The 72089-nt window shown below is 45.0% G+C and overlaps 1 protein-coding gene across 2 annotated transcripts; it reads right to left on the bottom strand.

The window, feature by feature from the left end:
- Positions 1-21511: 21511 nt before the first annotated feature.
- Sspn (sarcospan) lies at positions 21512-69087 on the bottom strand. Of its 2 annotated transcripts, XM_041642726.1 has the most exons (3): positions 68836-69087; positions 31220-31306; positions 21512-25710 (listed from the first exon to the last, which is right to left on the bottom strand). In XM_041642726.1, the coding sequence occupies exons 1-3, from the start codon at positions 69031-69033 to the stop codon at positions 25345-25347; spliced, it is 651 nt and encodes a 216-aa protein (XP_041498660.1). In that variant the 5' UTR covers positions 69034-69087; the 3' UTR covers positions 21512-25344. The 2 variants fall into 2 exon arrangements, with proteins under 2 accessions (XP_041498660.1, XP_041498667.1); XM_041642733.1 differs by lacking the exon at positions 31220-31306.
- Between the last annotated feature and the right edge of the window lie 3002 nt (positions 69088-72089).

Here is a 72089-nt window from a genome sequence, read left to right as displayed (position 1 = left end):
CTCATGTTGTCAAACAGCCTGCTTCTATCACACATCTGTTACACATGCCGAAAGCCCCACCTGGGACTGGAGGCTTCAGTGTGCGAGAACGCGTACAGGTGAGGCAGTGGGGACAGGAGCCTGCTTTGGCGGAAACAACGAGAATTAGTCACGATGCCAGGCTGAAGGATGTGCCACCCGGGGAACAGTCATTTTGGCCTTTAAATCAATGGAGTCATTCATTAAAAACAATTGAGAGAACCTAATGAGCAACAATCCAAAGATCATAACAGATAGCTGTCATCCTCACCTGTCCCCTAATAAGACTTCAGCATCTTAGCGCTGAGGTGAGCTTTACACCTACAAGATCAGTAGTATTAAATTAAATCATTGTAGTAAATCTAGAGAGTTTATTATTGGCACAAATGGATAGAAAGTTCTCTTCTGTTCACCTAGAGAATGTGTGTATGTCTGTGCAGAAGAGTGTATGTTTGTGTGCATATGGTTAAAGATGTGTCCACACATGATTGTGTCAATCAGAGGCCAACCCTAGGGACTTCCTACAGTTCCTAACCCTAGTGTGTTTTGTTTGTTTTCTTGTTTCATTAAAAAAAAAAAAACACGACATCTTAAATTTTGCAGGCAAATGGATGGAGCTAGAAAACATTATTTTAAGTGAGGTAACCCAGACACAGAAAGACAACTCTCACATGTACTCACTCATAGGTGGTTCTAAAACATAAAGCAAAGAAAACCAGCCTACAAATCACAATCCCAGAGAACTTAGACAACAATGAAGACACTAAGAGAGACTTATATAGATCTAATCTACACAGAAAGTAGAAAAAGACAAGAATTGAAGGGGAAAGGGGAGAGGCAGGGAGGAAAACAGAGAAAAATGTAGAGCTCAATAAAAATCCATAGAAAGATTAATTTAAGCTTAAAAAAATATAGCTAGAAACAAGCCTAAAGCTAAGGCCAAACACTCATAATTAATAGTGAGTCTGCGTCATGGTTTGGGGTTTGGTGATGGGGGAGCGTCTTCTGTTTTGTGTTAATTTCACTGGTTAAATAAAGAGACTGCCTTGGCCTTTTAATAGGACAGAAAATTAGTTAGGTGGAGTAAACAGAACAGAATGCTGGGAGAAAGAAGCCAAGTCAGTGAGTCGCCATGATTCTCTTACTCCAGACAAACGCAGGTTAAGATCTTTCCTGGTAAGCCACCTTGTGGTGTTACACAGATTATTAGAAATGGGTTAGATCAATATGTAAGAGCTAGCCAATAAGAGGTTATAACTAATGAGCAAGGCAGTGTTTAAAAGAATATAGTTTCCATGTAATTATTTTGGGTAAAGCTAGCTGGGAGCCAGGTGGTGGAAAGCGGCCCACAGCTCCTTTTTACAGTTTGGCAGTTGAGAAAACCTGCTTCACAAAAGTCACTGTACCCTGGGACTTGCTGATTTCTCCAGCTCTTGTGCAGAGTTTAAAATCATGACTGGAACTTATCAAGTGCTTTCCCTTTATCTACAGAGATGATCCTGTCATTTGCCCTCTTGGTACCTTTATGTGTGTGGTTTCATCTCTCCAGCTGCCTGTATGTTCTGAGTACATCATGCTTTGTCTGAGAGCACGGCCCATCTCACATAAGTTTTAATTCACCAGTGCTGTGGTCATTGGACCTGTGTTCACAAGGTTTATTAATCAGTAACTTTCTTTTCTTGTGATGTTTTCATTCAGTTTTAATATCAGGATAATATTGACTTCAGAACATTAAAGCATTCAGCCCTATACTTTCTGGGAAAATAAAAGATCTAGTGCCCACTTCTATAAATACAGAGAGAATTTGGTATCTAGGTCATGCTTCTGTCAAAGAGAAATATTTTAACTTAAAAAAATTAATTTACTTATTTGTCTCCTCAGATATGTTATTTGTGATGTTTTAAGTTGTTGGCATGGAATTACTGGTAACCTTTCCTCAGAGTCCTCTTGTTTCTGTAGGATTGGTAGTGATGCCCCCTTTCACCTAGGATTTTGTGAACTTGCGCCTCTTTTTCTGTCTTAAGTTCCTGTCCTGACTTCCCTTCTGGGTAAACTTGGAGCTGTAAGGTGACATAAACCCTTTCCTCCCCAAATTGCTTTTAATCATGGTGTTTATGGCAGCGTAGAAAGCTAAGCAGGACAGTCAATATAATTGCAAGCTTATTAATTTCCTTGATCATTAAAAGTTGTTTTTCATAATTTCTTTAAATTAAAGCTAATCCCACTGATTTGAAGCTTTTTTCTTTTTCATATGGGCACTTAAAATCATGACTCTTCGGACTGGAGTACAGCTCATGTGTAGAGTTGTTTAGAGTGGTACTGAACTCTCTGGCTCTAATTCCTCAGTTGGAAAATTTCCCCCAGTTCTCGTCTATTTGTTGCAAACTCTGCACTCCTGCTGTTGGGCTTTCTTATAATGACTTTACCTGGTGTCACGAAGGGAAAAACCATTATTTCCTGTTTTTAAGGTCATCTTTTGTCCCCTTCCTGGTTATTTCCCTCAATTTCCTCACAAATCAAATAAAGTGAATGATATAATTGAACTCAGGACACATAAGGCTAAAATATGAGCATAGAAGACCTGAATACATAACCTGTAAACACACTCTACACACCTCCCTCCCTGTTTCCCCCTCTGCCTTCTGAAAGAGTATTTAAGAATTTTAAGCTTTTCTTTGGAATCTCCTTTAGATTTTCCTATTCCTCTAGGTCTCTACCAAGTAGACATGAAGCACACACAGTATCAGCTTCTTTTGTTTTTTCTCTTGTTGATCTATGTTATGGAGAAACATAGTTAAGAATTATTCAGAGTAGGAGGAAATTGTTAGGTGGTTGTAACAATTAATAATTAAAATGCAAAAGCCTCTGCACAGTGCCAACCATTATCAGGGAGGTGTAAGCATTTCCCTTCTTCCTGTCACTTCGCGTCTCTGGAAGAGATAACAGGTGGTCCTGAAAGCAGTTCTAAAAAGAGAAGATTCTTGTATCACTTTTGTTTTTGTAAATATCATTATTCTCCATAGGAAGATGGCACAAAGGGTGTGGGAGGTCTTTCTGTCTATGTGTTACTTTTATTGGTTAATGAATAAAAATGCTGGCTTGGCCTATAGCAAGGTAGAACTTAGTTAGGTGGGGAAAGCCAGGCTGAATGCTGGGAGATAGAGGGCCCTCTGGCATGCTCAAGGCTGAACTACTCCCTCCCCTCACCCCAGCTGCAGATGTCTTCAGGAAGACTTCTCTCCACAGCCCATGCCACAGGAAGAGCCAAGCTCACTCACTCACAGTGCCTCATGCAGGATCAGTTGTGTGCTGTTAGCAGCTCTGAGGATGAGAATGTCAGACTGGAGAGAGCTAATCCTCCAGCTCTTCCTCGTTTAACCATCCAGCTCAGCTCTCACAGAGTTGGTGTGGAGAAGTCAGGGCTGAGCCTTCAGGGTGTCGCCTCTTCAGAGCTGCTCTTCTCACCCAGGAGACTGTCCATGATCAGAACACAACTGGATTTTCCAGGGAGCTGAACTTCATACGACTGTCTTTGGTTTACTTTTGTTCAGGTGTTACCCAGATAGCCCACAGGTTTATAGATGTACAATAGGGTGGCTCTATCTGTGGCTACCTTGTCTTTCCTTTTCCATATCAGCTCCTCCCTCAACTCTCTCTTGAGGACATCTGTGTCTACCCAGGGATCCAGTTCATCCACCCATCTCACGGTGCTGGACTCAACCATGCAACGTCCATTTCGTCATGTGGGGCAGCCTTTACAGGATTCAGGAATTAGAACATGGGTATCTTGAGGAGCAATAAGAGCACCCTGATTTTGTTCCTTAGCCACTCACAAGAAGGAACTATCTCTGAAGTAAAATGAAATTTCAACACTTAGTTATTTAAGACTCTGGTGACTTTGAATGTAAACATACAAGGATGGGGCACACCCGTGGCTCTAGACTCAATCTTTTACTTGGTTATAGCTTTCTCTATGTGATGCAACCTCCAATTGTTGATATTTGACATTGATGCTCTTTTTGTTTTATTTTTATGTTCATTATCTCTTTAATCTAAATGAGACAAGAATACATACTTTGACTGATTTTTAAAAAATCTATTCGCACATAATTTATATTCTGTGTATTACTGTATTTGAACAGGACTAAGCCCTCAATGGTTTTATTCAGACATTAACTCTGTCTGTTTTTGCTTTTTGTTCTTTGAAAGGAATTTATTTACTTTCTGTACATATTTGTTTTCAAAACCCCCATCCTTGTACAAGTATAGTGCTACATAATTCTAGACATGTTAGACATAGCCAAAGTTTCTTAATGAAAATTATGCTTTCCTGTGTCTCAGATTTTTCTCTCAAAGGGAAGGCAGATGATCACACAAGGAAAAGGTGTTTTTAAGCATTTCACGGTCAACACCCCAGACCATCACTTGCTCTGAACCCTTTTATGGAGTGGGTTTTCCACAGTGTTACTGGCCTCCCAGCATGGAGAGAGACCACTGTGGTTAAATAAGCCAATAGAACAAGGTTCCTGTTTGGCCCTTGGATGGAGACCTGTGCCCTTTGCAAACATGGGTAACCATGCCAGTAATGACTTCCCGAATATTGCTTCTTCAAGCCAAGCTGTGACCTCTCTTACCAGGTGTGTGTGTGTGTGTGTGTGTGTGTGTGTGTGTGTGTGTGTGTTACATTCGGTGGGAAAGCATTCCAGATTTTTCTTTTCTATTATGTCCCAGTTCTAGCTATGACATGATGTCTTAGAGCTTGGCTTTGAAAGGTCAATGTCAAGCATGATGTACACAGTGCTGTTCCATTTCAGGTATTAATTTTATTAAAGGGATTCATAGAAATGTTCATGGTTTTCCAAACCAGCGATTCTTTTGGTACTTCTGAGAAAGTGTCCATCTCTCTAAATGTCAAATTTGAAGCAATAGTCAGCGTTCTGGTTTGGATAGGAAATGTCACCCAGAAGGGTTGAAGACCTGGCCCCCAATGAGGTAGGTTTCAGGGAACTGATTGGACCATGGGCGCTCTTACAAAGTCAGAGGACTAGGCCATTGTGGATTCTCATCTTGGGTTCTCATTGGGAATAGTAGAAGCTAGGAGACAGGGCCTAGTTGGAGGATATATGGCACTGGAGAATGCCTAAAGCGTCTTTTGCCCCACCCCATACCACCTCTCTTGTTCTCAGCAACCACAAGGGGAGCAGCCCCACCTTCCTGCATATTCCTTGCTATGTTTACTCACTATAATCTAAAAACAACTAAAGTAGAGGCTAGAGGGATCACTTGGTGGTGAATGGCACAGACTACTCTTCCAGAGGACCCAGATTCAATTCCCCATGAGAACACAAGGGCTCACAACCATCTATAACTTTCACTGCAGAGGCTCCAATGCACTCTTATGGCCTCCATGAACAATGCAAGTAGGTGGTTACATTGCAACAATGCAAATATACACGCAGGCAAAACACCCATATACAAAAAGTAATAAAATTTAAAAAAAAGAAACTGATATAGTTGGCCATAGGCAGACACCTCTGAAACCACGAACCAAAATAAAGTCTTTCTCCATCAAGTTGTTTATAACACATATTTTCTCAATGGCACAAAGCTAAAACAATCAATTATAAAAACGTATTTCCCCAACCTGTACTAGCTGTTTTTCTGGCTGAGACAGAACATTCAACAAAAGTGACTTAAGGAGAGAAGGGTTAATTCTGGCATGGCTGTGGAGTATCATAATGGGTCCATCAAGGTAGGAAAGGGTGGTGGTAGGAGCAGGCATGGAACAAAGAAAGACGCTGGAGCTCCTCGCACAGTCATTGCTCTCTCCCCACTTCATCCAGTCTGCCCTGCTCCCTTCTCAGAACGTTCAGCAAAAGACAACTTCACAGACACACCCCCATGTGTGTCTCCGAGGTGATTCTAAGATCCAGTTGACTTGAAAAAGAAGATGAACCACCCCACAACCCAAACAGAGTATGTTTTCACTGAGTTCATGTGTAAGTGTGCATGTGTGTGTTGCACGTGTGACTGGCACATGGTAGAGATGAACGCTATGTCACCCCACAGCTTACAGACATACCAGCAGTGCTCAAACTGCTGAGCACATATACCAGTCTCCCCATTGTGGTAGGAAGGCCACTTGATGGTTCCAGACTGCTCAGCCCCAAAATAATCACACAGAAACTATATTATTTAAAACACTGCTTGGCCCATTAGCTCTAGCTTCTTATTGGCTGACACTTATATCTTAATTTAAGCCATTTCTAGTAATCTGTATATCACCATGTGGTGTGGCTTACCCGGTAAAGTTTTCAGCATCTGTCTCCGGTGGGGCTACATGGCTTCTTTCTGACTCTGCCTCCTTTCTCCCAGCATTCAGTTTAGTTTTCCCTGCCTACCCCTATTCTGCTCTGTGCAGGCCCAAGACAGTTTCTTTATTAACCAATGGTATTCACAGCATGCAGAGGGGAATTCCACCTCATCCCATGACCCCTATCTTCTGCATCCTTATCTGGAAACACCTGCCCCTCCAACACAATGCCCAGATCCAGGTACCTCCTCATCTTTATTACCTAAACTTTTCGATGAATTTGCTGCTCCTTCTACACAGAGCACTATCACCACAACTCATTGCCTGGTTCTTGATGCAGTAACGTGCCTCTCCAGGGGCCTCCACTGCCAGCCTCCCTTTCATCACCTGCCGTTCACCTCTCTCGCGAGAAGTTGTTCTGCACGAGTCTTATCCCCTGTGTGAACAGCTCTGCTTATGGTCTGACCCTCCTCGTTGTCCTGCCCACAGTGTCCTACTTCTTGTGTGGATACTGGTGTCTGCTGCTCCTGGAATGGTGAACAGGCTCACATGGGTCATGTGGTAACTTCTACTGACGAGAGTCTCTTGTGCCTTTCTTTGTTTTAATCTTGTAACCAAGAGATAGGGGTACCCCAAAGAAGCTTGGAACATCCCAAGATCAGCACACCTGGTTATAGTAAAGGAAGCACATGACAGAACCTTAGGAAAGAGCTTGGAGTGCAAGGACTGAGAATGTGGGAATGTGAGCTGGCAGCTCCTCTGCCCTCACCTCCCTTCCACCCCAGTCTCCACGGGTCTGGCACAGCCAGGGTACATCTTTTTGATCAGCTCTTCTCCCAACGTATACTTGGAATGGGAAATACATGAATAATTGAACGATCCAGGCACCACTGCCGTGTAATAAAAGTTTTTGGGCCGTGTGACTAAGCAAGCTATTACAGCGATACGGCACTCACTCCCACAGAGATGCTCTGCTAGGGACTCCATCAATGAGTCACTCCGGGTAAGGGGTGAGGCAAGGCCAGAGACACAGTAGTGGGGACAGCTTCCCCAGCTCTGTTTTTCCTGCCTCAGAGGCAGAGGGCTGAAATAGAAACCTTTAGCCAAGCAGGAAGGGAAACAGGGAACAGCGGGAATGGGGGAGTCCCATCTCAGCCCCAGACTGAATTACTTCGATTATTTCTCCATTTGAGTTAGGGTAAAAGCAGTTAGATTGTCTTCTGTACTCCTTCTATTACTTGCCTTTCAATAGCTATCTGAAGTCTGGAAATTGATATAATTTAAGTTAATGGAAGGAAGTCTCAACAGCTGCATTGGATTTCATGCCATTCTTTCCCCCTCCTTGGGTCCGGCCTCACCCAGCTCCTGTGCCCGCCTGTGCCATTGCCAAGAGCCCAGTGAGGAGCGGTAGAGATACCCTCAAGCCACAGCCAGCCACCCTGCTGAGCCCACATGAGTCACTTGCTAAGATAAGCTGGAGCCAAGTCCTTTTTTAAAAAGTTTATTTATTTTTAAGTTGAACAGGTGAAGAATGTTCCTAGTTGTTTGGGAGGCAAAGACAATGATGGCCCACGATGGCCATTGATAGCATTCATTTCTCTTTGGCCTCTTGGCTCCAAGGCCTGTTGGTTTAGCTTTAAATTGCTAGTTTGGCCCCTCTCTGGAAAGAATGGGGAAGGGGAGGTCTGATCTCTTTGTGCAGTGAACACAGAACTCCACTCTCAGGTTAATAACCATTACCATTGGTTATTAAAGAAGTTGTTTTGGCCTAGGGCTTAGTAGAGTAAAGCCTCCAAACAGAGATATAGAGAAAAAGTAGGCAGAGTCAGAAAGATGCCATGTGCTGCCAAAGGAGAAAGCCGCCAGCCGCCAGCCAGAACCTTACTGATAGGCTTACAACCTCGTGGTGATTCACAATGAATAGAAATGGGTTAATTTAAGATGTAAGACCTGTCTTTTTTTTCCTCAGTCCCCTTCATATGTCATAACAGGACCCCCTCTTGCACCTCTCGACCAAATCTTCAAATTCAAAGACAGATGGGGAAACAAAACTGGTAAAGGAGTCATGATAACAAACTGGGTTATATTCTTAGAATAGTCTAGATACTGTTCCCTGCAGGTGACAGACAGTAGCCCATATAAGACTCACGAGGCACTTGTGGTCTTGTTGCAAACCTCCTTCTTTGATGAGTGACAGGGTTTAGTGAAGGGTAGCTGAGGACTTTGTCTGAATGCAAATAGCTAACAAATAGCAGCGAAACCTAGACAAGGACCTGGGGAAATGGGCTGATGGAGAGTCAGTGAGGCCAAGAAGAAGCTTGCTCTTGGGGAGTCACAGCTGTTGTGGGAGGTCCTCCCGCTCCTCCAGCCTATAGCTGCTGAGATACCAGCCCATTGGGGCGTGGTCTCTCTCCCTTTAAAAAAGCAGCCACTTCCCTCTCCTCTCTCTCTCTTCACTTCCTGCTCCGCAGGCAACTAGACTCCCTTCCTGGTTGCGCAGAGGGCTGACGGTGATCTGTAAGTTTTTTCCCCTTTAAATAAATACCACCCTATTAATCATAATTCCAAACTGGTGTGCCATTGTTTATGACTTATGCCTTCACACTGCCACCAACACAATGTGCCAACACCAAGAACACATTCCTGAAGGAGATGCTGCATGGTTGCCTCCTAGAAATCCCCAGTCATGCTTAGCCTCTCCTGATGGGTATTGCAGTCTCTTATCACCCTTCCTGACTTCCACTCTAGATCACTGAGGCTGGGACAAGACATGGAATTTCTATTTTATTTTCCTATATTTTAAAAAAGAACACACATTAGGAGAAATGTCCATGGATAAATAACTAAAGTAGATAACTAAATAGACTGTAGAAGAACCACTGAATCCTCGGAAGGCAGGTGGTTGAGCTTGTATACCAGAGAACACAAACCAGGGATTCTGAGCTTATTGAAGTTAGACTGTGCACAATTTCAGGACCTAGACAAATGGGAAGACACTTCTGTTTTCCAAGGTAAGAGAAAACTAAAGTGTCTTAGTTAGCTAGCTAGGTTTAATTACTGTGAATAGACTCAATGACAGCAGCAGCTCCTATAAAGGAAAACATATAATTGGGACTGGCTTACAGAGGTTTAGTCCATTATCATCATGGTGGGAAGCATGGCAATGTGCAGGCAGACAGGGTCATGCAGAGGCAGCTGAGAGTTCTACATCTGAATTGGTAGGCAGCAGGAAGAGAAAGTGACACTGGGCCTGTCTTGAGCTTCTGAAACCTCAGAGCCCTCCCCCTGTGACACACTTCCTCCAACAAGACCACATCTACTCTGACAAGGCCACACCTGCACAATGCCACTCTGCATGAGTCTATGGGGAGCCATTTTCTTTCAAAAGGCCACATTCCACTCCTAGGCCCCATAGACTTGTAGCCACATCAAAATGCAAAATGCATCTAGTCCAGCTTCAAAAGTTCCCATAGTTTTTAACAGTCTCAACCCTGTTTAAGAGTTCAGTCTCTTCAGAGACTCAGGGCAAATTCTTAACCATAAAAGGAAAGGAAAATCAGGCCAGTCTTTGGCACGAGTCGTAATGGGGGTGGTAGTGGATCTGAATGACACTGGGCAGACAGTCTCTGTTCAGCCAGGAGTCTCTTGATTTACAGCCTTGATATTAGAGTGACAGAACTTGAGTTCTAATTGGTCTTAATAATAAAAACCTGGAGTCAGACATTAGAGGGTGTAAGATTAGAGAGATAGAGCAGCAACTATTAGTCCTTACTTCTACAAAATCAGCAGACTGAATGGGGTATCCTGTCCCTACAAGTCCTCAGACTGAATGCTCAGACTGAATGCCATGAGCTCCTGTCTCCTTCTGCCTTATATTCCTCTTTGCCCAGCCATATCCCTTCCTGTCTCCATTTCCCTATTGCTGGGATTAAAGGCATGTGACTCCCAAAAACTGAGATTAATGGTGAGAGCCACTACCATCTGGTTCTGTTTCTCTTTTAGACTGGATCAATCTCATGTAGTTCAGGGTGGCCTTGAACTCACAGAGATATGTCTGCCTCTGCCTTCTGAGTGCTGAGTTTAAAGGTGTGTGGCACCACTGTCTGGCCTCTATGGCTAACTAGTGTCTCCCTCCACACTCTGATCTTCAAGCAAGGTTTATTTGTTACAGCACAAACAAAATGTCACCACATTTCCCCATTTTTGTCTAAAATAAAAAGACTATAGCTAATAAAAGAAAAACTATAAATAATAACTATGTACAATATATACAGACAATAAATACATCAACAATGTCTAGCCCATTTGCATTTGACAAATTCAGAGAATTTGGCTTAGCTCTGAACTCTGATCTTTGTTAGATCACAGACAAAGTATCACCACAGATTGAGAAGTATCTTTCTCCTATTAAGAAAAACAGTGTAGAAATTCACTAAAGAGATTATAACATTTTCTTTTGTTTTTGTGTTTTTTTATCAAGTCAAATAAGTATTTAAAAACAACTTTTGACTAATAGTAAGAAGATTCAAACTTAAAAAAAACTGGACAGGAAAAATAAAGTTTCTCTTCTGCTTTATGTCAAGGTCCCAGCTGCCCTCCTGGAGTATGAATGGGGCTATAAAAAATAGAAATGTTGCCAGGCAGTAGTAGTGCACACCTTTAATCCCAGCACTCAGGAGGCAGAGGCAGGTGGATTACTGTGAGTTTGAGGCCAGCCTGGTCTACAAGAGCTAGTTCCAGGATAGGCTCCAATGCTACAGAGAAACCCTGTCCCAAAAAACCACAGACACAAAAAAAGGAAATGTTGTCTCTGAGGCATATGTTTTAAAATCCAGTAATTTCATTAAGCCTTTCCAGGAGCCCAACTCTTACAAAGAAGTGTATGGCCCCTTCAGAAATCCTGAGTGTCCCATGAAAGTAACACACACATTCTTTCACGTGACCTGTGACCTGTTACAGTGTGACTATGAAGTGTCCCCACAGGCTCATGTCTTCAAGTTTGGGTGCAGATGGACTTCTGAAGAGTGATTGGATCCTGAGACCTCTGACTTAATAGATGAACTGAGGTCTTAATAGGTTCATAATACAATGTATTATTGCAAGGCCTTGGAAAGAAGGAGGCAGAGCCTCATTGGAGGAAGTGGGTTGGTGAGGGGTGTGCTCTTAGGTGACTATCCTGGGTTGGTGAGGGTGTGCTCTTAGGTGACTACCCTGGGTTGGTGAGGGTGTGCTCTTAGATGACTACACCCTGGGTTGGTGAGGGTGTGCTCTTAGATGACTACCCTGGGTTGGTGAGGGATGTGCTCTTAGATGACTACACCCTGGGTTGGTGAGGGTGTGCTCTTAGATGACTATCCTGGGTTGGTGAGGGTGTGCTCTTAGATGACTATCCTGGGTTGGTGAGGGTGTGCTCTTAGATGACTATACCCTGGGTTGGTGAGGGATGTGCTCTTAGATGACTACCCTGGGTTGGTGAGGGGTGTGCTCTTAGATGACTACCCTGGGTTGGTGAGGGATGTGCTCTTAGGTGACTATACCCTGGGTTGGTGAGGGATGTGCTCTTAGGTGACTACCCTGGGTTGGTGAGGGATGTGCTCTTAGATGACTATACCCTGGGTTGGTGAGAGGTGTGCTCTTAGATGACTACCCTGGGTTGGTGAGGGTGTGCTCTTAGATGACTATCCTGGGTTGGTGAGGGTGTGCTCTTAGATGACTATACCCTGGGTTGGTGAGGGATGTGCTCTTAGATGACTATACCCTGGGTTGGTGAGGGTGTGCTCTTAGATGACTATCCTGGGTTGGTGAGGGTGTGCTCTTAGATGACTATACCCTGGGTTGGTGAGAGGTGTGCTCTTAGATGACTACCCTGGGTTGGTGAGGGTGTGTGTGCTCTTAGATGACTATCCTGGGTTGGTGAGGGTGTGCTCTTAGATGACTATCCTGGGTTGGTGAGGGTGTGCTCTTAGGTGACTACCCTGGGTTGGTGAGGGATGTGCTCTTAGATGACTACCCTGGGTTGGTGAGGGTGTGCTCTTAGATGACTACCCTGGGTTGGTGAGGGTGTGCTCTTAGATGACTATACCCTGGGTTGGTGAGGGTGTGCTCTTTGGTGACTACCCTGGGTTGGTGAGGGTGTGCTCTTAGGTGACTACCCTGGGTTGGTGAGGGATGTGCTCTTAGATGACTACCCTGGGTTGGTGAGGGTGTGCTCTTAGATGACTACCCTGGGTTGGTGAGGGTGTGCTCTTAGATGACTACCCTGGGTTGGTGAGGGGTGTGCTCTTAGATGACTACCCTGGGTTGGTGAGGGGCGTGCTCTTAGGCCCTGGCCTTTTCTATTCCTCACGCTGCTGCTTCTTGTCCGTCATGAGGAGCCAGCACAAACCCACCATAGCTCTGCTTTACCCTGGATCCAGAACTAATAGAGCCGGCCATGACCATCTGACATCTCTGAAATAAATCAGGAACTAAAACAGATATTTGTTTTTTTGAAATTGTTGATGGGAGGCATGCTCTCACAGAAATGAGAAAAGAAAAAACAGAAAAAGCCCGACATACCTTTCCAATCTTTCTCAATCAGGAACTGCTGTTGTGCTCTGGGAGGAACAAGCATAAAACCTGTGCGGGTCTCTCGGGGTTCCCATGCTGCAGTCTCCAGAACCATCTGTGTGCAGGTCTCTCAGGGTTCCCATGCTGCAGTCTCCAGAACCATCTGTGTGCAGGTCTCTCGGGGTTCCCATGCTGCAGTCTCTAGGACCCTCCATGTGCGGGTCTCTCAGGGTTCCCATGCTGCAGTCTCCAGAACCATCTGTGTGCAGGTCTCTCGGGGTTCCCATGCTGCAGTCTCCAGAACCATCTGTGTGCAGGTCTCTCGGGGTTCCCATGCTGCAGTCTCCAGAACCATCTGTGTGCAGGTCTCTCGGGGTTCCCATGCTGCAGTCTCTAGGACCCTCCATGTGCGGGTCTCTCTGGGTTCCCTGCTGCGGTCTCCAGGACTCTTCCTGTGCGGGTCTCTGGGGAACCCTTCCTCAGTTTCTGGTTCTTTTTTGCTTTACTTGAAAGAAAAGCAAGGAAGCAAGCTCACTTGGGGTGAGAGGGGCTGGAGGTTTGGAGTAGTGATGGTGTGGATGTGCCCTTTCCAGTCAGATCCCATGACACTCCTGAAGGCAATGGCTTTTTTCCTCCATTGCTCTACAAAAACTCCTCTTGTGAGTGGGTTAATGTCTATTTTAATTTACAAGCATGCTGTGGATCTACAGCTGTTCTGTTTTAGCTCCTCAGGGTCTACAGGGTTTAAATGAGCAACACTGCACGTTTAGGTTCTGACAGACAGGGCTGGTATATTTTGCCCACTTCTGCTCCAACCTACAGGGCCTCGGGCAGGCAGTGTGGCCTGGTTAGCAATGCTTCTAGAATGGTATAGGCGGGAAACTGCACAGTCTGGGATGTTGGTTTTCCCAGAAAGGTCCTTAGTAGGGCTTTCAGAAAGTGCTGCCCGGATATGGGATCTGAGTTGCAACTGCTGTGAAAGGTTCAGGAGCAGAGACAATGATGAGTGAGAAGAAGGTGACTGTGTGCATTAGTTAATATCCTGCTGCTGTGACAAATGAGACTATGGAAGAAAGATTTACTCATGCTTTGGATAGGGATAGCATCATCATGGTCAGGAAGACAAGGTAGACAGAACATGAGACAGCTGTTCATACTAACTCAGAAGTCCAGACTGAGACTGGACAGGGAGTGGGCAGGGCTAGGAACCCTTGATGCCTCCCCCTAGTGACATACTTCCTTCAGAGAGGCCCCACCTACAATGGTTTCACAACCTCCCAAAACAGCATCATCAACTGGGGACCAAGTATTTAAACACCTGAGCCTGTTAGGACCCATAATACTCAGCTGAAGAAAAAGACCTGTGTGTATCCATGTAAATACTTCCTAGGCCTGCCAGGACTCCACAGCAAAGGTGACAGGGAGTCCAGGTGTTTACCTAACAGCCTATACTCGCCTGGTATGACATCCATTCTCCAAGGGCACCAAGCCTCGGGGGCTTTGAAGCCTTGGTTCATGTTCCTCACTGATTAAAAATCACATCTGACAAAGAACACAAGGAAATTGTCAGTATTCTATGCGCACCGTGTTTGCAGGAAGAAGAGAGAGGGGCTGCTAATTGGTTATTAGCTTCAGAAGACCGGAACTACTAACTGTGTCTCTGGTGAGTGCTTTGATAAAGAAACTTTAGGACCTAAGAGGACATCTCTGGTTTCCTGCTGTATCTGTGATTTCAGTATGTGGACAGTTACCACCGACCTCCCCACCACCATTATCATCACTGTATTAGTCAAGAATCTCTAAGGGAACAAGGCTAACACACACAGAGACAGACAGACACACATACACACAGAGAGACAGACACACATACATACACAGAAACACACACATACACAGAGAGACAGACACACACATATACACAGAGACAGACACACACACATACACACAGAGAGACAGACACACATACATACACAGAGAGAGACAGACACATACACGTACATATACAGAGAAGGGATCCTCCAAATATCAAGGGACTTTCCCAAGACTAGTTAAATAGAAATATGCTTTTGTGTATTTTTTTCCCATGAGTTAGAATATGCAGACTATATGGGCAGTGGTGGTGCACACCTTTAATCCCAGTACTTAGGAAGCAGGGGCAGATAGAACTCTGAGTTTGAGGACACCCTGAACTGCAAAGTTAGTTCGAGGACAGCCAGGGGTACAGAGAGAAATCCTGTCTAAAAGTGTGTGTGTGTGTGTGTGTGTGTGTGTGTGTGTGTGTGTATGTGTGTGTATGCATAGTATTATTAAGGGACTTATTGCTTTAAATTTATATTGTTCCATTGAAGTAATACTTGGTATTACAATTATAGTCGTTCTACAGTCCCGTAAATCCACAATTTATGACCCTGTCTTCAATCTTCCTTAAGTCAAAGTGCTTTTGCAAGAAGAAGATGCTGTGGGATAAAAAAGAAGGGACAGGGCTGGAAAGATTGGCTCAGTGGTTAAGAGCACTGACTGTTGTTCCAGATTCCCAGCACCCATGTGATGGCTCACAACTGTCTGCAACTCTAGCTACAGGGGATCTGACGCCCTCTTCTGGCCTTCTGGGGCACCACAGTTACACGATGCACAGGCATACATGCAGGCAAAACACCACAAACATACAACAAAAATAAACCTAAAAAGGAAGGACAGTGAGGCTGTCTGAAGTCTCTGTTAATTCTGTTGATTTTTGGTGGTGGATGTTTTCACAGCTCTTGGGTGGTGTGTGAAAGAAGCAGCTATGAAAGCTACCTGCCATGTGAGGGGTTTCTAGAGGACTGTGTCTACTCTTCAGACATAAGCATCCCCCAAGTCGCAGTAATGGTCTTTTCCACGTTAGACCCCCTTCAGCCAGGACTTCCCACCAATGTCTGCTGACCCCTTCATGGCCAGACAGCAATGAGTGAGGAACGGATCTCTAAGGGCACCTGCACAAGCCACACGGAGCTCTGGCTTGCCAGGTTGGGAATGCAAGCGGTATTCAAATAAAACTGAAGCAGCTCAACCACCTCCTGATAGGTGAGCTCCAACTTCTCACTGGGAAAGAAGAAATCAGAAGCAGCAGCCTCCCCTGTATTTTGTAGAGTGGGGGTTTCAAGCCGCATGCTCTAAAATTTTGCCCTGTTAGATATATGCCTTGTCCCTGCCAGAAGCTTTGGGCCAAGGACTGAACAAGTCTTCAAAAACCTTGAGAGAATCTTTCTTCAATCATACAAATGGGAAGATTCTCTTAGCTCCCCATTTTAAAAAGAATTTGTTTTTCATTTAGGAGTGTATCTGTGTGTGTGAGTATGTGCCACATGTGTGTGGATGCCTGTGGAGGCCAGAAGAGGGCACCAGATCCCCAGGAGCTACTGGAATGAGTGCTGGGAACCCAACTGGAGTCCTTAACTGCTCAACCATCTTGCTAGCCCCCTAGGTCCCTGTTTTGAAGCTCAGCTATATAGATTAGATATAGATATAGATATAGATATAGATATAGATATAGATATAGATATAGATATAGATATAGATATAGATATAGATCACAAGCAGAGGCACATGTATCTCCCAAACTCAGTCCATTCCACCCTTCCTGGAAGCTTTGTTGAGGGCTCCATGCCACTAATCAAGAAATGAAGCGCACACTTCTGTCTGAACCGGGCCCACAGCTAGCTGGTCCCAGAGGGGAAAGAAGTAAGGTGAGGAAGGATGTTTGTGGGGAAGGGAGAACAGCCGGTCCCCTTCCCTCGTGAGCCACTCCCCCTGGGGCTGCCGAGGCAGCCACACCACATGGAACTGTCACCTGTGAGCAGTGTTTGATTTGTGCAGGTCCGCACCCGGCCTGTTCTGGGAAAGCTCTTTGGTAACCACACACAAAGGTCCCTTTAATTTTTAATTGAATCCTAAGAGGTCTGTTTTTTTTTTTTCTTTCTTCTGGAGGTGCCAGCTTAGAGTAATTATTAGAATCCCCAACAGGGCTAATCAAAGATTCATAGAAAATAAAGATGGATGAAGAAACCTCACCCAATAGGCTGCTGTCGCTTTACTCTTCTGGCTTTACAGATCCAGGGCAGAGGTCACAGTTCTTACCGCGCTGAGCTATTAATAGGAGTCTTGAAATCAATCCCTGCCTGGTGAGATAACAGACACTGATTGTTTTGCCCGGGTATCTCTTCTTCGAGGGCCAAGACACCGCCCGTTTTCATCAGCTGTTTATCAAAATCAGATTAGTAAAGGAATAATCGGATCAGAATTGTTTACGCCCGCCTGCCGCAGCCTTGAGTTACAAACGGCTTTCCTGTGCGGCCTGACCTGAAGGAACCACCCTGACCTGCAGATGAACCTGCCTTCTATTCCCTGCACCTTGTTCTGAACCAGTAATTCCCCGAAGACCACAAGCATTAATGCTGCCTGTTGACTGCTGGAGGCAGGTGAGGCCAGGTCCTAGGGGCTGAGGAGATGCTGGGGAGATCCTATCGTGGTGATAAGTCCTAAGTCTGTAATAGGTTGCTCTGAATGCTCCCCAGCCGAAGACAATGGAGCTTTTAGTAGGTTCTGGAGTTACGTAAGACCGCGCTTTCCCAACAAAGAGCGGGCAGGACACCCAGCCAAAGGGCTGAGCACAGGAGGCAGTGTGGGCTGGTGGTTCTAGGGAGAGATGTGGGGGCCAGGACTTCCTGGGTTCAGCTACCAGCCGAGAGTCTGACTCAGGGGGAAGCTCAGCCAAGTCTCTTGGCTCGAGGCAGAGGCTGTAAAGCCAGGGAGACAAAACCACAGGTCTGTGCTCAGGGACTGGGGAAAACACATTTTGGGAATTAAAGAAAAAAAAAAAAGATCACTCTGTTAAGTTACAATTTGGGAGTTTTTCCTGCTCATTGGCTGGCATCCTCCTCTGGGCCGGTGCGGTTCCAGGCCAGTGTCTGAGGGTGTTCTGTGGAAGCTGACGGGAAGCCCTGGGGTCTGGGGAAAGGCAGTCAACCTCGGTGTGCTGTCTGAGTGCCCAGGGAGCCAGGGCCAGGAGCTCCAGCGTGAATTCTCCCCTCTGTTCATCTTCCCTTCACAGTAAAAGCCCTCTGGACCTGTGTGAGGAAAAGTCCCTTCCTTTTCGGTCTCTGGAAGTCCCTTTCCATAGGTCTGAGCGAGGTGGCACTCAGTTATAGCCAGCAGACTCTTCAGCGCAGGCTGACAGTACAGCCAAGGCTCACAGAAAATAGTCTTGGGGCACAGCTGGGGCTCTGTCAAAACCTTGGTCAGACAGAGGCTACCTGCACTGATGGGTTTGAAGCAGTTGGCCAGGTTTCCACTCTGGCAATCGTGATTCAGATCAGATCAGAAAACTTTGCTGGCCTAGTACTGGGTGGCTTGCATTTATGGGAATCTCTATACTAGCCACTAACATTTGAGTTCATAATACCTCAACAGAAGCTCACAGTAAGGAGAGGCAGGTTTGCTGTGTAGTGTGTGTATGGGGTGTGTGTGGATGTGTGTGGATGTGGGGGGGGGTGTGGGTGGGTAGGTTCGTGCCTGGCGTGTGATCTCAGGAAGACTGCAGAAAGCCCACAGAGAAGAGGAAGTACACAAGCAGAGTGCACCTTGGCCATTTTCCCCAGAGTTGCCTAGAGCAGCTTTGAAATGGGGTGGTAGGTGGAAGGTTTGTCCCGGGGTCATTGCTCTAACCCAAGCCAGGCTGGACAGAACCCAGGTTTCTCTGTGGTTCCCTCATGCAGCTCCCAAATGTGCTCGATGTCACTCCTCTACCTTTTTCTTCTTCTGGTTAAACTCAGTGTTCGAAATCCCAAGCTTCCTGTATTAAAACGAAGGAAGCCATCTCTCCTTTGAGAACTATTTCACATCTTTATGCCATTTTGCTATAGTCGAAACCAAACATTACCGCAAGGTGAAAGCTACGGGAAGAGAAACTGTCTGAGAAGACCCCGCCTTTGGGTGAGCGTATACAGATAGGGCCTGAGTGGACTAACCTAAGCTACCTCAGCCAAGTCCTTTCCCATCAGGTCTTTCTGAATGTGACATTTCATTCCCCTTGCCTCGCCCACGTCAGGTCTGCCTCGGCCACCAACAGACTCATGCATAGAAAGATGGAGGAAATAACTTGGTGGATTTTGTAAGATTGCAATCATCTCTGGTCACGGTGCTCAGCCCTCAAGTCAGCCTCTCTCTGGAAGCCCACATGATTAGGCAGAGACAACACTGGCGGCGTTTCTGGGCAGAAAAGTCTAGGAAGTTCAAAAGAGTAAAAGAAGCATCTCACCTGTTTCCAGGGCCTCAGGGGGCTCCTCCCCTCTTATTCTGCAGTCTCCTACTCAGTTGTGAAGGACCAGATCACCATGCACAGACAAGACTCCGGGGCTGCTCTGCCACCACAGTCACAGAGGATGGTCCCACCAAAACTTGAAGTCCTGTTATCTTTGCATTTGGAGTGCTGACATGACCTCTGCTTTCCCCAACAGTAATGTGATTGTATGTCACAATCCCTTGGGTTAAGAATTCTTCTACTGCTCTTCCCCACCAGAAACAACTGCCTTTAAGTTCCCAGGCTTTTCAAGGGATCACTCCACACGTATAAATATTTGCTTGGAAAGACAGAATGAATGTATCGTTGTCTCAGAGCAGTTTGACCTTGCTTACACTTTGAATTTTTAAAAATGCATGGTAATATATGTCTGATATTTTACAACTACTAGCTTATGTCCAAGTTACGCCTGTAGTTAGATGTGGGCAATAGGCCCATGGCCATGAAAAGTATCATAGGCTACACCAGCCAGCCACAGAAGGAAGAAAGCGTGTACTGACGTTTCTTGGGTTGGTGCTATTTCCTCCTCTCACGTCCTCCATGACGCTGTGAAGCAGTTTGATTTTTCCATAATTTACATACGCAGAAACTAAAGCCGAATGGCTTGTCCCAGTGTCACAGCAATAAGTGGTGGCCAGACTTCCAACCCTGGGACCTTAACACTGAGGAATGCATGCAGCGGGAGTGCATTGGTACTTATCTCTTGCTCTTTGCGTTTTTTAGAGACTTTCCTACGTAAACAAAAAGAGGCAGTATGCAAAGGATAATGGACTCTTTCGTTGCCTCAGAGTTGGCAAGAGGAGGGCCTTGATCCAGATCTGAGCAGAGGAGGCCACCAGATAGCTACCTATTTACAACTGTGGAATATGAGGAGTGACTATCTTGTTTTTAGGCCGTCAGCTTTCTTTGACATTGATTGATAGACATTAGGGATTAGCATTCCAGGCACCTTTCAAAAGATTCCCTCCAGCTTGTGTTCTACCTGGGGACCAATGGCAACCTTGACCTCTGCCCTAATGCTGAGTGCAAAGCCAGATCGCCCGAGTCTAAACCGGTACCACGGCCAAGTTGGTTCTTGTCTGTTACCAACACGGGCTTTTTTTCATTCTTTTCATTTTCTCTAAATTGTATTTTTTTTAAGTTAGCATGGACAGTAATGTGTTTCATCGTGACCTTTAAAATATATATATTTTGTTTTGATTCATACCGATCCCACCCTGGCCACTGCCATATCCCACAACACTGTCCCCGTTTTCCTCTTCCTGGTCCCCTTCTCTACCCTTCCACATCCATGCCTTCCATCACTCCTACTCCCCTCCCCTGCCTCATTAAGGGTTCTTCTTCCAGAAATGATCCATTTCTCCTTTGATATTTCGCTCTTCTTTCATGTTGTGCTTTGGTTTGTTTGAGGCAGAGCCTCACTCTGTAGCCAGGCTGGCCTGACACTCACTGGTCTAGCTGGGTTTCAGGCTGAGGCAGTCTTCCTCAGCCTACCAAGGGCTAGCATTAAAGTTGTGGATCTCCATGCTTGGCATCAGTCCTTTTATTTGAAGGAGAGAGTGGCTGAATATGGGATTTTTTAACATTTATTTTTTTTAATTCATTTTACACTCCCTCCCAGCCCATCCCCCATCCACTCTTCCCAACAGGTAAAGCCTCCCATGGGGAGTCTACACACTTTGGCATATTAATTAGGGGCAGGGCCAAGCCCCTCCCCTCTGCATTAAGTCTCAGTATGGCATCCCCCTCCTAGGGAATGGGCTCTAACAAGCTAGCTCTTGTACCAGGGCTAGATCCTGGTTCTACTGCCAGAGGCCCCTCAGTTAGCCCAAGCTTCAAAACTAAATAAGAAGGCACAACCAGTGAAAACAGCTTAAAAAAAAGAAGAAGAAGAAATATTGTTCTCTTGGTAAATGGGAGGGGCAAGGGGGTACAAAAAATAGCTGTTTGCAGAAATAACGCTTATCAACACTTGATCTTTCATAGTGTTCAAGCATACCACTCTAACAAAAATTAAAAAGTTGTTCATTATTATTGATGTTTAAAAAAAGATCTTTTCTTCCTCCGTTACAGTCCTCTTTGAACTTTATTGAGCTGCACACACACACACACACACACACCACACACACACACAGAGGCAGTATTAATTTTTCTGAACCTGCCTTATTTCGCTTAACACAATGATCTCCAGTTTCTAAGCCAGGTCTCCGAAGCAAACACAAACAATTTCACACGCACCAGCTCACACGTCTCACATGGTCACTCTGAAACACACTCAACACCATGTCTTTGTGGATTATGAACAGTTTATTAATAAAGGAAACACATGCACCCCCTTTAAAAACAGATGTATAGAAACACTTCATCTTCTACTCTTGGCCTGCTCAAGGCCCGAGAAGGAAACTGCAGCACCAAATCACACAGACCCACGGTTCGGAAAGGGACAGTGCTCATGAGAGACAAGAAAATCAGAGACGTGAACTCATTTCGGTGGCTTCAGCACCAAGCATCTGGCCGGCACACAGACAGAGCTTGCACTGCACTGCTAAGCACACTGTGGGTTTTTAACCAGAGGAAAATCCAGTGGCGTGTGTATACAAATGCGAGCATGGAGCAAGAAGTCAGAGACGGTCGCCAGCAAGTACCAGGACCCAGTTCACGTCCACAAATGACGGGCAGCTTTCAAGTCCATTTCCGGTCGTCTTTCGGTGACCGCTCAACAACTGCTCCCCAATTCCTGCACCCCCCGAGAGCTTTGATCCAGTTTCTACAGCAATCTCATCGTGTACCGTATACTGCACGTAGAAGGAAGCAGAAGCGACTCCGGAGATTGCGTTGGACATGGATAGAAAACATGTACAGAACGGCATTCGCTGCGGAAACACGCTGGAAGGCACTCAATGAGGACATCTCAGCTCTCCATCCAAAGGAGGAACGTGAGGCCGCTACTTGACTACCGTTTCTAGGGCTGTAGAGTAGCTACGGTTCAGGCATGGCTCCAAGGTGCAGCCTACACCAGTTTGGACGGAGCTTGGGAGCTACAGATGATGGTCACACCAAGACACAGATCCGTTGAGTGGGCTCGGTTACAGCCTGTACACGCAGGCTGTCGTATTCCTATTCCAAGTGCTGCCAAGTCCTGGCCGTTTCTCTTCTTTGCAAAATCTTGATTCCTTTCATTCTCCTGAAGGAGGCTTGTGGAGGGGGCTGTGCAAACCTTGCTGTTTTAGGGTTTGGAAGGCACAGTCACCATCCTGGCTCCTTGACAGATTTGAAGTGTAACATTTTGCTAAGTGAGAAGCTGTGTGCCTGCTCCTTCTCTGTTGCCCTTCCTGCAGCTTCAATATTTGCAAAACAATGTCAAAATACTGCAAATCCAGCCCAAAGCCATTTGTTATTCATGCAACGCAATTCTTACACGTACCAGTGCACTTTAGCTAAGGGATCCATTCATTTGCTTTTGCTCCCTCTGTGCACTTACAATGTTCCCCCCTCTTTGGGGAGTTAAGAATAGTTTGATCATATCATAGCAAAATCCCCATTCTATGCAGACCATGCCTACTCCTGACTGTAAGAAAAGGAGAAACCTGCAGGCTAAAATTATTCCACCCTTTAAAATGCCCCGTGAGTCATTTGTATAGAGCAACCTAACTGTGTGGGGATCTTAATTTCTCATTAAAAGCAAACAAATGAACAAACAAACAAACAAAACCCCTGTTGGGTTTGCTGGTGAAGCTGGGAAAGGTGTCCTGTGTGCCCCGAGCACAGACGCCGGCATGTCTACAGCCTCGCTTTGAAAGGACGGCCTGTGAGATCCCAGATTCCCAATCATTTTACTACTTCTATAGAAAACTACCACAAGTCAATGTGAATTCAGTTATTCTTTACATGTGCGTAGGTGCAACCGTGTGTGTGATACATGTGGAGACCAGAGGTCAGCTGCCCACTGTGGTTTCTTTGTTTCTGTTTCTTGAGACAAACTCTTACCGGGGACCCAGAATTCAATCATTAAACAAAAGCTGGCTGGTCCAGGAGTCCCAGTGACCTACCTGTCTCTACCTGTCCCGGGATTACAAGCACATGTCACTAGGCTTGGCCTTTTCATCTGGGTTCTAAGGACCAGGTTCTCACTGGGGTGGCGAGCACTTGGCAAACCAAGCTATCTCCCCAGCCAGAGTTAGTTGTTCTTAACAAAGATGGAAGGGTTTTCAGGTCAGTATCTGGAGGGTTAGCGCTGTGCTCATGTAACATTGGAATCAGACCTCTGGTGGGATTTTACTCACTCTCCCCTCTGATGGGCCTTCCTGACCTGAGCCAGAAGGCGAGAAGGGCAGACTCAAAGCAAGTCAGACCATAAGGAGTGTTCCCGGAGTAAACTACAGAGACAGTCCTCCAGCTGACTAGCTTAACTCTTTCCTTTAGTTGGGTGTGTGTGTCACACGGGACTGACTCCATTGTCACCACTATGGACTCTCCACCGACTCTCAAGGGCAAAGGAGGACGTATGTTCCCTTTAAGGCAAATGTTCTGACTAGCAAAGGATATGAACAAGCAGCTGGACAGCAACCTTGGCTGCACTATGGCCCAGAACTTAGAGACACCGACTAAGAGAGACATTCTTGGTGGTTTTTACACGATGTGGGTTTCCCAGGTGAGCCCTTCCTCAATGCTTTTCTGAATTTATTAATGACAACAACACAGCAAAGTCCATCCCAACAAAGTACCCGTGTCTTAAGTCTAACGAAACTAAATCGACCCTCTACCATGGACATATCGCCAAATAATGACTTTGAGACATTTGTGTCTAGGTCCACTGTGAAAGTCAGCATTAGTAGGCCTTCATAGGAAGGCCAAGCTTATGAGAGCAATCACCAGTGCTACCCAATCACCATCAAAGGTGCTCAGCTGTCAAGGGAGACACTTTCCAGCACATCACCACTGCGCTAATAGTGTGTTTCCTATGACAAACGCTCTTGCTTTTTTCTCCAAGAGCATTGTAAATCACAAGTTCTTTTCTGCAGTGGTCGGCTTCCAGGAAAGTGCATCTTCAGACATCTTCCCTTGTGGCTATAATTTTTCTTAACACCAACAGCGCAGCCTAGTACAGCCAGAGCTCATTAAACAGACTTCTGAGCCCAATTATAGTGAACAATTAGCTGGAAATTAGTCTTAATGATTTGTTTTAGATGACAGACTGGAGGCATAATATAATTATTTTTAAACTTTCTACGGCGTTAAGAATGTAATGGAGCCACCTTTCAATGAGGTGAAGTGGGTAATCATGGGGGCCGTAGACAGTCACGGAGCGAGGCTGCGGATGACGGTCATGGAGGCTGCGGCCCACTCATGGGGCAGAGCTAAGGCAGCCAGAGGCTGCCCCCCAGCCCAGGTGTTTATAATTTACTCAGCCTTCCTGTTCTACTTTTTTTTTGAAAAAAGCTATTTCAGTCCTTAAGGACATCTCTGCTGTGAAAAAGAAAAGCATTCAGCACAGATATTCGTCTTCCCCCAGACCTTACCATTCTCGGAGACACCACGTGAATAATGGCAGGTGGTAGAAGGAACTAGAAGAATCTACAGTCTAGGAAGAGGCCTTGCACACCAGTTCCCACCTCACACTGGACGGACAGGAAAGGAGGCCACATGAGTCACAGATGAAAGAGTAAGGAGGAAGCCCCCAAGTGCAGCACCAGATCCCGGTCGCTCGGTCCTCCTCTGTCAATCCTTTGCCTTTCAGGGTTTCTCAAATCATTCTGAATCTTGTTTCTAATAAAAATCTTTTAAAAAATTAGATTTTTGTGTTTGTATGTGTATGGGGTACCCCATGCCCACAGAACTGGAGATACAGGGGGTGTGAACCACCCAACTTGGGTTCTGAAATTGAACTTGAACTCGGGTCCTCTGCAGGAGGACGTGTGAGCCATCTCTCCACGCTGTCCTCACAAGAACATTTTAGAATGTACCAATAGAGATCTAAAAAAAGTTCTTTTGTTTTCTGGAAAAAAATCTAAAAATATTCCCTTAGAGAATGAATAATTTGTTTTCAAAAGTTTGCCTTTAGAAAATTGCAATTTTTCACCTTGGCTAGTCAGGGTTCCGTTTCCGCCTCTACCCCTGAGCCAAGCTCTTAGGCCTTTTGTGGTTGAGCATCAGAAGCCATCAGGGAGCGCAGCCTAACACCCACATAAAAGACCTGATACCTGTGTTTCCACATCACAAAGCAAGCCAGCAAGCACACAAGGCCACAGAGCGGGTTGAGGACCATCTGAAGGATTAAGAACAGTTTGAAAGTGCCCGTGATGCTGGTACAGTCGGCCACATCCCGGTACACAAAGGTCCTGCTGAGAGGCTCCGAGGAAGGCAGTTTGCACAGGCAAGAATCCAGAGAACTCTCACAGGTAAACTGGGAAAGCAGGGAGCAGTGGTGGGCGGCGAATGCCACCGCCAGCGTGCAGACCACCAGGCCCAGGGCACTCAGCAGGAAGTAGAGCACCTGAAAGAGACAGAAAAAGCTTCGTGTTACAGAGAAGAGAGGTCCAACACAAAGCAGTCTAGCCCACGCTTAGCCCACGCTGTTTGGCTGAGGTCTCTGAGGCAAGGGCCATTCTCTTCTCAAGCCATAATACCAGGACACGGCTATACTTTACGCTGATTAGCGAGATGACTGCCTGATTTCTGCAGCAGGGTCTTGGGTACCCCAGGCTGACCCTGCCCAATCCTCGCGTGCCACCGTGGCCAGCTTCAGAGTTATTTACTGGGAAATCACGCTTATAGTGTTTGTCATGCCGCTGTTGGCTTTTCCCATGACCTGCAATGACCTCTTAGCTTGGCTGCAATGTTTATGTCTGGATTTAGCAGGTAACGTAAATGAATCCCAAACAAGCCCTCTCTCCCACATGATACACAGCACTTATTCTTTAAATTGAGAAAGGCCGGTCATAGGGCGGAAATGGGATTCAAAAGCAAAGGACAGGCTTCTGTACTACGAGCACCGTGTTCGTCAACACTATTGCACATTGATCAGCTAACGATGAAGGTTAAGGGGAAAGAGAATGCAATTGATGTAGCGTCTATCACACTACAGCCATGATGGTCAAGATCCCTAAGCGAATGGCCTCTGGGCAGAAACATGAGTGGTGGAGACAGGAGGCAGGTGGCCTAGACATTAGCTCTGGGGTTGGGTGTGCTAACTCTGCTCGGAAGGGATTGTATCTTCTTAAGCGTCTCTGATTCAGTTTACCTATATCTGGAACACTGTGACCGAAAGTCCTGGGTTCTCACTGACAGAGCCGCAATAAATTTTACTGTAACGGCACAAGAGATGCCCTTGTGACTGGGTTCACACACCAGACACAGCTCTCTCAGTGGCCTCCCTGCGTGGGGTCCAAACAAAGACCAGTTCCACAAACTTTGGGACTTGTGTCTACAGTTTGTAGGGCAAGATTTATACTTCCATAGAGAAAAAAGCTACCCCTTACTGGGAGCAATTCTGGTGTCTGACCAAGGCCAGCCTTAAAGCCTCCTCTCCTCAAGGGCTGGGATTTCAGGCAGGTACCACCACGCCTGGCTAAAACATCATGTATCTTAGAAACATAACAGGAACAATTTGTATTTGACATGATTATTTTTCCTTGGAGGGAAAGAATCAGATAAATGCAAAGTGGCATCATTATAAAATTTAGAAAGGGTTTATTTAATTTGTGATATTAAAAGGAGTGCTTTGGTGCTGTCCCCAGAACACTCGGTGACAATATTTTATGTAGACTTGGCGTGTTTAGACGTTAAAATATGGGTTTACTGTGTAAGGCTAACGGCATGGAATATTAAAAAATATCATGGATTATTCTGAAATCTTTGGGCTTGGTGATCGAGTTTAGATTCCTGGCATGAGAGCCAGTTTATGCTGGTCACGTGTGACCGCGAGCAGGAGGAACCCCAGGTAAAAGTGGCCATTTCCCTCTGGGTAGCCATCTGCTTAGCAGAACAGCCCCAGATTGAATTGTGGCCACACGTTTCTGGTTTTGGCCACCAGCAGCTAGATCCTGCTTTGCTCCTCTCTCCACCGCACACCTTGCCATGCGCACACGTTCACAATCACACCCGGATGCACACACATTCACAATCACACCCGGATGCACACACGTTCACAATCACATCCATATGCACACACGTTCACAATCACACCCGGATGCACACACGTTCACAATCACACCCGGATGCGCACACGTTCACGATCACACCCGGATGCGCACATGTCCTTAAACAGTAGGTATTTAGAACACTTACTATGGGGAAAGTCCATTTGTGACAATAAGACGTTTATCTACTTTAAAGAAAACAGGGCTGGCAGAACAGCTTCATGGGTAAGGGCTCCTGCCACCAAGTCTGACGACCTGAGTTCCATACCTGGGACCCACATGGTGGGAGGGTAAGCCAATGCCCCACAGAATGCACGCTGGCCTGTCTGCACACATCATAGCACACAGACACAGACAATAAATAAATAAAATTCAGTTTAAAAATGTTTAAATGATACATTTTGGCTCAGATACTTAGTTGCCAAAGACCATTTAACAAGGAGACAACGTGGAGGACATGAACCAGCAGCTGGGCCGGGCTGGGCCAGTCACCTAGTTATTTCACTCCTGAACGCTACCATGGGACTCCTCTGCTGGACATTTTAACCCATATCTCTTCGCCTGCAAATGTGGAGTGCTGCTTCTAACCTGACTTCCTGTTATCACTATGAGGACCAAGAGTCGACCTCTCCAAAGGGCACAGGAGTTAAACCAGCGGAGAAGGAGGCTGCCATTTCCAGGAATCCCCAGGACTGGCTCTACTATCTGCCTTGCTTTCTATCAGGTGGGCCGAACAATGTGGATTGGCTTGCAGAAGGGATAAACATTGACACAAACACAGAGGTTGCTGAATTGTAATCTAGCTCCTTAATACACAGAACCCAGCAGCTCAGGGACAGGGGCTGAGAAGTGCCACATCCCTCAGCAAAGTGACCTGGGCACCCATCGAAGTCAGGAGAGCTTCTTGTCTCTTGGGTCACAGCTGGACACTCAGGCCTGCTGGTGACATCGGCAAGGCCCCTGCCTCACAGCAACAGGCTCCTGCCTTGAAATCCACAGTTTAAAGCCAGGCGCCTTGTTTTGCCCACACAATGGGAATAAGATCAATGAAGGCAGGTGTGTGGAGTGACCTTGGGATGTGGCAGCAGACTGTGTGGGTGTCCCTGCAGAACATCCCTGGAGGCCAGCTCTGTGCTTATGTAATCCCCAGGCTTGCTCCTGCCTTGCCGTAATTGGAACCTGCTGAGGCTGTCTCAATTGGTGGCATGGGGTTGGGGGTGTCTGCTTGGATTTAATGATCTCCCCTCAGCAGCCCAAGCAAAGGCAGGAGAGCACCCCGAGGGCAGGTGGGAGGGTCCACACCCAGTGACCTTCCAGGTGCAGAGGCAGAGTCCAAACATGCTGGTGCTCTCCTGGTCTAAGAGCAGGGGAGTGTGCGCCTGCATGTATGTGTTTGTGCATGCGTGTGTGCATGTGGATGTGTGTGTCTGAGTTTTGATATGTTTGTGTACATGTGAGTGTGTGTTAGAGTGTGTTTGTATGTGTGACTGTGTGTTTGTGAGTGTGTGTTTAGTATGGGAAGTCCTTCTGTCTTTTATTAATGAATAAAGAAACTGGTTTGAGCCTATGGCAAAGACGAACAGAACTAGGTGGGGAAAACTAAACTGAATTCTGGGAGAAAGAGGGCGGAGTCAAGGAGAAGCCATGAAGCCACTGGGGAGGGGGTGACAGACGTGCTGAATCTTGCCGGTAAGCCACAGCCACGTGGCAATGCACAGATTAAGAGAAATGGATTAATTTAAGATGTAAGAGTTAGCCAGAAATACTCTTAAGCTATTGGCCAAACAGTATTGCAAATAACATAGTTTCTGTGTGGTTATTTCAGATCTAAGTGACCAGGAACAAATGAACAGGCTCCAACAACATGTGTTTATGTGTCTGAGTGTGTACATGAGTGTGTGTTTGTATATGTGTGTGTGTGTGTGTGTGTGTGTGTGAGCAGTGTGCATGTGTATGTGTTTGTGTGGGTATGTGGGTGTGGTTTTATGTGTATGAGTATGTGTTTGTATGTATGTGTGTGTGAACAGTGTGCATGTGTGAGTTTGTACCAGAAGACTCCATCACTGTAGCATGATGGTCTGGCCTGTTTACCAGGACACCCAATAAGAGAAAATAAACTAAAAGCTTGGCTCAGAGATAGAGGGTGAAAATGCAGCCATGCACTGACAAGCGCCTCCTGAAGGGCCATTTCACTCCCCTAAGACAACATGGGAAACATGGGGACATCAACTGTGTCCTGATGGGGCCTGGGCAAAGTTGTTTTAGGACAGAAGATGCCACAGAGAGAATCTTAGATTGCTGTGGCAGCAGTCTGGCTGAAGGTCCCCTTCCGGGAGGAGGAAGGGCCTCCTGTCTGTGTCTGTCCTGGCGAGAAAGGAGAGAGCTAATGAGGTCTTTCCGTGGGGTCTGCAGCCTGCCTGACACTGCCAGTCACTCTCTTTCTTTTCTTCCCTCCCCCTACCCCTCCCCCATATTTTTTAAGGTACAGTTGTTGAGATGCCTGGTAGGGGGACTCACTTAAAGTGAGGCTTCACCCCTGCTTTTTCAGGAATCACGAAGGGAGTGAGGAAGTCAAGGTGCTTTCTTCTTATCACCTTGCCTTGCTGTCTGGCCAGCCTCAGCATAAAAGAGCCTGAACTGGTGTCTGCTCTCTCTTGACTTCTTAAAAAAAAAAAATCCTTCTATCAAAAAAGTTCATTCCAGGGCTGGAGAGAGGGTTCAGGGGTTAAGAACCCTGCCGCTCTTCCAGAGGACCCAGGTTCAGTTCCCAGCACCCACATGATGAGGCACATCCATCCTCCAAATGAGCACATTGCTTTTTACACCACCATCTTCAAGTATCTTACATTTTCCCTCTCCTCCTCCTCCTCCTTTTGAGACAGGATTCCGTGTAGCTCAGCTGGTCTCCAACACCATATACGGCTGAGGCTGGCCTTGCACTTCCGATCCCCATCCCCGTTTCTACTTCATGAATGGAGAGATTACAGTCCTGTGCCACCAGGCTTCATTTATTCGGTGCTGGGAGTCAAATCTAGGGCTTTGCCCACATGAGGCAAGCGCCTTACCAACCAAGCTACATCCACTAACACATCCTATCTTGTATCTTTGTGGCTTTTAAATGACATTGTTGACTTACTCTTGGGTTTCATGCTTCCCGACTGTAGCAAAGAACACACCCAGGAGAAAAGTCAATGGCAGAGGGACAAGAGAAACATACAGAGCGGTCTCCATCCTTGGCGATGCCACTGAAACCCACCAGCCAGGCTGCTCAGGTTGCTCTACGCTCCTCCCCTCTGACGGAAGTGTTTAAGTATAATCTGCTGTGTACTTAAAGAGACTGCAACCAAATACGCTTTCCACTACAGGCAAAAAGTTCACAGCAACGAGAGACAGACAATTGCCAAGCCATCAAACCATGCACAGTTTCCCACAGACTCTTGGCAGGACCACTGACTTCACCCAATGCCCTTTCTGTCTCAGTGATCCCATCGACAAGAGGAAATACACTCAGATTGCTTTATTATTGAAATATTCCATCCAACTAACCCCAAGATATGGAAGTGGGCACCCAGAGAGACCTTTCCCTGCCCAAGGTTTTCCTTGAGCTGGTGACTGTTCAATACTCCTTTTAGGAGCATTGGAGTTCCCACTTCACGTGCTCTGGGAACCACCTAACTCATGGAAATTAGTAAAAGGACTGGCATTACCTCTGTGTCTGGACCAACATCCTCCTAAAACACATTTGGGCTGCCTGAAAGCGAAGTTTCTAGACTCATCAGACATGTAACACTGAGAAGCACTCTTTCATTTTGACTCACGTTTCTTCCTAAGTAATGATTCTGAAAAAAAGGAGAAACAACTTACTTTCATCGAAAACTGGACACATGTCCTCTCATCAACTTGGTATGACACACAGAGCATGAACAGCCCAAGGTAGGCCACCACGCAGACCTGCGGCAGGGAACACAGTACACGGAACATTATTGGAGCATGCACGTCAGGACTCCAGCAACTCTGAGCTCAGGGTACCTCCCCCAGGATCATCCACACTGCCAAGCCCTTCACTTCGTTTTATTTATTATGTGCTACAGGTTTTCACTAACACAATTTAAAGATGGAGTTTTACTATTTTGAATTCAGTACGTGTTTGCGTTTCCATGTGTGGATATGTGTACATGAATGCAGTGTCCTCAGAGGCCAGAAGAGGGCGTCAGATTCCTTGAAGCTGGCACTGTAGGCAGTTGTAAGTTATCTAACATGGGTGCTGGGAACCTAACTAGGGTAGGTCCTCTGCCTGAGATGTCTGCAATTTTTTGTTTGTTTGTTTTTGTTTTCCAAAACAGGGTTTCTCTGTGTAACAGCCCTAGCTTTCTGGAAGTAGCTCTTGTAGACCAAGCTGGCCTTGAGCTCACAGAGATCCGTTTGTCTCTGACTTCCCAGTGCTGGGATTTAAGGCATGCGCCACCACCACCCAACTTCATGCACTTTTAAACGTGGAACCATCTATCTAGCACAGTGGAATATGGTTTTAAAATAGCAAAGACATTATTTCAATTTATCCAGTATTTATTAAGTTCCTCTGTATTTGGTACTTTAGAAGAGAGTTCAGAAATTGAAGAAGACACCAGAAAATGGAAAACTCTCCCATGCTCTTGGGTCGGTAGAATTAACATAGTAAAAATGGCAATCTTATCAAAAGCAATTTATACATTCAATGCAATGCCTATCAAAATCCCAGCAAATTCCTTACAGACTTCGAAAGAACAATATTTAACTTCATATGGATAAACAACAATAACAACAACAAAAAAACCCAGGAAAGAACTTCTGGAGGCATCACAACCCCTAACTTCAAACTCTACTACAGAGCTACAGTGCTGAAAATGGCCTGGTAGGGGCATAAAAACAGACAAGAGGGCCAATGGAATCAAATTTAAGATATAAATTAATCCACACACCTACGAATACCTGATGCTTTACAAAGAAGCCAAAAATATAAAATAGAAACAAAGCATATTCAACACACGGTGCTGGCACAACTGGATATAAACATAGAGAAGAATGCAAATAAATACATATCTATTGCTATACATAAAACTTAAGTCCAAATAAATCAAAGACCTCAACATAAAATTAACCACATTGAACCTCATAGAAGAGAAAGCCGGCACAGGAAACCAGTTCCTAGATATAACCCCAGTAGCACAGACACTGGGAGAAACAATAAATGGGACCTCCTGAAACTGAGAAGCTTCCGTAAAGCAAAGGAGACGGTCAACAAGACAAACGACAGCCTACAGAATGGGAAAAGATCTTCACCAACCCCACATCAGACAGAGGTCTGATCTCCAGAATATACAAAGAACTCAAATACTTGACATCATCAAAAGAACAAATAATACAATAAAAAATGGGGTACAGACCTAAACAGAGAACTCTCAACAGAGGAATCTAAAATTACCGAAAGGCACTTAAGGAAATGTTCAACATCCTTAGCCATCAGAGAAATGCAAATAAAAATAGCTCTGAGATTCCATCTTACACCTGAAAGAATGGCCAAGACCAAAAACAGTGATGACAGCTTATGCTGCAGAGGATGCGGGGTAAGGGAAACACTCCTGCATTGCTGGTGGGAGTGTACAGCCCCTTTGGATTTCAGTATGAAATTTTCTCAGAAAATCAGGAAACAACCTTCCTCAAGACGGCTCAGAGGTTAAAAGCACTGGCTGCTCTTCCTAGAGGACCTGAGTTCAATTTCCAGCAACCACATGGTAGCTCACAACCATCTGTAATAAGATCCGGTGCCCTCTTCTGGAATGCAGGCAGAACAGTGTGTATATAACAGATAAATAAATAAATAAATCTTAAAAAAAAAGACCCAGAAATACCACACTCAATCATACCACAAAGACAAGTGCTCAACTATGTTTATAGCAGTACTATTTGTCATAACCAGAACCTGGAAACAAGCTAGATGGCCCTCAACTGAAGAATGGATAAGGAAAATGTGGTACATTTACACAGTGGAGTACCACACAGCAGAAAACAATAATGACCTCTTGAAATTTGCAGGCAAATGGATAAATCTAGGAAAAAAAACACATTGAGTGAGGTAATTCAGACCCAGAAAGACAAATATAATATGTCCTCACTCAGAAGTGGCTTTTGGACATTAAAAAAAAAAAACAGCCTACAGGCCACAACCACAGAGAAACTAGACAAAACAGAAGACCCTAAGAGAGACATAAATGGATATACACAGAAAGGTGAAAAAGACAATTTATTCCTGAGTAAACTGGGAGCATTGGGTTTATAGGAGAGAGGGTAAAGGGGAGAGGGGAAGAAGGGAGGGGAGTGGAGAAAAATGTATAGCTCAATAAAAACAATAAAAAAGAAAGATAACCTATAAAAAAAAGAAAAAATACCTCTAGGATCTCAGCTCAAAAAAATAGCTCAGAACATTTACAATGATAAATTGAATTTAATCTGATTAGTGTATATCCAGTAGAGTCTGAAATAAACTCTCTTTCTCTCTCTCTCTCTCTCTCTCTCTCTAAGGAAGAACATTTTTTGTTCCATGCCATTCAGAAAATTATAAAAGTTTAAAGAAATCTAATAGGAAAATATAGAAGGCTTCCCTTAAAATTTGGGCTTGAAAAGGTCTAATAATAGTGACAGCCACAGCAGCCTGTCTAAGGGCCTTCTGTGTCTTTCTTCATGTCATCATCACAGAACCCTGTCAAGTGGGTACTGGGGAAATGAGGGGAATCCAGGAACCACACTGCAGGCAGCCTGGTTGAAGGCAGATTCGGGAGCCACAGCCCAGCAATGGGACAGAGCAGAGCATCCTACCATAACAGACAGAGACCCACAGCATAACTGTAACAAAATGTAGCGTGGAAAAGGCAGGGTAGAGATAGAGGACAGAGGGGTGATGAGGAGGTGGCTGGGGTCTCCAGCAGGGAAGGGGCGTGGCTTCAGATACATTTCAGGAAGATGGGCAGAGATGTTTGCTGATACGATGAAGATCCTGAGACACTCTTTCAGCAATCTGAGCAAGACTGGTCATTAGTTGGGTGTGGTGGCCCCCTGCCTGTCATCTCAGCACTCTGGAGGTGAGGCAGGAGGACCACTGTAAGCTCCAGGTGATATTCTAGAGAGGCACACCATTGGAACCGTAAGCATGCCGGACTGAGGAGATGTGAACCGAAAACAAAGTAAGATGTGTGGAGGCGGTTCTGCAGCACAGGACACGCAGGTGCTGGCGGGGGAGGTGAGAGGCTGTGCAGGTCGTGCTAAGTCGGGAGAAAGTCCTTTTGAGCACTTTTTAAATTTATTATTATTATTTTACTTTTCTATTTGTCAAGACAGGGTTTCCCTGTATAGTTTTAGAGCCAGCCCTGAAACTCACTCTGTAGACCAGACTAGTCTCAAACTCACAGAGGTCCTCCTGCCTCTGCTTCCTGAGTGCCAGGATTAAAGGCATGTGCCTCTACCACCTGGCAAAATTTATTGTTTTATCAGCATGTATAATAATATACAACAACAGATCTTATCATGATATTTTCATACACACATATAGTAAGTCTTAATCACATTCATCTGTTGGCTGAGGTTTCTGTCCCGATTGGTTCCTGCAGTTGTAAAGGCCCAAAGAAACACATAGAGGTCTACATTAATCATAAAATGGTTGGCCTAGTAGCTCAGGCTTCTTATTAACTCTTATAACTTATATTAGCCCATTATTCTTGTCTGTATTAGCCACGTGGCTTAGTACCTTTTTTCTGTGAGGCAGTCACAGCTTGATTGCTCTGCGTCTGGGTGACGACTGCAGACTGAACCTTCCCTCTTCCCAGAATTCTCGCTGCCCCGTCTCTACTTCCTGCCTGTTTTCCCCACCTATACTTCCAGCCTGGCTACTGGCCAATGAGCGTTTATTGAAAATACAAGTGCCGGGCGGTGGTGGCACACACCTTTAATCCCAGAGCTCAGGAGGCAGAGGCAGGTGGATCTCTATGACTTCGAGGCCAACCTGTTCTACAAGAGCTAGTTCCAGGACAGGAACCAAAAACTACGGAGAAACCCTGTCTCGAAAAAAAAAAAAGAAAAAAAAAAGAAAGAAAGAAAAAGAAAATACAAGTGACATTTTCCCACAGCATTCATCCACTCCCCTCACCGCCCCTCTCATCCCAATGACCCCTTTCTCTTTGCAACCACCCCCTACTTCATTTTCATGTCTTTAAATACGTTTTTAAGAGTTCCAATCCAGCGCAAGTTTGACAAGGTTGTAGGGGTTCACTACCTACCCTCACATGGAGAGTCTGCAGAACTGAACCAAAGGAACCTTGTTTGGTGTTGTTTTCAGCAGCAGCAAGCCAGGCAGAATGTTCCCAACTCACTTCTGTCACATCCTGAAGTACTTGCCTGGGCTTTCGCCTCAGTTTCTGCCAACAGAATTGAGATTTCTCCCACATAATTGTCTTGGTCCGTGGAGGATGCTGGGCTGAAATCGCAATTGCCAAGCTCTCCCTCTTATTACGAGACACATACCTTCTAAGGAGCAAGACAGACTGGCCAGCATCTTAAACACCATCACAGACCCTCTACATCAAAGAGCCCCTCCTGTGTCACCTTCACTAGGCCTGAGCTCCAGCAAGACACTGCCTAGCATGGTCATGCCTGACCACATCAACAGCACGCCACCTATCCGTCCACTGACATCAGGGCTACATGCTCTACACTCGACTCTGGGAACTGAGAGACCAAAACCAGTCTCACTCCAGACTGACCCAGCCTGGTAGAGTCAAGTTGCAATACAATGGCGGCGTCAACATCATGTTAGCTGTGGGAATGTACAGATGGTGTAACTGACCTCATGGGGGCTGGGGGAAGCTCCCTGGAGGAAGATGGATGCTGGAATGTTTGTCATGTACCTATACGAGGCAGTTAAAATTGTAGGAAATACTGGCCCAACTAGAGAATCTAGTGAAAATAGAAAGCCGTCCAAGTTGCCCACTTTGTGCAGAAAGTACCTCAAATATATTTCTTTTAACGTTGGTGCATTGTGTCATATGGTTATAGTGCTTGAGCAAACTCAACTTATGCTAATAAGTTAGCTTGTATCAGCTGAGAGTGGGTCTTCTTACCCACAGCCTTGCATGGACTAACAATTTTTTCCCTCTTATTGGTAGTGTGCACAAGGATGTCCTAGAAATATTTTTTTATTGAATATTTCAAGCTAAAGGCTCGATGGCATTAGGGAAAGAACTAGAGTTCTCATGCCAGACTGAAGGGCCCACTTCCTGAGCTGGCAGGATGTGGACATGCTCAGAAGACAGGGTGTTCTGGATTCCAGACAGGGAAGGGTAAGGCCATGCTAATGCAAGATCTGCTGGAATCTGGGCCAAAGTTCCCATTTCATACGGTGAAAGGAGGCCCAAGAGTATGAAGTGGACATTAGTGGGGGGCATTTCAGAAGTTACTCACTGGACCAGACACAGGTCCAGGTGGGCCAGGTCGTGCCATACTATAGGAAGCCCGAGAAGACAGTGCCAAGAGCCCTGAACATCAGTACTAAGAAGCAACAGGGCCCGGGTCACTGAAGGCTTGGGGAGGTAGGTCCACCACTGGTAGATAACTCTATTAATAAGAAAACCTTGAAGTGTTCGTTAGAATGGAAAGGATCAAAAGATAAAAATAATTTTAACCTATTTTTAGACATACGCATCTACAATCTCTTTGCTTCTAAACCCCACAACCTATAGAGAGACAGTTTTGTCTGCACAGGGGAAAGTCTGCTTCTTGTGTGCTGGAGAGCTAAGCAGGGCTAGAATGTTCTCTGAATGTCAGGTCTGTTTCCAGACAGAGGGTCCTAGGTCTTGCCACACAGTGGCCCTGCTGACATCACGGGCTGCAGATGCATCCCTTAAAGCAAGGCAGAGAGATACATGGATAAGATACTTCTCCATTTTGTCATGGCAAGAAGGTACCACCCGAAACATTAGAATTCTGGCCTTGCGACATTTTCCCTACCTTCAATTTATCTGTTTTCTTCACTCAGTGTTGTTGACAGAGATGCTAGGCAAGGTTACTGAGAGATATAAACGTCTCCTGTCAAATACCTCTTATTATTTCTCTTTCCTTCCTGGCCCCATGGATCACTCGTAAACGTGAAACGTGACCCGATTTCTGTAAGGACTGGATGCAAAGTGCTTCCACGCAGTAAATATTGTAACAATGAGACTTAACGTCTTCTTATGGTCACGAAGTCAATGGACCACTGGTGGAAGAGGAGCAGCTGCATCTCACTGGATTTTTCTGAAGGAACTGTCTATAGATGTCACCTACATCATGTGAGGGAAGGTAAACTATTTGGAGTCATTTTCAACAAATAAATGTATAGTAGTCTCAGTGTGATGTTTGTTGTCTTACTCTAGAGACTTGTTAACAAATAATGTGCCAGGAAAGTAGATACTAAGAAATAGCAAAAGAACTCTTAAAGGCTGCTTATTGGATCGCGATTTCAGGACTGCAGGGAATATGTAAGCATGGCTGGGGATTTTTGTTTTTCTTACTCGATTCTCACTGCTGCTTCCTCATTAGAGAAGGCCAAGAAGCCTGGTTCAGAATCACCTAAAAAACTTGATCCAACCCATCTTCTCAATTTCTGATTCGACAGGTCTAGGGTTGAGACCCAGAATCAGAATTCTTAACAAATTCTAATCCTGCTGCTGCTGGTCCTGGGCCACACACCCTGAGATGTAGCAGGAGGCTGATGGTTGGTTCCCGGCTGCCCGGTTAGCTTAGACACAAAATAATCACAGAAACTGTATTAATTAAATCACTGCTTGGCCCATTATCTCTAGCTTCTTATTGGCTAATCTCTTACATATTAATTTAACCCATTTCTATTAATCTGTCTATTGCCACGTGACAGTGGCTTACTGGCTAAAGTGCCCAGAGTCTGTCTCTGGAGGCTCCATGGCTTCTCTCTGACTCCGCCTCCTTTCTCCCAGCATTCCGTTTATAGTTTTCCCCACCTAGCTCTGTTCTACCCTATCAGGCCAAGCCAGTTTCTTTATTCATTAGCCAATAAAAGCAACACATAGACAAATGGACCTCCCACACCACTGAGACACACAGGTCCAGGTGTAAACACAATCCCTTAAGTGTCTGCGTGGGGTCTATCAAGACAACAGAACACTGTAGAGATTTATTTACAAATGGTGAAAACAGTATGTATTATCATTGGCCACTTATATTGTGTTCAGCGCCATGTAGAATGTAGCAGGCTTTCTTGGATCATCAGCCCCCAAACCATGATGTGGAGACTTAATATTAATTATGAATGTGTGGCCTTATCTTATGCTTTTCCCCCTAGCTCTTATAACTCATATCAATTGGTTTTTCTTCATCTACATTTTACCTCAGAGATTTTAACCTTTCTTTCATTCTGTATGTCCTACTTAGTAACTGGCTGGTGACTGCCTGGCTGGCTGCCCCTGGCTGGCTTCCTCTTCTTTCCCCATCGTTCTCTCTTCTTTTCTTTTGAGTCTAAATTTCTCTTCCTACTCATCCTCTCTGCCTGCCAACCCCCACCATCCTGCCTCCACCTTGCTATTGGTCATTTACCTTTTTACTAGGAGGGTTCAGGGAGTCTCTGAACTATCAGCACGTGTTATGTTACACGTCATTCTGATACACTGGACAGTTATCACCCATATCAGATCAAAGCAAAGTGATCTTTTCCAAAATCGGACCACATCTTCAGGGGTGTGACAGTCATTGTTCCACGATGGCTTGGAGAAGTTTGCCACTTTCAGTCACTCCCATGGAGTAGACTCTACCATGGTGGACTTCACAATACACAAAGAGACTGATGAGATGCCAGGCTCCCCTTCCACACTCCCTTCCCACCACATCTGCCTCTGCTTTGATGGGAGCAGCTGCTCACCCAGTGAGGTTGGCTTATATCAAACTTTACTAACTGCTTAGAATCCCTGAAAGAAGCACAGACTCAGTACAAAGGGGCACAGGAGAGCACCAAAGACAAATCCCACTACACTCTAGTCCATCTTTATCTATGAGAGATATATTCTGAGGACCCATCAGATGCTTGAGATAGCAGGTAGTATCTATCTATCTATCTATCTATCTATCTATCTATCCATCTATCTATCTATCTATCTATCATCTATCTATATCTATTCATTCACCCATTTATGTATCTTTCTATATTTATATCCATCATATATCTATCATCTATCTACCCATCTATCTATCTATACATCCATTCATCCACCCACTTACATCTATCTATCGATCTATCTATCTTCTAGATATCTACCCATCTATCTATCTATCTATCTATCTACCTATCTATCACAAATATATCATGATATATTTGTCAAAGTATGGCATCAGATTAATCACAAAATACAACACATAACAATGTACAATAATAAAGTTATCAGCATCCAGTATGCCAAGAGCATTAGTAAATAAAATAGAATTAGTTGAATATATGCTATACTAGAAAGACAGTTGATTTGGTAGCCTGTATATCTGCTAAATGGGTAATAGGAAGGTAGTGTATGCAACATGGAAACAATGAACAAAGGAATAATTCACATCCCCTTGTGAAATAAGCAGCCAATACTATGTTCCCTCCCAATTATTGTCAAATCTTTATCCGTTTCATAATGCTATAGTCATTGAAACAGTTATATCTCTTTTTGCCATGTATCATTTGTTAGAGATGCAGCTTTTGGAGTTAACCAGACAGAGTTTAAGCACAGTGAGATTGTGAAGGACATCCTCTGCATTTGTTATCACATCATGTAGGGATAAGTCCCGCCCCTTAGGGGGCGTGTTCGCCTCGGGTTAATGTTTACCTATAAATCTGGCGAGTGTGTCCCCAGCTGTTGCTTCTGCTTTCCTGGTCTCCGCAGGAACAGTAGTTCTGTAAGTTTATTTCTCCATTAAAGCAGTATATATTTTTACAATCTGTCTGCATTCGTTTACGCCGTTATATTTTGGCGCCCAGACGTGTGGACAACTGAATCCACTGAAAGCCTGAGAAAGCTTGGGAAAGAGTAAAGCATGTTTTCTTGGTAGCAACAATTTCTCGGGTCTACTCTGCTTGCTACAACATCACTTTTCATTGTGGGTTTAGGCAAATGCAAAATAATAAGACACAGAAATGCATTCTTCACGATCAAAAGAGAAGAAAGAAAGAAAGAAAGAAAGAAAGAATAACATTTGAAACCACAAAACACTAGGTCACAGTTCCTTTAACAAATGAAAACTAGCTGCTTGGCTCAGCTGAAAGCCAAGCATGAACCTGTTCTTGCTACCAGAGCAGCGTGGTGGGAACACGGGTTTCACAGCTTGAATTCTGACTCCACCCCTTTACTCATGGAATATCTTAGACATAAGTCTTTTGCCCTCTGATCCCCCATCTGAGACAGAATCTCATGAAATCCAGGCTGGCTTGGAAGTCGCTATGTAGCTGGGGGTAGCCTTGAACTCAGACCTTCCTCTCTCTACCTCCTGAGTACTGGCGTTGCAGGCATGAATCACCATGCCTGGCTTTAACTGATTCTCTGAGTTCTCCGTTCCACCATCTGCAAAAAGAAGCAATGACGCTTTGTTGCAGTAGTTAATCTGATGACTAACAGAAACGTGAAGAAAGCAGCAGGGATAATCCTTCCACACAGAGGACACCAGTGCCGGCTGACATATCATTAGCTAGTGATTACTAATGCCATAGTTATTGTGCCCGTCAGAGACCAAACTGAAAGTCTATTAAAAGGTCCCGATTGTACTGTCAACTTAGCCAGTCTCACAGCTGAGACTGCTGATTCCACACGCCCTGTCTTCTAAACTATGCCGTTAAACACGACCTTAAACTCCCACCCTTCCCGACTCCACTTCCTAGGTGGTGGTCTCACAAGTGTGTGCCACACCTGGCTTCTACTTCACACTCACAGGCGTCCTCGGAAGCCACTGCTACTAGTTCTGTTTTATAGGAGAGGAAGGGAAAACTTAATGAGATTAAGTCAACAAAGGCTTGATGGTAGGCGTCACAGAATATAACACCAGAGTTAACCATGGACTCGTCCGAGCGCACTGTCTCCTCGCCACCGCAGGCCACGGTGTCTCCCTGGAGGAATCCTGGCAGCAAGTGGCAGAGATGTGTGGAGCCTGCCAGCTCCCGCTCCTCCCCTGAATGGCTGAGTCATGGGTGACACACTGGGGGTTCCTCTCAGCCAGGGAGTCTCGCTTATTTCATACTCGGTAGAGAAAGTCATACTGGCTAATTTATAGATTGTCTCAAAGACTTTTAAGTAGCGTGCCTGGAGCGGCCGCAGGTACCGTTTCATTTTCCATCTCGCACGAGCTCAGTCTTTGCCAGTCACTTACTCTGACATCTGAGCTGGAAACGAACAATGCATATCAATGAAAGCACCCCATTGTATCTTAGATGTACCATCGCACTCCTAACGCACCGCGGAGTGACACCCACACCCCTGCCTCGATGGCCTTGAGTGGAGGGACGTCCTTCGACACCAATAAGAGGGCTGTAACACAGCAATGAGTGGGGCTACAGACAGCACCTCAACACTCCTCTCCAGCAGGACAGTGACACCAAACAGCAATTCACTCTTAAGTGACAGTTTTGCCTGAGACACAAGAATGGGTAATTCTCAACAATTCCAATATGCAAGCTTGCACAGGCACACTCGAGCGCATGCATGCGTGTACATGCACGCACACGTACACGCACGCACACACACACACACACACACACACACAGACACACACCAGTGAATTTGCACAGATCCACTGCACATTACCCAAGACCTCACAGCAACATATGTGACAAGCATGGACCAAGGGAACAGAACAAAGGAAACGCAACAACTGTCCACGGTTTCATAGTAAGGTGGTCCGTACAGCTTAAGACGGAGACTCAGCCATGGAGCTGGTAGCTCCTCCATGTCTAGGGCCTCAGAGATGTCTGCTCCCTGCACTGCTGAAGGAGTTAACATGACGACATATGGAAAGGCCTTGGTGTAACACCCAGCAAGGCAGCTGATAAACACCACCCAGAGGGTAAAAGAATCCATTCATGGAGTGGCCTGGCCTGCTCCTGCAAGGGCCACCATCAGGCAGCTCTCCAGTGACGCTGACGTGAACAGTTAGCAAATACCCAGGTGACAGAAACCTTGTCTTTCTGCTTCATTCCGCTTCTGCTATAGGCCAATTTGTTACCAAATGCCCAGAGAGGCCACTCTCAGTGACCACTGTGTGCTGTGTATGTTTCTGATTAACCCACCCTATTATAATTTTATAGAGGCGAGCATTTAGAAATGCTGGAAGAAAATGTTCATAGAAAAAAATAATTTCTGGCCATAACAGATTCAAAATTAGTATTTTTTTTTAAAACAAAACACAACACAACAGTTCCAGCCAAACTAAGTGCGCAAGCCATTATCAGAGAACAGAAGTGACGGGGAACAAACACAAAGACTGAGCTCCAGGGCTCAGGGGTGAACAGGCAGGAAGAGACAGGGAGCACTGGTGCAGGCGTCAGACTTGGGGCTTTAACTATAATCTTTTTTAAAAACAAAAAAAACAAAACAACCTTGATTTCATAAGTCAGATTCAGAGTAGTGGCTTCTTTTCTACTATACACAAAGCTGTAGAGAAAATGAGTTACACACCCAGGAACTACTGCCACGGGGTACCTCATTGACTTGTGACCTTGCAGGAGGGTGGTCAGAGCCCTGTCATTTGCCTTCAGAAGCTGTCGTCCTAGAGACTGCTCATTTGAAAACCACTGTAAGCAATCACAGCTGTAAGCCACTGGGCTCTCTGCCTGCATGTCTCGTTACTCTCACGAACCCACGTCTACCCCAGCATCTTCTTGGTGTTGTCTTTCCACAGTGTAACACAGCTCCGTGCATTTGGGTGAAGGGTCATCATTTACATCCTCAAAAGATTGAAGATGTACAGACAACCGAATCTTGAAGCAAGAAAGAAGTCATGGATGAAAACTAGGCTAAGTATCAATGGGAGAGAAACTGGACCGTTGACAGAAAATGCCCTTTTCTTATCTGCCTGGGGTACTGCCTCTCCGTTGTCTAGAATCCAGCCAAATTCATTTATTCCTTAAGTCATGTCCAATACGGCCCTTACTCAAAAAAGCGACCTGATATTGTACATATTAGCTCATTGACTTACAAAAATGTAGTAAACTAAAAATATTGTATTCCTTTATAGAAAACTCTGGAAGGTTGAGAAAATAGTAAGTTGATCCAAATATGATTTTAAAAGTATCAAGTAGTTTTATTTTGTATAATACCAAGGACTAAATTACATAAAAACTCCTTATAAAAACACTTTAAAATACCGGATTAAGCCGGGCGGTGGTGGCGCACGCCTTTAATCCCAGCACTCGGGAGGCAGAGGCAAGTGGATCTCTGTGAGTTCGAGGCCAGCCTGGTCTACAAGAGCTAGTTCCAGGACAGGAACCAAAGGCTACGGAGAAACCCTGTCTCGAAAAATCAAAAAAAAAAAAAATACCGGATTAAACGTAGCAAATATTCTTTATATTAACTAGCAAGAAAATAAAATGAGTTGATAAGGGGAAAGGTCTTAGAGAGATGCGGGGTACAGTGTGGGAGGATGTGGCCGTTTCTGGGTAAGAAGAGACCGGATTTAACAGCTACACAGGTCCATGACAGGTCTGAGCATCCTTCTAGGCATCAAGATGGAACCAAGGAACCAAGCCTGCGCCTTTAGCTTGGCTGCGTCCTGACAAGTCTACAAAGTGGTTAACCACCAGATCTGATGGCTCCAGAATTGTCTCGGCCAGTGGGGCAAGGGTTGGGGTGAGGTCTTCTAAACTATCTGCATGATTCTGGAACCTATTAAGACAGACATGAAACTGACTTTGATTAACACTTGGCTGTTTCAATAAATAAATAATAGGGGCATGGAAAATAAAGGGCAAATGTTTTAGTGAAGGAGAAATAAAAACCATATTAACTAATTACAACTAGATCTTTAAGAAACTATGAAGAAATATTCACAAATTAATTAAGGATGCTTAAACACTGGTCTGTTTCTAGTAAGATTATTTTATGAGTGAAATTAGAATTTGATTGTTATATTCTTTACCATTTGACTTAAATAGCAAAATATTTATGTGTAAAATGACACCAAGACTGGGGTTTACTTCAAAATAACTATAAATGGTTAGACAGAGAATTATGAGGACATACAGAAGTTGATAATTTTCAAAGCTGGGGGATGGGAACATGGAAGCTCATTATGAAGTCCTATGTCTTTTGAGTCTGCCTGAACCTTCATAACAAGTGGGCTAAGAGAAACGGTTATATGATCTTATGAAGCCATTGGAATGCTGGGTAAGACCAAACCACCTGGAGGATACACTCAGATAGGCCACTCTGAGCTGCCACACAACACCTCCTGAAAGGCAAACCAAAATTAGTAAACACACAGAGAATCAACTTACCAGTGAAGGTCAGTACTTGTGTTTATGTATACACCTACACACGCTAAAATTTAAAGCCAAAACCATCGGAATTCCCAACAATTAGGCTGGGGTGACAGTCAGTGAAGTGTCTAACCTGTAAGCGTGAGGACCTGAGTTCAAGTCCCCCCAAACCCAGGAGCAAAGAGCCAGATGTGGGGTGCATGCCTGTGATCTCAGCAAGGGGTGTGGAGATGGGTAACCCTGGGCTTGTCGGTAGGCTAGCCCAGAATTCGGTGAGCTCCAGGCCAATGAGACCCTATCTTGAAGGAGAAGGAGGAGCAGGAGGAGGGAGGAAGAGGGGGAGGGGAAAGAACGAAAGTAAGAAGTGGCTGCAGACAAGGTCTGAGGTCCCAAGACTCATACATGAGAATAGCACACTAACAGAAAACCACTCACCTGTACAATGTATGACATGCAGAGCAAATGAACCATCGTGTTTGATTCTTAACACACTATCGAGTGGCTTCTCGACCTGACGTTTTTTTTTTTTTAAATATACAGGCTGGCTATAAAGGAACATCAAGTAATTGATGTGAGCATAACCTTGTGTTTGAGAATCTTTCTGTCCTTTCAATACGAGGAGGTCAGTGTCCCCGAGCAGCCCGCAGTCTGTCCTGTGTGCCTCTCCACAAGGTGGCTAGCCAGACACAGGGCTTTTGTGAGGCGCGAGGCCAGGGAGAAGGGGAGTGAGGCTTCAGGGAGGTCTCGATGTGGAAAAATCTGTGACGCACTGGGTCTGATGACTGACTGGATATTATTTATGGAGGGTTCCGGGACACAATCGCTTTGGTCAACCCCGTGTTCATTTTTAAAATCATAGTTGGTCTCAGAACCCTGAAGCCTTCAGTAAACATCCAGTAAACTGCCTCTTCAGGTGTGTTTGGATCTCTACTTTAGGGTCAGAGTGGGGGAGAGACAACAGGAGAACAGGACATGGCTGTCCCGAGAAGAGGCTCCTGAGGATAACGTCGGAGCTCCCTCCTTCATGCACAGCAAAGCTCTCCTCTTTTCCCCTCGGTTCTTTGCCTTGACATCTTTGTTTGCCCTTCTCGTGGTCTCGGGTGCACCACTCAAGATAACGTCCCTCTCGTTCTTCCCCGAAAGCAGGGCAGCCCTGCCTTCGCCTTTCTCTGGAGATTCTCCTGGGACCACAACAGCCTCAGCTTTTACAACTTCCACTACACAGCTGACCAGGAGATAAGGCGCAGCCCAGGGCTCACGGTCTGAACAGGGTCCCCCTTGTAAAAAAGTCAGGATGGCATTCTCCACAGTTATCATGGTAACATGGCCTCCAGAGTGGCTAACACATGAGCCATTGCTCTGTCTCCGGCTATTATCCTCCACTCAAGAGAAGGAGCTTTGACGATAGCGTATCATAAAGGGGCTTGTAAGGCAAGGTGACAAAGATTGCTGCATCAAGCACTTCCCAGACAACATCGGAGTGAGATGCCATGGGAAGGGTCTCACAGCTCAGGATGACAGTCCCGGCTGAGGGGTGGTTGCTCATTTCTACACTGACAGACATCAGAGTCCTTCTTCACAGGACCTTAGCAGATCCTTTATTCGCATAATAACCAGTCACCTACTGGCCTTTTGCCACACCCCCCCCCCCCCGAGGAAAGGCGGCATGCAGGGAGCACTCCTGTTGGCAGTCACGAGGAAGGTGGCTCAGTAAATAAGGTCCTTGCCAAGCAAGCCTGAGAACCCACAGGACAAAGCCCAGCAAGGCCATGTGTCTGTGGCTAATCCCAGAACCGGGAAGGCAGGGAAAGATTGGTCCTGGAGGTGGCTCTCTGGTCCAGCCCATTTGGTGAGCTCCAGGTTCAGTGAGAGACCCTGTCTCTCAAAGTAAGGGAAAAGATTGCACAAGATACTCTGTGGACCCCTGATGTGGACACGAGCACACACAAGTGCCCGCACATGCACACACACACCAGAGGAGGCACAGGGAGGCTGTGGACACGTGTACACACAATGTGTGCACACAAACATACCAGAGGAGGCACAGGGAGGCTGTGGACATGTGTACACACACAATGTGTGCACACAAACACACCAGAGGAGGCACAGGGAGGCTGTGGACACGAGTATACACAATGTGTGCACACAAACACACCAGAGGAGGCACAGGGAGGCTGTGGACACATGAACACACACATGTCCACACACACACCAGAGGAGGCACAGGAAGGCTCTTGATCTTCAGCCCTAGTTGCTCCCCCTGTTGGCAGCTGAGTTTGGAGCAGAGCTAGGGCTTTCTATCTGGCATGTGCGAGCTGCCCTCCCAGCTTTCTCTCTGTGATGTCTCAGACTCATGCAGTGCTTGGCAAAGGAAAGTCAAAGCCTGGTGGGGATTTCGTTGATGGAGGAAGGTCACTGGCTAATAAAGGAACTGCCTTGGCCCATTTTATTGGTTAGGACATAGGTAGGTGGAGTAAACAGAACAGAACGCTGGGAGGAAGAGGAAGTGAGCTCAGACTCGACAGCTCTCCTCTCGGGAGCAGACGCCTGAGAGAGACGCCATGCCCCACTCCCGGGATGAAGCTCCGACCCAGGATGGACATAGGCTAGAATCTTCCTGGTAAGCGCACCTTGGGGTGCCATACACAGATGATTGGAAATGGGCTAAATTAATATGTGAGAATTAGCCTAGAAGAGAATGGGCCAAGCAGTGTTTAAATGAATACAGTTTATGTGTTGTTATTTCGGGCATAAGCTAGCAGGCGGCTGGGGTGTTGGGGACGCAGCCCCGCCGCTCCCCATATTACTACATATGGCCCCCAACGTGTGGACAACTGTATCCACATAAAGCCTGAGACAGCTTGGGAAGTAATTCTAGAACAAAATGAAAGCATTGCGCCTGGTTTCTTGGTAGCAGCAATTTCTCAGTTCTGCTCTGCTTGCCAGAGGCAAGCAAGCGCCTCATCTAAGAGAGGCTTCCTGACTCAGCTTTAGCTGCAAAGCCTGCAGCTCATTAAGAGGTCCTGCCACGGAACACTTAAACGGAACACTTAAACGGTGTTGACGAAAAGCTGAACGCATGCTTTTCGGTTTTCAGCCGTAGCAGGAAAAAAGCTGTGCCGTTTAAAAATGCCGGCTTTCTGGGCTGTCCTGCCAGGACAAACTCTGACTCTTTTACACAGGCGGTTTGTGCGGTTTGCAAGCACAGGCTGCTGAAGCTCGCTTGCTGGCTACAGCCAGTACCTCAGCCATGAGGCTGGAAAGCTAAGGAATGGGCTGGATCCAGCCGGCAAAGCCATGCCTTTAATCCTACTGATATTGCTTGGTAAATTAAAGACTCGTGTGGTCAGAAAAAGAGAGATATACAGTAAAGAGAGATTCAGAGACAAAGAAAATTTTTAAATGGTTTACAGTGTGTTAAAAATATATGCAGACTAAAAGTTGAAGTTCTTAAAGTAAAAAACATAAAAAAAAGGAAGAGAGTTGTTGTGTGTGGTAGCACACGCCTTTAATCCCGGTGCCTAGAAGGCAGAGACAAACAGATCTCTGTGAGTTCAAGGTGTAGTAGTGTACACCTGTAATCCCAAATGCCTGGGAGGCAGAGACAGGCGGATCTCTGAGAGTTCAAAGACAGCCTGGTCTACAGAGTTACTTCAGGTCAAAGATACAGAGAACCTGTCTCAAAAAGCAAAGAGTTAAAAGTAAAAATAAACAAAATAGAGGTTAAAACACAGCTGCACAATAAGATGGAAAATAAACAGAGAATTTTGATACTGTATGCTATTATGCTCTCTTTGAATTGTTTGAATGCTGAGGGAAGAGCAAAAGCTACTAAAAGATATTTGTTTATAAATGCTGCTGAACTAATCCAACATAGATATTTTGAATTTGGATCTAAGGATATGATACTTTGGAAAGGAGTTTCTTATTTTGCTTTCACAGAGGATGAGACGCTGTTCATTTCTTCTATTCTGATTTGGTATGATGGACCACGCCCTCCTGAAGGGTTGCAGTGAACATCTTCAGAAAATTGCTTCGCTCAACTGCCAACTGAGATGAAACTAGCACACAGGTTATACCATGAAAGACCTAATTAACGACGCCCCCATTCAGCAGGAAGCAGTTTGGAGAGAAATAACTGCGCCCATATTCCCAAAAAATTTTATAAATGTTCTTTTACATTTAAAGGGGGATATGATATAGATATGAATAATTTACATTAGTATAGATTTTGCTTTATTGATAGAGATTTAAGGTCAATTTTGTTATATGTATAAGTGTTTCTGATTTTGATTAAGGTATTGTGATTGTGTAGTTCATTTAAATATGTACTGTATAATTAAGAAATATAGGTTGTTAATGGATAATCATCGATAATAGTAAAGCTTGTAGTCATGTTAGTTAGATTTTCTAGATATATAGAGATATATTTTAGATAGACGTTCTTCATGTCTTTCAAAGATTGCAGAATATGGCATTTAATGTTTTAATAACTTAGGACTTTTCATGACAATGAGACACTCTGCTCCTGGCAGCACCAATCTACTTCAAGAGGAAGATGGGCATCGAAGAGGCACCTTATGGTGTTTGATAGCCATTTGGGCAAGAAACTGTTCTTGCCTGGACTATTGCATAAACTGGACACAGAGAACCCGCAGAGAGAGGACTACTGAACTTGCCTAAGGTGAGATGATCTTTTAGGGTTCCTGATTCATGAAAGAGTCTGTGAAACATTCTGCAGGACACAACAGATAGTGACTGAACTGACTTTGAATTTTCCTGCTTTATGGAAATGTCTGCTGGATACCATGGGCCTGAAGGCTGAAGATGGATGCCCCAATGGTACAGAGGAACTTTGGGTGACTGTCCAGGCAGCAAGATGTCTCTGTCATTTCTAGAGTTTTAAAAGTTGCTTTTTTCTTGTTTGCTTAGGTAGTATTGTATCTTTCTGGAGTCTTTGATGGAGTTAAGAATAGTTAGTTATAGTTATAGTTTTCCTTAGTTATGATAAAGATTATTGTAACTTTTACTTGATAACTGTTTTGTTATATGTAATTTTGCTATGTTAAAGTTAAAGCCTTTTTTTGTTTGTTTGTTTAAACTGAAAAAGGGGAAATGATGGAGGAAGGTCATTGGCTAATAAAGGAACTGCCTTGGCCCATTTTATTGGTTAGAGGATAGGTGGGAGGAGTAAACAGAACAGAACGCTGGGAGGAAGAGGAAGTGAGCTCAGACTCGACAGCTCTCCTCTCGGGAGCAGACGCCTGAGAGAGACACCATGCCCCGCTCCCGGGATGAAGCTCCGACCCAGGATGGACATAGGCTAGAATCTTCCTGGTAAGCGCACCTTGGGGTGCCATACACAGATGATTGGAAATGGGTTGATTGGGATATCAGAATTAGCCAGTAAGGGCTAGAGCTAAAGGGCCAGGCAGTGTTTAAAAGAATACAGTTTCCGTATAATTATTTCTGGTATAAAGCTAGCCAGGTTTTGGGAAGCAGCCCCGCCGCTCCTATTACTACATTTCTTGACTGACAAACAGAATCCCACAAGGTGTCTGTCCTTGAACCCATAAATGGGCCACCACCCCAGAGGAACCCCTGGGTGAGAGGCTATGCTGTGAGGAGGGCCAGCGTGGAGACACACTTGGAGATCTGTGATGCATTCTATAAACAAAATACTAATGCACATTCCATTACTAACATCAAAAACTATAAACAATGACTGCAAGGTAGAAAGAGAAGCAGAGTGGTGGCTTCTAAGAGTTCTAGAACACCAAGGATTAGTTTATTTTCCTTTCCTGTGATAAAATAGCCCAACCACAGCAATTTACGAGAGAGGGTTTATTTTGGCCTGCAGTCCCAGATTGCAGTCTGTGATGACAGAGAAGTCACAGCAACAGTGGCTAGCAAGGACAGGCTGCATGGCACCTGCAGCCAAGAAGTAGAGACAGACAAATGCTTTCTCCAAGTCCTACAGTCTGGGTGGGAATGGTGCCCACCACAGGGGGACCTTCCTCCCTCTCAATTAAGGCAAGCAAGATAATCCCCCACGCAAGCAGATACAGAAGCCCATCTCCAGGGCGATCCCAGAGCCTGCTAATTTGATAATTAACACCAACCATGACAACAAATATAGATCAATCTCCCTTGCAGGAGAGCAGGCTCCTGAAGTTGATCACACTGTGAGCATCTTCCCGCCACACCACTCAGCTAAGCACACTGACCTCAGAAGTCAAGATATCAGTTAGTGGCATTTTAACAACAAGATACTCCCTGGAGCCGAGAAGGGAGGCAGGACTTGACCGAAGCCCCCATCCCCACACACGTGCTTGCAAGAGCTAATGCAACCAGTGACATTCTTCACTCTAAGTACGTATCCTACCTCTCACCAAAGCTTCTCCGTGCAACACAGACCAGTGCAGAAAACCACAACTCATCAAGACGCAGAGAACAAGTGACCCTGGGGTGCTCAGACCCAGTAGAAACATCTACAACACCCCAAGGCTCAGAAACATTGTGGAAGAACTGTCAGAGGCAGAGGAAATCTGCTGTAATATACTGCGTCTCCTGGAAGTTGCAAGGATTGTCACCCGTGACAATTCAACAAGACTCAAACAAGGACAGCACCAATAGACGTCCTGTATTTATACATGTATGCACATTGTGGTGTTTGAAAGAAAATGGCCCCCAAAGGGAGTGGCATTATTAGGAGGTTCGGCCTTACTGGAGGAAGTGTGTCACTGTGGGAGCAGACTTTGGGGTCTCTTGCTCAAGCTTCTCTCAGTGTGACAGTCAGTCGACTTCCTGTTGCCTCTGAGTCAAAATGTAAGGACTCTCAGCTCCAGCACCACATCTGCCTGCACGCCACCATGCTCCCTGCCATGATGATAATGGACTGAACCCCTGAACTGTAAGTTAGCCACCCCAGTTAAAGGTTTTCTTTAGAGGAGTTACCATGGTCATGGCGCCTCTTCACAGCAATGAAAACCCAAACTAAGAAGTTGGTACCAGGGATTGGGGTGTTGCTGTGATTGGCCAACCACGCTTTTGTTTGGAGGAATGCGGACCTTGGGACTGTGGGTTAGAGAAGCAGTTAAAGCATTAGGTGCCGTGTAATGGGCACCCTAGTAGAAACTAGTGGTGCTGGGTGTGGTCTGATGAACTGGGAGGGCTACCTTAAAAGGTCTCAGAGGAGAAGAACTCTAGCACATTGCCTAGAGAGCATTCTTATGATGTTTTGGCAACAAAAGTGCCTGCCTTTGGCCCTTGTCTGAAGATTGCCGAAGGCTAAAGTGAAGAATTTTGGATTAATTCCATTGACAGAGGAAATCTCAAAACAGCCTAGCAGAGACTCTGTTGTGTGGCTTTGGGTGGTAATTCTAATAAAGATTTATAATGAAAAGGAACTAAACAAAAGCTTAGAGCCAGGTGTGGTGGTGCATGCCTTTAATCCAAGCACTGGGAAAGCAGAGGCAGGAGGATCTCTGAGTTTGAGGCCAGGCTGGTCTACAGAGTGAGTGTTGTGTGATATTTTGGTCACAATATGACACTCCCAAGACAGACTATAAAGGTGGAGCTAGCTACTAGCTGACCAAAACTAACCATAGCAGTTTTGGAGAACTGAGGACAGATAGACATAGAGCATAGTAGGTAGGGTTTAGAGAGCGCCTTGGTCCTTTGGGATGGAGAAACGGAAGAGATAGATCATTGCTTGCTTTTCTGCTGCTTCCCTGATCATTCCGTTTCTTACCCTGATATCTGACTTCCAAATTTTTATTGATAAAGAATAATTCAATAAATACATCATTTGGCATCCAACTCGGGGCACAAAATCTTGAGTTGGCCTCTCTCCCTGGCTTCACAGCTGCTGGGGCCACTGCTGGAGCTACTGGCAGCTTGCTTTTCTTCCCTCACCCCAGGCCCTCTGAAGGAGTCTGGGATTTTCCTGTTGTAGCCTCTCTATACAACAGCCTCCAGTTGCCACCCATTTTTGGCCACAAACTCCACAGACCCAATTCCACACGCACTGAGCTCCAAAGGCCTCCTGAGTTAGCCTCCTGCCCACCACTGGCCAGCTAGCTCTGCCTTCAGGCAGCCTGTGCCTTCACTTCCCACCACAGGTGCTTCTTCTGCACATTCCCGTGTCTACTTTTCAGGCAGCTGGTTCCCTCTCCTCACAAGTTGTGGGCTTTCCCTGAACCCCCTCCTCATGCCACTGTCACCCCACATCAGCCACCTTCATAACCTTTCAAGCTTCTATTGTTGCTGTGACGGCCACACACTCTCAGCTCCCAGCTATACACAAGCAGCTGCAACTGCTGTGTTCAACTGCTGTGGTCTCTGCCCACCTGTGCTATGCATCTTACCAGCTCTGGTCTTTGCCCACCTGTGCTATGCAGCTGTACCAGCTGTGGTCTCTGCCCACCTGTGCTATGCAGCTGTACCAGCTGTGGTCTCTGCCCACCTGCGCTATGCATCTTACCAGCTGTGGTCTCTGCCCACCTGTGCTATGCCGCTGTATCACCTGTGGTCTCTGCCCACCTGTGCTATGCCGCTGTATCACCTGTGGTCTCTGCCCACCTGTGCTATGCATCTTACCAACTGTGGTCTCTGCCCACCTGTGCTATGCATCTTACCACCTGTGGTCTCTGCCCACCTGTGCTATGCAGCAACAGTGAACATCTCACTCCACTGTGATTGTCAGGGAATTCTTAAGGAGGGGAATCATTTTTTAAAAAGTTTTCCCCCATGTTAAAAATGGGAAGCAATGTTAGGATGCAGGGAGTTAGGCCTCTGTGTGTTCCGCAATGGATGGTTTGGAATGGGACAGGTAAGTGAGGGGATAATCAGTGTAGGTGAGATTGACGTTATGTCAGCTATAATCACTATCAGTTTGGTAATTCATGTGTTATCCCTAAAATGCTGTTGGATATCAGTGCCAAATATTAAAAAAAAAATTAACTGATAAGATACAATCCTTAGAAAGACATATTAATGAAACTAAGAAAAGTATTCACATATGGACAGATGAGTTTAGAGCAGAAGCTACTGCACCCCTGCATTATGAAACTGAAGGGGAGCATCCAAGGCCACTAGAAAACCAACCTTAACTTATCCCATTACCATTCAAGAATGACCACCAGATGCTAGGTGTTCCTGAGGCTATGCAGAAGGTAGCTGGGGTCCTGTAGACATGTTAGATTTGAAAGGATTTTAGAAAGCAATAGTTTCATATGGTACGCATTCACCTTCTGTGAAACAGATGTTAACTTCACGGGCCACTCAAAATTATTCCACAAGACTGGAAAGATTTAGTTACAGCAGTATTGGAATCTCGTTGGGGAATATTATTTTCAGGTGTGTGACTTTTGTTTATGATGCATTTGTTTAACTCTGTGAAGCTGTGTTCCTGTGCCTGTCTAAAACACCTGGTGGTCCTAATAAAGAGATGAACAGCCAATAGTGAGACAGAAGCAAGGACAGGCAGGGCTGGCAGAGAGGGAGAGAATAAATAGGAGGAGAAATCTGAGACAAAGGGAATGAGAAGCAAACGAGAGAACAAGGAGAGGGTGACATCAGGGAGCAGTCACGCAGCCAGCTAGGAAGTAAGAAGGAAAGAAAGGCATTCAAAAATAGACAAAGATAAAGGTCCAGAGGCAAAAGGTAGTTGGGACACTTCAAGATAAGAAAAGCTGGCAAGAAACAAGTCAAACTGAGGCCAGACATTCATAACTAAGAATAAACCTCCATGTGTGATTTATTTGGGAACTGGGTGGCAGGCCCCCAAAAGCCAAAGGAGCAAAACATCACACAACAGAACCTGGTACTCAGTTACAGTGGGAAAGGGTGGTGGAAGCTAGCGCCATAGAAGAACAAGGCACAGTTAGAGGTTATGAGATTCTCCAAGGTCAAATTCTTGGTGAGGGTCAACATGCTGACTTACAGAGGCAGATTAAATTTGATGACCACACCTTTGCTCAGTGCCGTACAGCAGCTTTCAATGCATGGGATAGGACTGAAGAATCGGGAAAGAGGACTGAGCAATTTACTAAGATTATACAAGGCCCAAAAGAACCTTCCTGATTCCTCACAAAGACTGACCACAGCTATAAATAGAACATTATCAGATCCAGAAGTTAGACAATTATTAACTGAATATTTGGCATTTGAAAATGCTAGTTCAGAATGCAACAAGGTAATTAGGTCTTTAGCAGCAGGATTAGCACTTTGGATCTCATGCTCATAATGATACCTGGGTAGGAGAAATGATCTCAAAAAATTTTAAGTAAAATTTTAATTTTAAATCAAAAACGTCAAATGTTTTAATGTGGTAAACTAGGTCATCTGAAAAGGGATTGTAGGCAAGGCATTCCTGGGAACAATATTTTTTTGTAGAGGTAGGATAGTGATCTGTGAGTCTCCCCTTAATAAATAACCCTTTGTTATACTTAATTCTGAACTAGTGTGGGATTATTTTGTAACTTCTGTCATCATAGAGGTAATCCCAATAGAAGGCCCCAGTCTCCTGGAATAAACAGGATTGTGGCAAAGGCTGACATTGGACAAATGAATCCAGGTCAACATGTGACAGGCAGGGTAACCCTTTGTCATCAGGAAACACCTTGGGGGCCTCTCACAGGCCCTTGTGTCAAATTTGGTTCAATCATTCCCTGTGATTACTGGAGAAACTCCTCCTCAGGGGAATTAAAAGAATTCATGCCTGTTGTGAAAAAGCAAACTGCTCTAATGACAGAAAACCTTCAGAAGATAAAATGAATTTTGAGGAGAAACCATAAAACAAATATTTGGGCAAACTTCTATAAACAGCCAAGCACCAAAATTAAACACACAAAAAATTGAGGGTTTGGTAGACACAGGGGTAGATGTAATAATAATTGCATTAAAATCTTGGCTTCCAAGTTGGCCTCTTCAGGAAGTAAATTTTAAGCTTATAGAGATTACAACGTTCTCTCAGGTAAAACAAAGCACAAGATTGGTTTTGTGTATAAGCCCAGAAGGACAGAAAGGAAAATTAAAGCCATATATGCCTAACACTGTAGTGATGAGGCCAGCAGGCCTGCTTTTCATCCCACCCGGCTCCTGCATGGCTAGCTTTACACCCAAAATAACAACACACAAATTGTATTCATTTAAACACTGACTAGCCCATTATTTCTAGCTTCATATTGACTAACTCTCACATCTTGATTAACCCATTTCCATTGAATCTGTGTAGCACCATGAGGCTGTGGCTTACTGGGAAAGAGCCTAACCTACGTCCATCTCAGGCCTTTGACATCAGAAAGATTGCAGGCTTCAGAACAGCTGGTACAGGAGCAGCCAAATAGTCAGAGTAGTGAAGAATCAACCAGTCCTTGGAATTCTCATATTTTTGTCATTAAAACGAGATATGAAGAATGGCAACAGATTCACGAGCTATTAATAAGGGGATTCAGCCAATGGCTCTTTACTGCAGTTCCCTTGCCTTATCTATTAACTAAAGGATAATCTATTATAGTGATGGACTTAAAAGACTGCTTTTTAAATATACCTTTTGGAGAACAGGATGGAGAAAAATTTGCCTTCACAGTGCCTATGTATGATAATTCCCAGTCTGTTAAAAGTTATCAGTGGGAAATTCTTCCATGATGGATGTTAAATAGTCCTACCTTATGTCAATATTTTGTACAACAGCCATTGGAAATCATTTATAAATCTATAATTTACCATTATATGTCGCTTACTAGCTGATTCTGATGCAGACACCTTAGATAAAATGTCTGAAGAAGTAAATTTTGCCTTGTTGGGGATTATAAATTGTTCCTGAAAATAATACAGAGAGAAGATTATATTAATTACCTAGGATATAAGACAGGTTTACAAAAAAAAATTGACCAAAAAAGTACAAATCAGGAGAGATCAATTATAAATTCTTAATTATTTTAAAAAATTGCTGAGAGATATTAACTGACTATGGCCCACAATTGAATTGACAATTCAAGAACTAAGCAATTTATTTCAAACATTACAAGGAGCTAATGACTTGATAGTATAAGAAAATTATCAGCTGAGGCTGAGAAAGAATAGGCTCTGGCATAAATGAAATTACAGGACACATGTGGAATATTTCACTCCAGAGCTTGACTGTGTGTTGGACATTGTACCTTCTGTGCAGTCACCTGTGGGAATTCTTATGCAGAGAGAAGATAATATCTTAGAATGGATTTTTTATCATACAGAGTAAAAAATTAAATACCAGCCAGGTAGTGGTAGCACACGCCTCTAATCCCAGTACTCAGGAGGCAGAGGCAGGTGGATCTCTGTGAGTCTGAGACCAACTTGGTCCACAAGAGCTAGTTCCAGGACAGGCACCAAAGCTACAGAGAAACCCTGCCTCAAAAAAAAAAAATTAGAGACCTATGTATAAAAATTTCTAAACTTCAACAATTAGTACAACTAAAACCAGCAGAAATTGTCATACTTTTGATTAATGTTGAAATTTCCTCATCATAGACAGGAAATGAAAATTGGCAAAGAGCTTGAAGTCATTTTTTGGAGATATTAGCGACAAATATCCCCAAAGCAAAAGACTTCAGTTTATAAAGAGAACTAATTGGAACCTCCCTCACATTGTACGGAGAACACCAATTTGTGGAGTAGCTACATTCTATAAGAATGCAAATAAATCAGGAAAAGCAGGTTATAAGTCAAGAAATTTAAGCAAGGTAGCTTAAAGCGCTTATTATTCTGTTCAAAGGTCAAAATTATATGCTATTCTCATGGTATTATCAGATTTTCCAGAATCACTTCATATAGTTACTGATTCTCAATATGCAGAAAGAGTCGTTTTACGTGTTGAAACAGCTGAACTTATTCCAAATAATTCAGAATTAACTTTGTTATTTATTCAATTAGAAGAAATACTCAGAAATAGAAATCATCCTTGCATGTCACATGTAACAGATCCCATATGGGTGTACCAGGCCCTCTAGCACAAGGTAATGATGAAATTGATCATCTATGGGTAGAAGATTCAGGATTTCATAGGAAACAACATGTTAGTAGCAAAGGTTTGAAGATAGATTTTTCTATCATTTGTCAACAAGCCAGGAAATTAAAAGGAAATGCCCTACTTGTTCTTTGTATAACCAACCTGCAGGAGTACTGCAAAAGGAATTCAAAGAAATGAAATTTGGCAAATGAATGTGTTTCATTTTGTGAGTTTGGAAAATTAAAATATGTACACCATACCACAGATACATATTTAGGATTAAAATAGGTTATTGCTTTGAGTTCTGAAAAGGCTGATTCTGTAATTACACATTGTTAGAAGCTATGACCATCCTGGTGATACCTGTACAAACTAAGACTGACAATGCTCCAGCATATGTCTCCTGTAAAATGAAACAATTTTTTGCTTATTATAATATAAAGCATATTACATGTATACCACACAACCCTACAGGGCAAACAGTTATAAAAAGATCTAATCACATGCTAAAAGATATGCTTAATAAACAAAAAAGGATGATAAAGATCCCCAAGAAATAAACTGCACAATGCTTTATTAACTTTAAAATTTCTAACTGCTAATGAGAAAGGAAGAAAAGCTGTGGAGAGACACTGGATAGTAGGAAAAAATGCTGAATTAAATCAGTTGTATTCTTTAAAGATGTGTTGACCTCAGAATGGAAAGCAGAATATGTGTTACCTTGGGGAAGAGGATTTTTGTTTCCATGGAAGAAGAAAAGCTATGGATACCATCAAAATTGATAAAGATTAGACTCGAACAAGAGAGACCTCTTGATTAAAAGAGGAGATACTTCATCAAACAACATGACGATTCAATCTAAACTGACTTATAAGACTAACAAATGCCTTTCATTTGATCAGATATAACCTGCCAAAATGGAGACTCCCCAAAATTAGGGTTGAGGCAGGGTTTTATTTTTGTCTTTCCTGCAGAATGAAGGCATCCAACTAAGGAATCTGAAGACCACTGGACACATGAGACATCTGAAGAAAAAGGGTGAATTATCCAGAGAAAATATCCCAAGAAAAAGAGTAAATTGGTGTAATGACATAGCACATTTCCAACAGGATAAAATTTCATAAATCTTTAAATGTTTATTTCTGCTGTTCTCTACAGATATTTAACACAAATGGTCTTTTTTATAGTCCCAGTTCAATTAAAAACTAAATCTGGCTTTGGAGTTGGAGTGTGGCTCACTCCTTCTCTAAACCCAAGAATGTGTGTTAAAGGAAAATCCAAAATCTCTGTCTCATGTCAGAAGAGCCACCTGATATGGGATAGAAGAAAAACCAAAATTAAGGGACTATTTCATTGCTACTAGTCTCATAAGCTTTCAGTTTTATTTTGACCCTTCAAAACTTGTCTTAAGGTATAAATATCTCAAAATTTATAAGATAAACTTTCTGCTGTGATATTAATGGTCATATAGAGTACTACCTTTAGAAAAAGGTTTCATCTAGCTTCCTGTACATTATTTTGGGCTTATGTCTCTATCGGGTAACTAGCAATTAACTTTGTGTACCCAGATATACTTTAACAAATTGTGGTCCTTTACCCTCTCCAAGATCTACTGCATATGATATTTAAAATGTTTAAATGTTCTGCAGTGAACCATGGCCATTTCTAACAAGAACCTTTGAAGTCTCCAAAAGGAAGATGGGGCCCCACAATGATAATTCCACCTGGATTGTGGTAATGCCACTAAGATGACAAACACCACCCAAATAAAAGTTTTGGAGTAAAAACTGCTCAGGAAAATTTCATGTCAGTTAGCTAAGATAGTCCAGTCTTGTAGACTACTCAAGCCAGGACTTCAAATAAGTCCTACACTTTCCTATCACACAGAAAGTGGAGAAGAAATGAGTCAGCCAGCTCTCCCAGGACCTGACCATTATCTCAATTTTCTCAGGGTGCTCTAGAGATTCCATCATCCCCAAGCAACAGGAGGCAACCCAAAGAACACAAAGCACACATTCCCAAGAGGTGAAGGGGTGGTTAGGGTCATTCAATGAGTTATCGATCTTTGTCATTGTTTAGGGAATTGGTTACAAGTTATGATTGATCATGGTCAGGAAAATGCTGAACAAAAGAGATTAGATTCAGGTATCTCATACTTAAAGGAAAAATGGGGGATATATAAATAATAGGATAAAGGGGTAGATTTCTGAATCCACTTTTAAACTTAAAAAAGCAACTATTAATCTTAAATATTTTATATTGGTATAGGTTTTTATATATTGACACAGATTTAAGTTTATTTTTGTTATTTTATATATATGCACACACTCTTTTTAAGGTATTATGTCTTTGTAGTTCATTTAACAGTGTAATATAAATTTTTAGTCCTTGAAAGTTATTACTACAATCTATTTAGGATTATGCAGGTTAGTAGTTAGTCACCTATAACAATCAAAATTGTAGTCAGGTTATGTATATTTTCAAAATCAAACAGATATATTTTAGATAGGCAGGTAATCACCAAACACTTCAGAAATCTATTGAATATGTCATTTAAGATGTCTTAATAACATAAGGCTTTTCATGACAGTGAAATACGCCTTCTCCTGCCAGTACCAATCTACCTTAGGGAAGATTATGGGCATTGAAGAAACTCCATATGGAGTTTGCTTTCTTTGTGGCCAAATTTGTCCTTGCCTTGACAGCTGACAGTATACTGTCCAAATAGGACAGGCTAGACCCACACACAAAAAGCTGACTGCCAAACTTTGCCAAGACAAGGTAGGACAGGCCTTTAAAATTTCTGCTTCACAGAAAAGTCTGTCAGACTAGGCCTGTAGGCTAAAGATAGATGTCCTAACCTTATAGAGAACCTTGAGTGGCCATCCAGGCAGCCAGCTGCTTTCGTAATTTCTATATTTTTGGAAATTGTTTGCTCTGTACTTTCTATTTACTCAGATAATCTTATATCCTTCTTATGCCTCTGATGAAGTTGAAGACTAGATAATTATAGTTAGTTTTTCTTGCTACCAAATTCAGAAAAATCCTCATGAGAGAGGTATAAAGTGTATAAGGTTGAGATACATAAAAGGATAGCCTGGGGTGGGGAATACAAGTTAGGAGGGAAAGTGAATTACCTACAAAACTTGGAATTCACTAAGATAGGCTAGATAATGTAGTACTTTCTCTGAGTTCGCCAAATCCAAATGGACTGGACATTACAAGTGTAATTCTTACCTGATAATTTTTCTTATTATATATGGTTCTTTTGTTTCAGAGTTAAAACCTTCCTTTTTTATTTAGACAAAAGGGGGAAATGTTGTATAATATTTTGATTGCATTATGATACTCCCAAGACTGACATTAGAGGTTGTTTTAAATCAGAGGTCAGAACTAGCTACTCGTTGACCAAAATTAATCATAGAGGTTTTGGAGGACTGAGGACAGACAGACAAGAATTAGTAGGCTGAGAGCTCTTGATCCTTTTGGATGGAGGAACAAAAGAGATAGGAGGTCATTGATTGCTTCTCTGTTGCTTCTCTGATCAAACAGGTTCTTACCCCAATATCTGATCCCAAGTTTTTATTGATAAAGAATAATTAGAAAAATGCATCAAACAAGTTCAAGAGCAGCCGAGCTTTGGCAATAAAGGTGGAAAACAGAAAGCTGGTGAAGATGCAATTGAACAAGAGGGCCATGTTCCAGCCCCAGCAAACAGCAGAAGTTGGCAGCTTCGGTCATGGGGTTGTGAATATCAATTAAGGATAGAAGAAATGGGTTAAGGAAATTGCCTCTTCACCAAATGAATACCACTGAGGCCAGACATGTACTAGGGATGGCCCTGAATGAAAGCCTAGAGAGGCCATTGTGTGAAGAGGTGACATTGAAGTCTGGATTGCCTTGAAGAATACAAGATGTCACAGATCCCAGAGTCATGGGACACCTACTGAGGAGAGCTGCTAACTGTAAAATAGGGGCCCACTTACAAAAGCTTTCCAACTAGTTCCTGGCAAAAAGAGAAAGTGTCTAGCCACAAATGGCTGTGGTGAAATGATGTGGGAGGGTCTTCTGTTTTGTGTTGATTTCATTGGTTAATAAAGAAACTGCTTTGGCCATTTGATAGGCCAGCCCTTAGGTGGGTGGAGTAGACAGAACAGAATGCTGGGAGGAAGAGGGAAGTAAGGCAATCGCCATGCCTCTCCTCTCTGGGCCAGACGCCATGGATCCTGCCACTAGGTCAGACATGCTGAATTTTTCCCAGTAAGACACCACCTCGTGGTGCTATACAAATTACTAAATATGGGTTAAGCAAGATATGAGAGTTAGCCAAGAAGAGGCTAGATATAATGGGCCAGGCAGTATTTAAATGAATACAGTTTGTGTGTTGTTATTTCAGGACATAAGCTAGCCAGGTGGCTGGGAGCTGGGCAGCGGGAAGCAACCCACAGCTCCTTCTACACCTATAATTCCTGAATTAGGGAGGGAGAAGCAATTATATCAGAAGTTCAAGGTCAACCCGGGATATACGAAACTCTGTCTCAAAAACAAAAAGCACACCCAACAAGATGGTTCAAAAGGTAAGCTTGCTACAACTAACCCTAAATTTGGTGTGTAGGGTTCACATGGTGGGAGAAAAGAACTCCTCCAAGCTGTCCTCTGACATCCACACTCATGCCATGACAAAGCCTATGTCATCCTGAGACCCCTACTAACCCCATCCAGCTCCACATTCTCACTGGTTTTTGTGGCTGGCATTTTAGACTGGCATTTAGGTCTAGGCCTCCCAAATGGATGCCATCTACCTAGTTCTAGTCCAGTGACTAAGTTTTAATCTTGCCCTGGAGTTGCATCAAGATTTGCAGGCTAGAGTCTGGTATGGCCTGCACACATCCTTTTAATGCTGCTGTCTTATCTCGGAGCACAGCAACACAAGCCAGCCAATCAGACAGCAATCTTAACAGAAATGGAAAGGATGGTACTGTAGCGGTGGGGGTGGGCAAGGGAGCCCAGACATTTCCTCACAGCAAGTGAGAAGTGAGCAGTGTTCAGAAATCTGTGGGTGGCGAGACTGAAAATTACAGATTTACCGGTTGCTTCCCTCGCGGGGGTCTTAACCCCACCAGTGGTCAACTCCAGCACATCAGCCCCAGAGGTCATTTATTCTAGCCATGGAAAAGCAAAATAAGCCAAGTGAATTAATCTACTCTGTGGTTGCTATTGCTACTTAGTTGTTTTTTAAGATTTACTTTATTATTTTGTGAGTGTGTATGTGCAAATGTCTATGCAGGTACCTGCGGAGGCCACAAGAGGTCATCAGATCCCCTGGAGCTGCAGTGACAGGCAGTTGTGAACTATCTGACCTGGGCGCTGAGACCCAAACTCTGGTCCTCTGAATGATTAGCAAGACATGTCATCTCTCCAGCCTCAAACCACTTTAAAACATCTTGGAAATCATGAGTTAGTGTTCTATACATTCTGGGAGCCCAGAGCCACAGGCAGCAATAACAACACACTATTCTTACTTTAGAGTCCTCTTAAATGCTATGGCTAAAATTTCTATTCAATATCCAGTTCTATTATTTTAAAATGGGAATATATAAGTTCAGACAGAAACTTTGGATAACAGCAGATTTGAGAGAAATAGATTTCAGTGTGATAGATTATGTGTGAGGGGACACACTGTAGCCTAGTGGGTAGGGGGTTAAATCATATATTACTTCCCTTTTCTTTCAGTTACCCCCAAAAATCTATGTACTAGAATTATTCTTACAAAAACATCAAAGACTCAGGTGACTCAAGTCAACATCTCAAAGATGTATCCAGACACTACCCTCTGGGTAAACTTCTGAGTGGAATATATCTGAAGTGAAGGATTTTTAAAATATATCAGAAATGGCAGCATCTCCACGTTAGGTGGAGGATGCATCTTTAGGTCCTTAGCAACCCCCACAGTTGGAGGAGGCCGCTTGTTTGTCCTGGTCACCCAGAACTGAAATAATCACACAGAAACTGTATTAATTAAATCACTGCTTGGCCCATTAGCTCTAGCTTCTTATTGTCTAACTCTTACATCTTAATTTAACCCATTTCTATTATTCTGTATAACACCACGAGATCATGGCCTACCAGCAAAGTTTCAGCCCATGTATCTCTGGTGGATTTTGTTCTGTCCTAACCTTCCTCTTCTACCCTGAAATTCTTAAATATTCCATCCTATTTTCATATACTCATTAAAATTTTTATATTTGATGTGAGAATTTCACATGGCTATCAAGTTATTTTCTTACTATTCATCTGTTATGTATGCTCCGTGGGGATTGGTTGGATCAGCCCTGTACTCATTATTCCTGAGTTCTAACAACCCTGTGACAGTCACATAATAAAACCTGTCACCCAGTGGTACCCGAGGTGTTGTACTAGGTTTGGGAACACATATTAAAGTCCTAGTATGAAAAATAATAAATTATTACACAGTGTGTTTCTAAAAATAGTATTCCAGATTTAATTTTTCAAATCTCAGAACTCCTGTGTGGAAAGTGACAGTCCCCTTGGCTTCCTGACTTGATGAAAGCCAGCACCAAACCTGTGCCCTTCCGGCCGGTCTTCGTGATGGTGGAGCTCCTTAGCTACACCATGCATCGAGCTTCCTCTAGTTGTGAATCGTGAATAATAACTACCCCTCAGCCTGACTTGCCATCTGCTTGCAAATTTCACGGTAAATTTTCACCAAGCCCCCATGCTTGCAATTCTCTCTTAAAAGCAGCCATCCATGGGTTCCTCTTCCACTGTGTCAAGTCCTAAGCCGATCTGAAGCATCCAAATGCACCTGCATTTCTAATCCCCCAGAGAAATCGGAAGTGTGTGTGTGCGCGCGCGCGCCCTTATGTTTTGAGATAGGGTATCACTCTACTGTTTAGATTGGCCTGGAACTTGCAATCCTCCTGCCTCAGCCTCTGGAGTGCTGGGATCACTGCCATGCACCATTATTCCTGCACCGTTTGTGAAATACCCAGCAGGACTTCTCATTCCACACTCATTCCGTGGGATTCGTGACGGACTTGAATACAGGAAACACAATTCCCTTTCTTTTAAGCTTTTGCCTTAAATTCTGACAGGGCTAATATGGCATGTATCTCAGAGTTTGGATTCCAGTGGACATGATGGAGGGAGAGGCCTAGCAGCTTAGGAACATAGCAGGAGGCAGTGCACGGCTGCACCCGCCTGCAATTCCAGCATTCAGGAGGCAGAGGCAGGATGATGAGAGAAAGTTCTCATCTGCCTCACCTACTTGGTGAGTAGAGACGAGCTGGGTACTAGAGACAAGAACATCACAATGTCCTCAGGGGAGGTGAGATGTGGGAACAGGCGCTGAAATTGACTTCAGGGCAAAGACGCCAAAGGAAATAAAGCACCCCTTGGGACTCCAAGCAAAGATGGGCTCTGGAAACGCGGGTGTGGGGTACATCTCTAATGGGCACTATCCGTTACTGTCAGATGTGATGAGGGGCCAGTCCATCAGCAGTTGGAGATGTCCCCCAGCTGTGGGAATGCCATCTTAGACGCAGGCAGATGCCCCTAACACATGCTACTGAACAGAGAAGAATAAACCCAAGTTTAAACACATAAGACATCTCAATCAGAACTGTGCTCGCTCAATTCCCACAGTCCCGGATCCCTTCCCTGGCCTAAGGAGAACTGAAATTGCTTGGGCGTGTGGAACGTGGGGGCAGAAAGATCAGGAGTTCAAAGCTGGCTAAGTCAAGTCCCTATGTGAGATCCTGTCTTGAAGACCAAACATAAAATTAAAACCTAGATCGGCAATCTGATTCAAACAGTAAATGGGAAAAGAGTGCGCAGGCACAGAGGACCACCATCTCTCTCCTGGGGGCTCTGCCCGCAACTCCATTTGTCCTCAGGGATACCGCCTCTCTTCTCATTATCATGGGTGGTTTATAACCTCTGCCACCTACAAAGGACTCTGGGGTGTGTCCCAGCCCCCACCGCAGCCACAGTCAATGTCTTCCTCGCCTATACGGAAATCTTTGGTAATGCGAGCGGAGTCACATTTACGGAGTGTCACAATGGTCCCCCACCACCTCACATGCCTGAAATTGCCGAGCATAAATCACCCAGGGCCCCTTTAGTACAAGGTCACCAAGCAAGTCACACAGGCCCTGACCAAAGAGAAGCCCCCTGTGTGGGTTCACCCAGATATCCGAGCTGTACCAAGGAAATGCCATCACCCAGACCTCAACAGGACCTTAACAGGACAGCAAAGTCCTAAAACCGAAGCCAATCCTTATGCCAAGAGACTGCCTGGATAAACAAAAAATCTGAAGCACCCACAGCTGTGGACCATGTGGGAGTCTCCGCCTGCATTCCGGAAGTGGGTGTGGCTCTGTTCGACCAGGAGTTTGGTACCGAGCCTCTCAGCACAGCGCAACTTTTACACCAGGGAGATGGACCTTGATGAGCGTCACCATCAGGGTCTGTTCCCCAAACCTAAAGCATGGTGGGACAGTCATCCTGTTAGCTATGGGCTGGCACTGTGCCAGGGGCTGCTTCCCGTGTATTGATCTCCTCAGGGTGACCCTAAGGGGTAGGACTTACTATATTAGAACAAAGAAACAGAAACCGGGGCTGGGGAGACGGCTGGGGTAAAGTGCCTGATGCACAAACGTGTGGACCTGAGTCGGAGCCCCAGCGCCCACGTAAAGAGCTAGGTGTGGCTACAGATGTCTGTGACCTCATCACGGCAAGAGCGGAGATGGGGAGATCAGGGTGGGGGGCTCCTTGGCCAGCCAATCTAGCCAAGTTGGTAGATTCTGGGGGTCAGTGAGAGACATTGCCTCAAAAACAGGGGTGGGGTGAGGTGTGATTGAAGAATACATCACAGCCTTGCCCTCTGACCTCCACAGGTTGGACATATATGTGTTTGTGTGTGTGTGTGTGTGTGTGTGTGTGTGTGTGTGTGTGTGTACATGCCCTCCTAGACACATATGTGTGCATACATGGACACAGACAGACAGACAAGCCCCCAAGCCCCCAAAATTGAAGCCTAGAGACATTAACCAACTTACCCACAGTTATTCAGCAAATAATGTTAGAGCCAGGACTCCCCACCAGGTGTGGTGTTTACACACCTGCCCGTCACCATCTGCCTCCTGCCTCTCCCTTCCTGACATCCTGGAAGTAAGCCCTGACACCAACCACCGACTGTGGTCAGGCAAGCACAGGGTCCCTGTGTCTAAGAGACAGCGACACACTGCCCACAGCCCTCATCCTGCTGAGACGAGATGTGCCCCACACCTGGCATCTCAGAGGCTCCTCAGTAGGATGGGGACATCTGTGTTGGATGCACACACTACTCTACCCAGATTCTCTGTGGAAAGGTAACTCAAGCAGGGCCTCAAGCTGTGGGTGAGCTTCAAGTGAACCCTAGGCTATGGAGAAGAAACAAGAGTCCCTTGCTGTGTAGAAGGGTCTCCGGGCCACACCCAGCAAGCCATTAGGAACGGCAAACCTCACAGGAGCTTTGGATTCCCCAGGTTTCAGGATTTCTGTATCATGCCTTGAATATTAAAACATGGCTTTGTCCCCCTTCTCATCCATTTCTTTGGAACTGGTCTTGAAGATGAAATAAAAGTCAGTTCTCAAAACCAGTTTCGTTCCTGACCCTTCCATTTGTCTAACCTTCAAGGACAGATATCTTCCCCCCACACCCCGGAGTCTGTTAACAGCCATCGAGGCGACTAAAATATCCAGTATGTCTACGCGAGAAGTTATTTTTAAAATCATTTGGCTTAGAAAACTCCAATCACGATAATTTCAAGGGAATTCTCGGGACACGAATTAAATGTTTTAAATTCCTCTTCAAAGATCTGTGAGCTCGAATAATCTTAATTTAAAAATATCTGCACCCATGCATATGCATCAGGTGTCTCTGAGTTCTGCACCGTACACAGCTATGTTGGGGGTTTCCTTGTGTGGTCAGCAACAGGAATGGCAGTGTGAGCTGGAAGGCAGAAGGGTCCCTGATGGTCTCTCCTGAGGCCGTTTTACCTTCTGGGCATGAGGGTATCATTTGCTGGGCTTCCTCTTGTCCAAAGAGGAGTAACAATCCTCACTGTTTCACGATCAACTGAAACAACCTGTCAGAGAGTTTAGCACTGGCTTTAGATACTATGGTATTAAAATAGCAAGCCAGACTCTGACTACAGAGATGCCACCCTGGCTGTCTGAATACTTTCGGAGCTCATGACCTTGGGCGGGGCCAGCCTGGCTTCTCTAGCTTGAGGACTGTTCCCTAAAAGTGGAGGAATAGAACAACACAGGGTAGATCTCCCACAGAGCAGGCACACAGTAGGTATTCAGTGAGCAGAACCTATTTTACCTTAAAGAATTCCCACACTAACTCGTAGTGCTGGATGCCAATTAAGACAGTCCCTAACACATTCTTCCATAGCCAGACACTTGTGTGGGTCTGGTCTGTGCTGGCGGGTGTTCTCTGGCCCTGCCTGAGAACAAGGCATTGAAGTTTAACAAAACCAGCATGACTCCAAGTTCAGGTTTTCCTACCCTGCTTTTCCCAAGCTGAGCTTCACTTTGTGCTACTTAGACAGACAGGCGTGGGGCTGGGCAATGGGACAAGGACCGAGCCACCCGGGGTGGATCTTCAGAGTTGTCTTAGAGGCTGTGCAAGACGACCCACTGGGCCTCTCCTGCTTCAGCAGATTGAGAGTCAGGGCCCTGGGAGGAGCAAGCAGCCTCAGGCAGGAGGAGACCGGAATCCCCTGAGTCCAGCCTCGCTGCGGGGAGACCAAGTGTGCCCACAGTTACTCTCCAAGCAGTTAGGGGTGCAGCTGGGGTGGGGGAGCGCATGCAACTGGGTTAGTCTCCACTCCGCCACGCGGCTTGGCATGCCCGCTGGCGCTTAGGCAGAACAGACTCGATGCTTACAATGATCCCAGCCCAGAACGGAGTGTCTCTGACTAGCAGGGAGGGGCTGATGCTCGCCATGAGGAAGCCCAGCACGGTCACCGCGATGCCCAGAGCCAGCTGCAGCAGCGCCAGCAGCAGCGGAAAGCGGCAGCCGCAGCAGGTCCGTGCCTCCTCGTCCACGCGCTCCTGCGCCCCGGGGCTCGCCTTGCGCCCCATGTTCCGGTCGGTGGTGGCTGCGGTGGCTGCGCCTGGGCCGCGGCTGGGCCTGCCTGGTCGACAGCGAAGGGGTTGAGCAAAAGTGGAAAACACTCTCAGGCCACCAGAGGCCGAGGGGGACCCGAGGGGGGTCGCCAACTGCCAACGCGTGGGGACCCGGCGCCTAGAGTCTGTGTGATGGGAAAGTCAGCCCGCTGTGCTTTTTGGTTTCCAGGACTTGCAAGAAAGGGTGATGAATGCTGAAGCCGCTTGTGTTTAATTAATAGTTCATTGAACACAAAAATGGGCTCGGCTGCACTAACAGCTGTGAAGTCATTGCCAAAAGTTAAATTATGCTATTTTCTAAATTTGTAGTTCAACTAACAAGGGAGGGAGGGAGGGAGGAGGAAGGAAGGAAGGAGCAGAGGAAGAAAAAATAAAGAAAATGGAAAAGAAAAAAAGGGAAGAGGACAGAAAAAAGTAAAATTTTTTTTTCTCACTGAGGTACTTTTTATTCCTGAGTGTGATCTCCAGGACCCACAGTGTAAAGGGAAAACCAGGAAAGGCTGAATCCCTGACCTCATTCGTACACATGTGACTTACACGCCATACAAATAATAATAATAATAAAATAACAATAATAAATTAAAATTTAACAATGGAATAATTGTTCCCAGAGTGGCTGGGCTAACGGTGACACCTCTCCAGTGTTTGTTTTAAAAAGCTTTGTCCTCATTTGTATTGGTATTGCAGCCCTGCCTGGCTGGATTCAAGCTTGCTCTATGACCCTGAAATTATTATTATTATTATTTTGGTTTTTGTTTTTTCGAGACAGGGTTTCTCTGTAGCTTTGGAACCCATCCTGGAACTATTCTTGTAGACCAGGCTGGCCTTGAACTCAAAGATCTGCCTACCTCTGCCTCCCCCAGAGTGCTGGGATTAAAGGTGTGTGCCACCATCACCTGAGGTGACTGTGAATTCTTAATCCTCCTGCCTCCGCTTCCTAAACGCTGGGATTACAGGTATGCACCACCACACCCAGGCCCTGAATTTAAAAGCTCTTCTAAAAGCGTCTTTGAGGCCCCCAGTGAGTCTCCATGTTTTGACTACGTGTCTAGGGGTGTTGAGCACTGTAGACAGAGATGCGCAGTTGCGACCAGGCTATGTTTAAGAGCTACTATTAGCACCTGCACTGTGCTAGGGCAGGTGGCTACAGATCTGATCCCCCCAGTAGCAGGCACAGAACAGATAAGTAATCCCAGTTATTCCCGTTTCTGCCTTCATCCAGCGGCATTTGGGACACTACAGAGTGAAACTGCTAAGAGCTAGTCCCATTGGGCGCGGAGTTTAGACTTCCTTTTGTATGGCCACCTTAACATTCGGAAACGTTATTCAAGAGGAAATTATGTTTCCAAGATGTTAATAAATGGCGCCTATTCGTAGACGGGTTGAAATGGCCAAGTCTAACTTCCTGCTGCCCCCTCAGAATTCCGAACTAATTACCGTTTGCTGTGCCCACGCGCGGTGCTGCATCCGTGCAGGGTGCGGAGGTATTTAGTCAACGAGAAGCAGCACTCACCTAACGCTTTTTCTAGACACCAGTGAGGAAAAATATGGCTCACAGATTATGTCAGTAAGTGAGAAGAAGAACCCAAGGCACACATGCAGTTCCCAGTCAGGATGCCCTGATCCCTGCCACACTCACCAGGGGCCCAGTGCAGCCCAGGAAGGTGACCCTGCCACACTCACCAGGGGCCCAGTGCAGCCCAGGAAGGTGACTATCAATGTTGGGGTCACAGAACCCTGAGGATTTCCAGAAGGAACAGACAAAAGCTGATATTAAAACAGAAGATGATTTCCACAGATGAGGACAGCCCAGCAAGAAAAACAAACAAAAACAAAAAACCAACTTGTGTTTTCTATGTAAATCTAATAAAAATCACAGTGGGGCAGCAAACTATAAACTAGTTATTCGTTCATCTAGTGTAGCTCCTAGCTGGCTCGCGGCACTGGCCTGTGTTCCTGGACACTGCAGAGAAGGGAGCAGGTGGGTTGTACGTTCAAGGCTAGGGTTTAAGGGAGTACGGGGACCTCTGCAGAGGAAGACCAAGCATTTGTCTGTCGCATATGCTACCGCACTACCACTGTCCCGGCTAGCCTTCCCATTGCTGTGCTAAGACACCACGGCCAAAAGCAATTTGGGGAGGAAAAGCTTTATTCCGGCTTCCAAGCTTCCGGTCACAGTCTGTCACTAGGGCAGTCAGGCAGGGAGCGAAGCAGAAGCCATGGAAGGACGCTGCTTCTGGCTCGCTCCTCCTGGCTTACTCAGCTTGGCTTTTTCTGGAGGACCCAGGACCATGTGCCCAGGAACATCACCACCCCAGTGAGCTGTCCCACCCTGCATCAATCTCTAATCAAGAAGTGCTCCCGTGGGTTTACTCAGAGGCCAATCTATGATGCATCTTCCCAACTGAGGGTCCCTCTTTGTAGGTGACCCTAGCTTGTGTCAACTTCACAAATAAACCAAACAACACATCATCTCCAGGGTTAAAGAAACGGTTCTGAAGTTAAAAGCCCTTGCTGCTCGTGCAGAGAACCCGGGGTCAATCCCCAGCACCCATATTGGGCATCTCACACCCATTTTTAACTCTAGTTCCAGGATTGGGTGCCCTTTTTCCATCCGCGGGCACTGCACACACAAGATGCACAGTCATACATGCAGATATGTGTGCACACCAATGCACTGTTAATAAAAGTAAATAATTTTGTGGAGCCACCTCTTGCTGATGGAACAGTGGCAGAAGAGAAAATTACCTATGGCTAACAGAAGTACAAAGCTGTAGTAAAATGTCTCTCTTGTTATGGCTTCAATCTGAATGGTCCTCAAAGCCAAAGACATTGTTATTTACCTCAGGCACTATTGGGAGATATGAAGATTTTAGGAAGTGGGGCAGCACAGTGGGAGGAGGTTGTGTCCCTGGGGCGTGACCTTGTAGTAGACACTGGGACCCCGCCCCTCCCTGCTGTCACAGGGAAGCTGTTTCTGCCACCACAAGTTCTTGCCGTGATTGACAATG

This window comes from Microtus oregoni, unplaced genomic scaffold (genome assembly GCF_018167655.1).
Source record: "Microtus oregoni isolate MIOR12 unplaced genomic scaffold, Mior012 000002F_ref0000024, whole genome shotgun sequence".
In the NCBI taxonomy this organism is placed as follows: Eukaryota; Metazoa; Chordata; class Mammalia; order Rodentia; family Cricetidae; genus Microtus; species Microtus oregoni.
The sequence above is the reverse complement of the archived record's forward strand: the minus strand, read 5'-3'. Positions and strand labels throughout refer to the sequence as shown.

Bases quoted from the DNA above. Each gene is read 5' to 3' on its own strand.
- Sspn (XM_041642726.1), bottom strand. From the start codon at position 69,033: ATGGGGCGCAAGGCGAGCCCCGGGGCGCAGGAGCGCGTGGACGAGGAG. The intron at 31,307-68,835 runs GTAAGCATCGAG...TCCCTGCCGCAG, and splicing joins CGTTCTGGGCTGGGATCATT to GTCTGCGTGGTGGCCTACCT. The intron at 25,711-31,219 runs GTAAGTTGTTTC...TGTCTCTTTCAG, and splicing joins GTGTCCAGTTTTCGATGAAA to GTGCTCTACTTCCTGCTGAG.